The sequence below is a fragment of the Diadema antillarum genome, unplaced genomic scaffold (genome assembly GCF_040938485.1).
Source record: "Diadema antillarum isolate AM-2024a unplaced genomic scaffold, OU_Dant_1.0 scf00000012, whole genome shotgun sequence".
Taxonomy (NCBI): Eukaryota; Metazoa; Echinodermata; class Echinoidea; order Diadematoida; family Diadematidae; genus Diadema; species Diadema antillarum.
Window position 1 is genome coordinate 534211 of NW_027270901.1, and position 72089 is coordinate 606299.

Sequence of the window (72089 nt, forward strand, 5' to 3'; positions counted from 1 at the left end):
CCTTCACCATTCTGTATTCCTAATACTACTTCATTCGTTAAAGCCAAGTTGAACATGCAGTTGAATTTCATTCCAAACAAGATCACAAATGCGCTAAAATTTAATGCCTTAAAGGACAAGTTCACCTTTACAAACATAAGGATTAAGAGAATGTAGCAACATTAGTAGAACACATCATTGAAAGTTTGAGGAAAATCAGTCCATCGGTTCAAAAGTTATGAATTTTTGAAGTTTTTGTGCAGTACCCGCTGGATGAGAAGACTACTGCAACGCATAAATAACTTAGATGTCACATGCGTACAACAATATAAGGAAAATATAAAGAGAATTTCACAAAATTCCATCTTTTGAAAAAAGTACACATTCCCCTGACTCCTTACCGACAAATGTTATGGGTAATATTATTCCCCCTGCCTTTAGAAAGAGGCAAGTCAAGTGCTCTTTTATCATGCAAAAAAAGTGAAAATATGTTGAATTTTCTTTTACATTTTCTTTATACTGTTGTACGCATTATGACTCACAAGCTGAAGTAGTCTCCTCATCCAGCGGTTCCAACACAAAAATTTAAAAAATTCATAACTTTTGCATCGATTGTCCGATTTTCCTCAAACTTTCACTGATGTGTTCTACTGATATTGTTGCATTTTCTCAATCCTTATGTTTATGAAGGTGAACTTGTCCTTTAAAGTACCACGTTACCAGTAAACAGTATTTTTTCCGCAGTGACTGATTTAAACCAGAAAACATGACTATAATATGTAACATAAGCAATAGACAATTGACTGAAAAGACATGACGTCTTTGTGTGTGTGATGGTAAGGTGGGGTGGTGGATTTCAGATTTTAGCCTTTCAGCGTCGTGACATTGAGAGAGGACACCATCCCGGGATAGTTCCAAGGAGCTGCTGAAAGGGATTAATACTTCAAGGTTCAAGGTTCAAGGTTCGCATGACTCGTAAAGCAGGTATGTATCAAGTCGATTGCTTCAGTTCGTGCACAGTTTGGTAAAAAATGAGAGAAACCCAAAATGTTGAAAGCCGAGATTCGTGTACTCGTCACCTCGTCACCCCGTCACCCTGACGACACATGACGCTAGCCAAGCGCAAATAATTTGCTCTGCTGCCATCTACTGTCCCACGCTCCGCAGGCATCGCATGCGTCGGGTCGATACTGTGTGTGCAATGCCCAATGCACAATCAAACACACTTCGAACGAACGGCACACTGACGAGGGCCAATAACGGTTCGGCCGTAGAGAGAAAGCATGGCTGCTCTTGTAGACACGCCGCTGAGCAGACACGAAAAGAGCTTGGGCTTGCTCACCACAAAATTTGTTGGGCTCCTTCAAGAAGCACCAGATGGGGTATTAGATCTTAAACAAGTAAGTGAGCAATTTTTAGCGTAAACAGAGGTGTCCTTTGCTACGATTTAGCTCGGTTTTCCTGTGGTATCGCGCATAGTAGTGGGGCAAATGCCCTACATCGCGTCGTTCGCGGTGTGCTCGTGAGTTCTGCGTTTGTGCAGGACATTGTGCATGCACTCTGCGTGCGCCTCGCCATTGAATCAACCATTCATCGCTGTGTTCGTACATTGATCACGGATTTTAAATAGACAGCAACACAACAGGTAGTCTCGATTTACACTCCTCCGCCGTCCAAGGCCGTGTGTGTATCGGAATGTTGAGAGTTGGTCCAATCAATGACAATGTTCACGTCTCTAGAGGGTATACCTCTTTGTGCAACTGATTCTACATCCCCGCATTTGATGTGAAGTCCTGTTTGGATTTTAACTGCCAGAAATATCAAGTTATGCCCCATTGATAAGAGTTAGTCTATGACTTATCTATCACTATTATGGCACAGAATTACGGTAGAAATAGAATGGAATATAACAATGTTAGATCTTGAACTCTGCCCTGTAACAATGCTGTATAATCCACTCTATCAGATCAGCAGGGCAGAACCAGGGCCTAGACTGTCTAATATGATTAATAAGCTAGACTCAATAAAATAATAATGTTAGACAAATGTTATTTAAACCTATTTGTTTATTGAACAGTGGTATGGCTAAATAATGATATAGATGTGTCTATACAAATACAGTTCTTCAGGGTCCACTCACAACCATCTCTGAAATTGTATCTTCTTCTTTCTTTCTTCTTCCTTTTTTTTTTCTTCCCCCTAGCCTGACCAGACACTGTGAACAGGGTCTGACATGAGTTAGTGTTTCAACGTTGTCAACGACCGTCACTGTTGACAGCAAAATCACATAAAATACCTTTTATTTGGTATGATTTTAAGAGTAAAATAATTGTCAACACTTACCTACAGCGTATTTTCCTGATGGTTGAGTTAAATTCGGCGTTTTGTTGGTATCCAGACCTTATTGTTGAATTTTTCGGAGTAGATCGTGCCGTGGCATCTTTTCCTTCGAGAGCTTCACAAAAGCAACAAACTACCACGCATGCGCATTCAGAAGTGGTTGCTTTTTACGTACGCCCGTGCGTTTCATGTGTTACGTAAAGCTTGTAGTAGATCCGCGCGTGCTGCACCGGCAATGATTTGAACTTTTTTAGTCGGGGTCATCCGACTATCTGCGACTACCTACGTTGTAGTATACGAGAGTGAATGCTATTCATACAGTGTACAACACGCAGATGAGGAGTGAAGCAGTAAGGACGTTTACAGACCTGATTTCAGCCATAGATTTCGGTAAGTCTTAGACGTAATTAAACAAAAAATCGCATACCGGTTATTGAATGATGATCATAGATTACGATAGTTCCTTATATTTTAGTTTTCCACGATTAATAAAGATATTCATGAAGGAAACAGTGAACGATATAAGCGCGATAACAACGTCCGCGAAGGAAAAGGGGTGCAGCGCTGTCGCGATTTGCGACAGCGCTGCGTGTAGTTATCTTCCCCCCAGCGCTTAGACTAAGAGGTGTCTGTTTCATGTTCATGTGATAATAAATGTGCTAGCGGCTGGAGAGAAACTGTGGCAGTTTGCGGCTGAGCGCTCGTTCACGGCAGGTTCAACATCGGTATTAAATATAGGAGAGTTGATCGTATCAGCGCACGCTTTTTTTTTTGTGGCTCAGAATTCCGTACTCGGAAGATGAAATTTCGGTCAAAAATAGCACCAGTTATTCACAATGTCCTGAAAATTACAAATTCGGCAAAATTATGAAAATTATTCACTCCGATTTTTGGAGGATAAACTTCAAATATACCCCTCTCCAAAAAGTCGTCTTTTTTGCGCGGTGTATAATCGCATTATAATTTCGGACATGATTTTCGTAATGGAATAATCGATGTCTGTCGCACCTTATCCCTCCCTGTGCCAGAAAACAATTCATACCCACGATTCACTGTACGGGTACACATTCTTACCAAGTGGACGACAAAGAAAAATCGGCAAATGAGGCTCAAATTTCGTATTTTATGGTAAAATGTCTAACTTGAACATATTGAACAGTTCACGTGATAAAACCTTGAGAAAAATCGACAACTTCTAAATTTGGGGTAAAATGTGAATTTCTTCATGTTTTTTGCGATTTCGGCCCATACAGCGTTCTATGAGGCTAATCTACAAAGTCTTAATCTGCAAAGTCTCGCGCATATTGAATGTCATTAGTGCGCAAAAATGTACGTGTCTGGAATTACCATGCTGTCCAGCAATAGACCTTATGCATATGATGTCACACGGTCTTAGCAACTGAAGGGCGCCCTCCCTCAGAGGGCAAGCAAAGCGTTGCTAGAGCTTTCTTTTATACGCGAGATAGGCCCTATGTGCATTTACACACAGCATTGACGTTTCTTTTACTGTCTTGATTTTCAAGATCTGCTTGTAGCTGGCATGCAACAAGACAGAAAGATCCATCTGTCCGGAGGAGTCTTTTATTATTTTTTTTGACGTTATCGCTCTCCTCCATAGACAGATGGAAGCTGCTACTAACGTATACATCGCTGTTGAGGAAGCTCTTAACCACTGTCTCTATGGAGAATTGGGTGAGGTACCTCACCCTTCTCGATTGCGTCTAATTCACAGCCCTAGATCGGCAAATTTAAACTTGTATAGCAAAATCAACATTTCAGGTATGCATTGCACTCACCAGATTAATGATATACAGCAGTATCCAACATTTTGGTAGAATTTTCATGAAAAAAGATGCAACTACCAGCAGTCGTAACAGCTCTTCAACATATGAATCCGTTAGCCAATCATGTGCGAGGTAGATTTCTTTGTGTTTTTTATTAACGCACGCACCTCGCATGTGATTGGCTAACAGATTCAAAATGGCGACTTACAGCTAGCGAACGGCGATGTTGCGATATGGATATAAATTTCTGCGATATCATATAAACTAGGAATACTCTAGTTACTGTGAGTATTTCGATTGCACAATGTGAGAAAGTTACCCCAAATATTGCTGCATAATGTGTCATGTCATGTCAAACTTGTTTGAATGTAAAAAAACTGTCTGAAATTTGGTTTATCGTAACGTTTGATCTGTGCGCGACCGCTGGCAGCGCATCCTACAGGAGCCAGCATCATTGCCTTCGGTTTGTATAGGTCAACTCCACTACATATTTTGACAGTTTTGACATAGTAGCCATTCTGTCCCTGTTTTTTTTTCCTCTTTGATTGAGCAAATAGATGCTTCAGCAGGTGCATGTATATTGGGGCAAAAAAGAGGTCGGGTCTAAAATGTAGAATACCGAACAGTTGTAGAGACGAACAACTGGCCTGGGGACTGGCGGCGAGTGAGGCAATCGCAATCGCTGGTAATGCGTGTAAGAAAAGCATATACATTGTAGCTAGCTGCACGCGTGTGTTGTCAAGGACTTCGCTTGCCCTCTAAGATGGCGTCGCGATTGGTTGTCAAGCGAGTGATGACGTCAATACATAAGGTCTATACCATATCTGTATATAAATGCCACTAAACACAGCGACACACTTTATACATGTAACCACACATTTTCTAGCACACTACCAATCTACAAAAATCAACTGATAAAATGAGCACAATCTCTTGACAAAAGTGATTTTTTTTTTTTTTTCCTGATGAGGTAGTGATGTTCGTGGATTTAGAAAACTAACGTGGGCCCCCATTTTTTCAGTAAGTGGATGTTACCATTAAAAAAATGAGAAAAAAATACAAGAAAGACATCAACAACACTGGCAGAATTGCGATCCCTGCCCTGTTTGCATTCGGTGCATGTGCACCAGCTATTTTCACGTGCTTTCACAATGGGACTTGGCGCTTATGCAACGTTCCCGAGCCATGTGAAGGCATTCAGCAGAAGATTGTGGAGCACGCGCATTTTGCATAGGAATTGTACATCATGCCGCAAGCCTACCTACTACTGCCGTATTTCGGCAAACGAGGTGCCGGGTTTGCAGAGCTGCTAAGTCTCCCTGATTCTGCAGGACTCTCCTTGAAAATGTCAGAATGTGTTCATGTCTGAATAAGAGAATATTAAAATCTCCCTGATTTGGGAATTATTTTCGCCCGTTTAAATGCATGTAACACACAGATATCTCCCTGATTGCTGTGTGGAATCTCCCTGATTTGGATGTGGGAATGTTGGCAGACCTGGGTCAATCTTGACCACTTCATTTGTCATTGGTCATATTTTTGTGATGACAATAGTGCGTATCAATAATCTAGTCTATATCATATGAAATGGTTGAAAATAATTTGCCCAATTTGTTTACAGTGTGGAAAAACCCTCAAACTGCTGCAAACGGGGTATTTTACTCTGTTATTAATATTGTGAATTATTGTTATCATTGTGACAGAAATCATTGTTGAGGCAGCAACTGTTCACATCATGCGGTTTACTAAGTTAAATCCAGTCACAGAGTCAGTTTCAGATTGGCAGGGATTTCCAGAACCAAATGTCAGTCCAGGAAACCTGCTCATGAGGGGGGCTCCGGCTCATATAAGAATCCCTCCTCCTCATGAGCGTGGCTTGGGTGCTTATGAGGCCCTTGGGGTGAGATACTCATCAGGAGGGAGGCTTCCTGTTCACTTATCATCCAACTCACATCTGACATATAAATTGTCGCAAGTTCCCACAGTGATTTTTTTTTTTTTTTTTTTTGTTACACACACACAGGGAATAATTTTCCAACTCATATTTGATTAGCAGTTTCAGCTTATGAACATTTCATTTATATTTTTATCCTGTACACTTCTATGGAAGAAAACTGCTACACAAAAGTTAGTTTGTATAGCAGTGGTGTAAAAATGCATAGCAAATTGCGATGCAATACCAGGAAAATTATTCCCTGCACACATGTCCACACTCCATGATAAAAAGAAGAAAAAAAATCTGTGTGCTTTTTGACAAAAATCAAGTTTCAATCGACCAATGTGCAGCAACCCACCTAAACCAGGTGCCAGTGGGTTCGCTCAATGCAGGGCTGCCGCACCTGTTGGCCTGATGATCCAACTCAACATTTTTGGTGCTTCTTTTCTGTGGCTCTCGCCTCTCCATGCACAAATCAGCCCTTGAAAGTGAAGTCTGACATCATTTTACAAATATTTGTATGGAGGAGAATAAAATCAGAACTAACCTGATCTTGTGTATATATTTCAAACTACTGTTCCACACTGATAGAGTAGCTGGGTAGATCTACTCAAATTTGTCAGCAAACTTATCACTTTGTAGGTTCCAGTATTACAGAGGTTCACTTTCTCCATGAATTCTGCCATCCACTAGCCTTGGGGCGCCTTTTGTGCAAGCGTCCCACTGCATCCAGTGCAGACAGTGTGCAAGCCATGCAAGCTGTGGGATTTTTAGAGCAAGCTTGCGCAAGCACAGGCGTAATTCTGTACATAGCATGGAATCACCTTTAAACCACAAAAACAAAGAACAAATATAAAGATAAGCAAGAATTTCAAAAACACAGAAAAAAAAATCAAGCCATGCCAGTGCTGGATCACACGCACAATGTAGCTAGTAAGTCTACTGTTAAACCAGAGATTTTCATTGATAGATGGTGTACAATAACATGAAACTTTGGCAAATTTTGTGTGGAGCCAAGATTCACAAAAGTGTTTGTTTACCCAATGCACTGAATACCAGTGGCAATTTGCGAAAGATTCATTCTGCGAAAAATGCCTTCAGCTCCAATTCAAAAAAATTTCATGCCGCGAATGTTTCTGGTTTTTAAAGTAACTCCTGTAAGTCTAGCGGGCTGCAAGGGCCATTATTTACTCAGTGTTAATATTTGGGCCCATGGGGCATAACAAGATGCCAGTACTTTGTACACAGCACCATGAATGCAGAACACCCTATTTGTTTAGGTACAGGTAATCATCAAGTAAAGATAGTACTATGGTTTGGAGTATTGTCACTTGTAACTCATTCTTATTTATTTTGTGACAGGTGAAATAACAATTAGTAGACCTTTGCAAGTGCAAAATTAGTGACTTACAGAAGTATCTCAACAAGTAGCCATTCATGAAAATGTCAGCATGCAACAGTTCCAGCTTGTACAGTTTCTTTTGTTTGTTTGTTTTTTTGTGATGAGAAAATAATAGAAAAATCTCTAGTCCTCTGAGCTGGCATATTGATAAGAGCGTGCATTTATATGGGAATGAGATATCACAGTGATGAGCAAAGTTTGTTGAAATGGACTTGAGCATAAGATGATAAGTTTAGATTATTCTGACACTAAAAAAAAATAATTGTGTGCAGTGCAATATCTTTGTTTATAGTGCATAAATTGTCATTTCAAGCTGTTGTATATGTGATTTACCCAGAGCAATTCAAAAATTGTATTCCTGTTATCCATTATTTAGGTCTGTTATTAAATTTAGAAATATCTTATGATTTGTTATAGTTCACTGAGAAGAAGAAGTTACAGTTTGTGTGTCCCTTTTCAACTGTGAATATTAGATTCTTTTCATAAGCTGGTACTATATATTGTACGGGTAGGAAGTGAAGGCCTTTCCTCAGAATGATAGAACTGGGATTGTCTTTGTGATGGATAGGGACTAGATACTGCAAAAACTAGCACAGAATATAGCTGAGGTGGTTATTTTGGTCTTTTCTTTGAGCTTTAACAATGATATTTAAAAATGTTTATCTTTTGCCATCCCCCTTTTTTTTTCACAATTACCCCACGGTATGCAAATTATATAAGCTGCAATATGCATTTAATGCAATGGCACTGGTAGCCACTAGTAAAATAGCATGTCATACTAAATTGTATTGCAGTTTTCCAGCAAGGTTCATTGTTTACACACGCACACACACACACATACACACACACACAAGTTATTATCAGCTAGTTTTTTGAAGAATAGACCAACTTCTTGAACGTCGATTCTGAGTAAAGATGACTTTTGAAAACCTCTGGTGCACAGTCTGTCCTTCAATATTAAAACATATATTTTGAATATCTGCAACATGGTATATAAGCACACAAAATACCGTAAGTCCCAAAAAAAATTACAACGGGGCCCTACGCAATGATATCTTTAAAAATATTGCATCAATCTAAATACAAATTCAGGGTATGAAACTATAACTCATTGCCCACATCTTACAGAAAACCCCATTCGTTTTGCTTCCGTGGTCAAAGAGAAATGAAGAATTTTGCAGAGGATGTCGGGAATCTCTTTTGTCCAAGTTCTGTCTATTGTTCACACACAAAATCATCGACGTACTAAACTTGAAAGAAATCAGACTCATGACATGCTTTACTACAATCCCCATTTCTCTGTGACCGCTTAAGTAAATCGAATGGGGATTTCTGCAAAATAGAGCTATGATGTTATATTTTAAGACCCTGAAGTAGCATTAAAAAAATAAAATCATATTGGATGTTATCAATGCAAAAATCTTATTGTAATTTTTGTGGGACATACTGCAGTATGTCCCTCAAAAATTACAATCAAATTTTCGAATTGATAACATCCAAAATGATCGACCTGTCTAAGTGCTACTTCGGGGCCTTAAAATATAACATCTTAGCTCTATTTTGCAGAAAACCTCATTCAATTTGGTTAAGCGGTCACAGAGAAATGTAGATTGTTGTAAAGCATGTCATGAGTCTAATTTTTCCAATTTTAGCAATTCAATGCTCTAGTGTGTGAATAAAAGACAGAACTTGGACAAAAGAGATTCCCAACATCCTCTACAAAATTGTTCATTTCTCTTTGACCACTGAAGCAAGTCGAATGGGGTTTTCTGTAAGATGTGGGCAATGAGTTATAGTTTCATACCCTGAATTTGTATTTAGATCGATTCACTACGGTATTTTTAAAGATATCATTGCGGGGGGTCCCGTTGTAATTTTTTGGGGGACATACTGTACAATCGTCTTGAACAACATGACACGCTTCAAATGATATTAAGATAAGAAGAAAGAGAGAAGAGAGGATTATATTTTGTCTTGTTGGTTAATCATTACACACCCATTTGAAAACTCAAAAATTCTCTTTTAAGAACAAGTCAACTCAAGTTAAGCCATTTTTTAACAGTGAAATATGAAGGAAATTACCGGTAAAGACTATGACATTTATAACTCTTGTCATTTCATACAGCCATTTGCATGAAACCTCTTGATCATGAAATCCTGCATTGTGGTATGCACATTGCAATTCTTACTGGATTGTAAGAATACATGGGAATGTCATTTAATCAGTTGGAGGAAAAAGAAAAAAAAAAACAGAAAATATTTAGAACTTTGTACTGGAGGTCTGTGTTGCAAGGCTTTGGGGAGTGTTTGTTTGACATGTGATCTCTCTTGTCATAACACACTCCACTGACTGTCATGTAGAAAAGTGCTGCACACCATATATACCAAGGCACTTAACAGATATCTGTCTAGCCAGGCAAGCAGGCATGTATGTCCTAACAAGCAAGTGCCCTTGAGTTGTGCTTAGGGTGAGATTCTGTGGCTCACTCTGAGAGATAAATCTGGTATACTGCTACAAAAGCAAATAGCCCAATTCACTGTATGTTGCCTATTAGATAAAAGCATTCCAGTCCGCCGTCATTACACCTTATTGTAGAACCACTCAAAATTTTGCATTAACAATTGGCAACTGAAAAATTGCCCTCATTCCAATATTATATCTGGAAGAATGTTCCATGTCAGAGTCTGTTGACATTGAATACAGTATTTAACAATTTACAGTATACAGCATTTTGAGCAGGAAATAGATTTATGGATACCACTGTAATGTCATTTGTGAGATTCACACGTACGCGAATTAGAGGGATACAAATCTCGTGATTTGCATTGCGATCAAAATCTCCAGATTTTTTGCCCGTGTGGACATAAAAATCTCACCAATCATCCAATCATCACCGCAATGCAATCCCAAGAAATCGTGCATTATTTCTGAATTATCTTGATAATTTGCCTTGCAGTGACCATGTGAACGCTGGATCAAATAATCTTGAGATTTTATATCCCGTCATTCAAAATGCACATCACAACAGCATGTGCACCATGCCACTGTGACATGCAAGAACAAAGGGCAAAGAGAACTGCACGCAGTGAAGCGTACTGTGTACGCCAATTGGCGGGATATTTCTATCAATGTGAACACTTGCAAAAAATCGGGAGATTTGGATCACGATTGTTGTCCCACTATTTTGTATATGTAAATGCATATTGGAGGGGGGGGGGTCCAAATGGGGCCTATATTGTACATTTTCATCTTCTTCTTGAAAACCTTGTGATGGATTTTCATCGAACTTGGCAGGTAGCATCAGGGGTTAGGATCTCAATTTGTTCAAATGGGCATTGTGTCCCACCTGGAGGGCCCCAAGGGACCCAAACCTCCCAAAATTGAGGAATCTTTAAAAATCTATGGAATCAGAAGGAATAGAGCTAAGTTGATACTATGAGTTAGTACATTAATGACTGTAGTTTCAAGTTTGTTCATAGCAGATCCAGGGGTGCCCCCTTGCAGGCAGGGGGGAGGGTGGGGAGGTCCGAATTGGGGCCTAAATTGTACATTTTCATCGTGTTGAAAACCTCATGATGGATGTTCACCAAACTTGGCAGGTAGCATCCCTAGGGGGTTACAATCTCAATTTGTTTAAATGGGAACCAGGGAGCCTCCAGGGGGGCCCCAGTCCAATCCCCCCCCCCCCCATTAAGGAATTTAAAAAAAGTGCTCTTCTCTAGAACCAGAAGTGATAGAGCTAAAATTGATACTATGAGTAGGGGGGGGGGGGTCCGAATTTAGGCCCTCATTGTACATTTTCATCTTCTATTTGAGAATGCCAGGTCAAATTTTGGTAGAGCTGTGTGTAACTTAGATTAGTGACTGTGTGAAAGATGAACTTGCGATACTCAGGTGAGCGCTAGACCTGCGGGTCTCTTGTTTGGTAACCCAGGGCCCTTTTGCATAAAAGGTAAGATCAAACATAATTCAGAAAATTAAACATAAGTCTCTGAAATACTCAATCGTGATTGGCTGATGCCTGGTGAATTGCAAATGATTGATTTTCTGACTTAAGTTTGATTTCATCTTTTTATGCGACAGGGCCCAGGATGCAGAACCTCATAAGAGATTAGGAAATGAAAAATGTTACTCTTGTACAAGCAATTTTATTTATTAATTTTTTTATTCATCTAGTTATGTTGTTTGTTTTTTTGCAGGCTGCAGACCAATTAGCAGTGAGACAGAAACGAAGGATATATGACATCACAAATGTTCTTGAAGGCATTGGACTGATAGAGAAGAAATCTAAAAATAGTATTCAATGGAAGTAAGTATGTCACTTTTTCAGAAGTCATGCTTGTATATTCCATGTACCTTGGAGAACTGAGGATATATGTGACCGCATGACTGCAGGTTTGTGTTTAGGGTAGAACCTCCAACATGGCCACCTGTTGGATGACCTGGTCACTCCCACAAAGGCCAACCCACACAATTTTTCTCTGTTCGTATTGCATGTCACTGCAAGCTCTGTGTTGAATATGAACAGAGAAAGATGGATGGTGTGGGATGGCCTTTGTTGGTGGGACCAGGTTATGCGACAGGTGGCCATGTTGAAGGTTATGGACTATAAAAAGTAAGAGAAAAACACAAACACAAACGTGCAGTTGTGCAGGCTGACCTGTTTATTTGACCACTTCCACTGACAGATCTCATCCATGTCAGGAGACATTCAATGTTCCAATGATAATGCTCAAACTTGGAAAAAGTGCATCTTGTCATTGTTGTCTTTAAAGTCAATGTGCTCAGTCATGCTTGGTATTTGTCAACACAATTAGGTATCAATGGAAAGAGGAAGAGTTCCCCTTTCCTCACAGCCAACATTGCGCTCTCCATAGTTGACAATTATAAAATGGTAGTTCTTTAAAGTTGGATTACCTTCTTTTTTTTTCCTGACATGCACTGTATACTTGAGAAAAATCTGTTTGATTTTAAGACACTAGTAGACCGACTTGCTGTGTTGCAGCAGTGGGACACATCCCTAAAATTCTGTCTCTGCTCTCTTTCACTTGCAGGGGTGGTGGACCGGGCAGTAACACCAAGGAGGCATCAGACCGAGTAGATGAACTGAAGCATGAGCTTGACCAGCTGGATGAGGAGGAGAAGGAGCTGGACCAACAGAGGTCTAGGGTCCAGCAGAGTATTCGCAACGTGACCGACGATGTCGAAAATCACAGATATCCTTTTGGCCAGTTTTGCAAGGTCCAGATGTGATTGCTCTCCAGAAGCAGTTGAAAATGGGGGAGAAAGCAGATGCTGTCAGAGTTTGAGTATTGTTGTTGCTGTTTCAGTCTCATTTTAGATAGGAATAAATGCAGGAAATATTCCATCATGTGTTTTGTGCATTGCGATTCTAATTTTTTCAACAGATGGATTCTTCTTTCATTGTTGCAATGTAACAAGCTGATTGTTTTGCAATCAGACAATTGCTAGTTTACAAGGGAAGCAATGAAAGAATCCAAGACACAAAATCATTCATTCCTCTTGCTTAAAGGGTGTGTACAGTTCTGGTCGAGGTGAAGATTTAGCTTTTAACGTTTTGTGAGATATTCAGAAACCACTCTATGAGATGTCAAAGAGCATGCAGTTCTAAGGGGTATCAAAAGTTTATTCGAAGAAAATCGGTTTTGAAATGGCTGAGATATCCATAAACAAAGTGAAACAAAGAGATACTAATAAAGTTGGGGCATGTCGCCTTTTATCATAAGCACTTTTTTGGATATCTCAGCCATTCGAAAACCAATTTTCATCAAATAAACGTTGAATCCTTCTTAAAATTACATGCTCTTGCATATTTCATAAGAGGCTTTTCATTATCTCACTTAGGAATGTTCAAAACATGAATCCCTACCTCAACCAGTACTGTACAGTCCCTTTAATAGACAACCAATGTCAACAAGAATATTACAATGCTCTCCAGATCTCTTGGCAATTGACACACAAACTGAAATATAGGCCTATATGCCACGCCCTGAAGTGTATAGCACATGATCCATGCACTATGACTCTGGCTCATTGCTGAAGTCAACAACTTGCATTCCCAGCATGTCACTGCCAACAAAGTCATATCACAGCACCATCTACAGGTAAGAAAATTTGACATACCAGTGGTTGTACTGGTAATGGACGGAATTCATTAGATTTAGGTCTGAATAAATGTAGGTGACAGATTGTGTATGATAGACATCCAGTAATAAAAGTGTGCTGACAGGCACATGTGACAAGTATGCCTGTTTCATGCTAGTTGAATTAAGTCCATGGATTAAATTCAAATCACATGTATTGATTTAAACTACTTATTATAAATTCTGGCCAATTATTTTGTTAAAAGTCATGGGATATGATCAATATCACACTGTCATTAAAAAAAAAAAAAAAAAAAAAAAAAACGACTCACGCACTCACATTTCTTTGAAATAGCCATTGTGAACAAAAAGTACTTTTAATTTTCCTTGTTTACATCACATTGCCACCTAATTTTAATCCGACAATTGTCAACCTTTATCCAACATGATCAATTGGCCCTTTGTCGTTGGCTATGATTTGCTCAGTGGAGTGGTTAGTTAAGAGCATCCGAGACATTCTGTGGTGATGATTTATGCAGACTTTGAATGTATCTGTGTAAAATTCTCACTTTTCTTGCACAACTGTGATGATCTTTAACTGCAGGGAACATTAGCTTATGTAACACACGATGATTTGTGCCGATGTTTCAAGGGAGATACATTACTAGCAGTACAAGCACCTTCAGGAACACAGCTTCAAGTACCTGTTCCAGAGAGGGTAAGGAATGGTGTAGCAATAAGGTGTTGTGCAACTATGGTGATGTGTAGAATGAAACTGGTAATAAAGTTTCACATAGAGGAACTATAATTGTATTAAATGTATCACTAAGATAAGCACCTCTCTGAGAAATACCTCAATACCCAATGCTGCTACCCTAGTGATGCAACGTGTAGCATCATTTTTTTTTCTTTGTAGTTAATTTGTCAGTTTTTCAGTCCATAAATATTTATTTCATTACAACCAGATAAAATGTATACGTTTTTTTTTCTTTGTGTATTGTTAATATGTATTGTTTAATCAATAAGATGTAAAGCGTACAATGTCTTATAAATTTAAACATAGGGAAAGTGACCAGAAATATATAATATGAATGAAAGTGAACAAAAATTGAATTTTCTCCGCTCATTTTCATTCTTGACAAAATCTTTACAGACTCTGTCTTTTTATAAATGGATATGTTGAATGAGTTTCATGTAATTGTTATGAGCCAGATAATTTCCCTGTATTTACCTGTATTAGTCCATTTTCAACCAACACTGGATGGGGAAAAAGAATAGATTCCAGGGGCACCAGTAGCCAGATATTTAGTACAAGTTTTTGTTTACATATATCCGAAAGAACTCATTTTCTTAAAAAATAAATAAATAAAAAGGAGAAAGTATCCATTGAATGCAAGATGTCAACAAAGAATCCTTGTGGGGCACTGCAGAAGCTGATGATAGGGATGTAAAGGACTCCTACTGTCAGGAAGGCAGTAAATTTTGAGTTTAAAATACAAATCTGTTGAAGTACAGCCAGGAATTTCACCATAGAGTCTGTTGTCTTTGCAGGGTCTAGACAATCAGAAGAGGTACATGGTGCACCTGAAAAGCTTCAATGGTCCCATCTATGTCCTCCTAGTCAACAAAGACGAGTCCAGCAATAGCCCTGTGGTGGTGCCCGTACCTCCCCACGCCCTACAGCCACCCCCTCCTGCCCAGAGGGCTACAAGAGGGAGTAGACTAGTTGCCTCGGAGTCATCAGGTAATAATATCAATGCCTCCCCCCATCCTTCCCTTCTGCTTCAATCTTTTCCTTTTCCCTGTACTTCTTGCCAAAGACAGAGGTGTTCAAAAAATCATTGTCCAACCCACGAGATGCAAACAAGATACTGTAAAACACAATATTTTCGCGAATTGGAGCTGACGGCCTTCTTCTCGGCATGAAATTTTCGCGAGTTGCCTCTAACATTCAATGCACATAGTTTGGAAGATATTATTTTGAAATCATTGCTAAGATTAGAAGCATTTCTTTAATAGCTTAAAGGGATTGTATAGTTTGTGTTGAGACCTAACTTCAGGTTTTTTAAATTTTTTGATGATATAATGAGAAACCTCTTACGAAATGTGAAAGAGCATGTAATTCCAAGAGGAATTCAACCTTTATTTGATAAAATTCGGTGTTGAAATGGCTGAGATGTCCAAAACAGAGCGATCCTAATAAAAGATAGCATCCACCTTTTATTACGACCGCTTTGTTTTACTTTGTTTTTGGATATCTCAGCCATTCCAAGACCGATATTTATCAAATAAACTTTGAATTCCTCTGAGAATGGTATGCTCTGCACTATTTCATAAGTGGGTTCGAGGTATCTCGCAAAAAGTTAAAAGCCCAATCCTCATCTCCACCGATACTATACCATCCCTTTAATTTCAATAAGGAAAATTAAAATGAACATTTATGCTGATGATTCAAAGAGTGCCACAAAATTTAGAATTGAGCCATTTTGATCCAAAAATGTGGTTTGCTACTGTCGATAGTATCACGTCTAAGGCAGGTTAGAGAACATGTACCGGTACACTGCACAAAAGAAACTCCAGAACTTCAGACTGCAGATGGTGCAAACATGCAAGTCGTAAGGGCAGGAAAGAGAGGAGAGGGGTCTGTAAGAGTGGAATACTTTTCATCACTAGTTAGCATGGGAGTATAGTGCTTTGAAGTTCCCACCATGCGCTGTCAATCTCAAGCCAATTTCCGCTGTCTCTTCAGCAGGGAACGTTGTCGCAGCGGTACCACAGCCTCAGCCAGCAGGGTTGGTCACCCAGCAGCCGCCGGTTGATCCTGTCCCGGTGTCCATCAGTGCCGCATCAGAGCCCATGGTCACTGATGTCGAAATCAAGATCAAGGAGGAGGTCGATGACAGCTTAAATGGAGCCAGTCCAGGTAATGGAACTTTTGAGCCCTTCTAACTCGGAAGTTGATAGCATTTGTGTGGGTACCAAAAGTGGTCGCAAAAATAGAACGGAGCAAAACTTTCCTCACATTTGAGAGAGCAAACTGTCAGCAACAATCTTCCTTTGTGATGAAGTCATGAAACTATTTTTACGTTAAGTTGAACAATAGTTGAACAACTGCTATTCAGCATTGTCTGATTCAAAAATATTGCTCAAAACATAACAAAATTGTCACAGGCAAATATGTATGTATGCCTGGTGTATGTATACCTTGCAGCACCTTCCTATGATTCTACTCAGATTGTGTGTGTGTGTGTAGTATGATGGTGATACATGTATGTTTTGAAACAATTACCATTAGTAGTTCTGTAGGAATAATGTTATTTTTCATGTGGGGGGAAAAATCAAGCCCCCATATCACAAGAGAATTGGTATTCGATTTGCAGTATTGGCAGTGACACATTAAGGGGATGTAATGTCATGTTGCAGATTTCACTAGTTTTCTTTCTATATTTAATGCCTCTTTACCTTGCATTCTCTTTCAAGAGTGTTACATCATGAGTGTGGCAGATAGATTTGCATAGTCTCCACATTTCCTCTATGTGACATTATGTCACGTAAAAAGTGAAAACTATATCACAAATTCTGAGTGCTGGGAGAGTTTTGCTTGCTCATGATTTCACAAATGAGAATATTTGTACAATTTTATATCATCCCAAATATTTTTGTCTTATTATTCTAATGATAATTCAGCCAAAGGACACTTGATGAGAAAACAGAATGGGAAATTTTGCAGGGTTTTCTCTGTTACAGCTGCTATGCTCTTCACATTCTCTGTTTTCACCACAAAGATCCCCGTGACATTTTTGGTTTGTTTTTGTAAATGTCAGCAGCTGTGAATTTCTGCCTAGCTCTGTTTCCTGTCTATTTTTGCTCTGTCTGTCTGTCTGTCTGTCTCTCCAAACACACACACACACACACACACACACACACACACACACACACACACACACATACACACACACACACGCAATCCAAAACTGCTGGGTCTTACGTGTCTGTTGAGTTCTCAAATATCTGCAGGCAGTGTTTTATTTCCTCTTGAGACAAGAAGGAAAATGAAAATAGAAAATCTCATAGCCATTTTTTCCCCTGTGCCTGTGCTCCGAGAGGTACTGCAGACACAGTGTGATTTCATGTCAGTTAAATGGTTAAAAAGCCCCTCAATGAAATTTGTACCTTGAATGTGTCTGCATGTTAGTAAATAGTTTTATCTTGAACTTTAACCTTGACCAACAAAAGATGCCTGCAACCCTGGGTATCAAATCTGTGTAACATATCTGATAGCTGAAATTCCATGCTCTAATCAAATGAGTCTGTGTTTGTTTCTGTGGGAAGTCATGAGGAATAGAAAAAGAAAGTAATGATAATCTGTTTTGTTTAATGTTGTACATTTGCTGTGATTATGAAACTTGTAGTGGGGCTTCTCAAAGCTCAGTACATACTAATTTAACTTTTTTTTCTCCCTCTGTCTTCATTTTCTTCCTCAGAGAGCCTAAAAGACTTGCATCCAGACATGCTGTTTAATCCATGCAAGGAGGGTACATTCATTGACGACCTTGACACAGATCGTGAGTGTCTTGCTTTAAACTGTATTAAAGGCACTGCTTCACAATGTTTCCCATATAATGATAATTATATTTTTAAAAAAAGAAAAGAAAACAACCGCCTGAGATGCATTGTTTTACATGCTGCCAGAGTCTCTGATGTTCTGTAAATGTGAAGTTTTCCAAAATTTAAGGCTTGGAAATAAATGTTAATGCTGTGAAAAAAAAGGAGAAAATATGTAAGTTACTGAATTTTCTAATAAATATGCACTCTTGTAGGCAGCAATGTTAGAATAAACCACTTAGTAACCAGTTTCTTTGCATGATGACACATGTATTTGTTCAAAAATCTCTTTGATAGTGAGTGCATAATACTTGAAACTTTTTATGCTGGATGTTTTTTTTTTTTGTGCATTTGCACATCATGAAAAAGCTTTGTCAGCAGTATTAGACAATTTCTGTCATTGGGCCACTGCAATGTAAACAGAATCCACAAATGTATTCCCTCTGATGATACTCTGGTGCACCTCTCGTACAGGGGCGGATCCAAGAATTCCGTAAAGGGGAGGCACCTTTACAAAATTAAAGGGGGGCGCACATGCCGCCCCCATTTTTTTTTTTAATTTCTTCTGTTTAAAAAAAATAATAAAGAGGGGGCGTGCACCTGGGGGGTGTTTCATAAAGCTGTTCGTAAAGTTATGAACGACTTACGAGCGACTGGTGATCAGTTCTTGTGCTGAATTATGGAAATTCTGATAAGTATAGCACATCAGAACTGATCACCAGTCGCTCATAAGTTGTTTGTAACTTTACAAATTGCTGTCTTGTCCACCACCAATGCAGTATGCTGGGGATGGAATGGAAGCCATATATAGAATCTGTCTTGAAGGTCACTTTAATTGATCTCTACTATGTCTCTCTTCTTCTGTTTAATACCAGTATAACTATTTTGTCCAGTCTGTCCCAAGTAGATAGTTAGGTCGTAGTGTGAATGATTTACAAATATGTGCACTTTTTTCTCCTCACGCAGACTTTCTGCGATTGTCTCCAGCACCTAACGACCAGGATTACTACTTCAACCTGGATGACAGCGAAGGAGTTGCCGACCTCTTTGACCTCTTTGGAAATTTATAGGATGTCTCTAAACCAACTACACGCAATCATTCCTTATCCAATTTTGTGATTTTTTAATTTTTCTTTCCTCCTGTTGTAAGATTGCATGTACAATAGACCTTACTTGAGCAGACCAGTGTAGACTTGTATCCGTTTACCACTCTGTTTACCCCCATAACTGGTGTTTGGTGCTTGTGTTATTGGGGTCTATGCCGTCAAACCTCAAAAGCCGACCCTGTTCACATCTGTTTTAATTCCCTTAAAAGGAGGTTTCCCTGGAACGCTTCAGAGTTACTGTACAAGCTGTTATTTTTCCGTGCAGATATTTTAGCGAATGAAGAGGTCGCAGTGATTTTTGGTAGATGTTGTTTTCACGAATTGACACCTAGGCTATCGTACGTGCACTATTTTCCTAGCACATGGCAAGATTTTCGTGTGTTGTTGAATTCATGGTCAAACAGTGAATCGCGAAATTTGCGAAAATTAAACCCTCGCAAAAATAACAGCTTATACAGTATATCATGCTCACAATTTAATGGACAAAAAGGGGGAAGAAATGCAGTACATGTTTCAGTTGTAAGGGATGCAGTCTTCCAGTGTGTGCCACCATGAACAAAAGATCTGGCTGGATGCGCATAGAAGATGTTCCGTCTTGTCTGAACTTCCAGTCAAACACTAGTTCATACAGATCAGTGTATGATTTGATTACATGTCCATCTCTGTTATAATCAGACCAATGCCATCTAAATGCAAACTAGCAGCCACATGCCTGTAATAACGAGTAGAAAGTTGAAAGGGAAAAAAAATCCACTCGATGACATGTGTTTCAGGTATCAAGGAACTGCTCATTATCAGTGTAATTACTGTAGCATTACATTTTGGGGATTAATATCAGGACAGTTTAAAATAGTGCAAGTCAAAGGAGGTTTTGGAAGTGGTGAATGTGTCTTGCAGTTGAACTACGTATATGGGAACTTTTCTGCTTACAAGTGGTCCAGTGTATGGTGATATGGTGTCCTGATGATGACATGGTTCCTCCTCTGCTATGACTTGCGGTTTTGTAAGTCATTTGTAGAGGTCAGATTCCTGTATTTCCAAACTCATGCTTGGTCGTGGTCCACGTCCATTGCTAAATGCCAAAATTTGATTGTCTCGTTACATGTAGCATCTTGGCAGTCACAATTCTCATGGGAGGGAGGTGTAAAAAGGATTGTCAGCGACCTTTCATGTATTTTTTTTCCCCCAGAGCCTGTGAGGCTGCCAAATCAGTTGATGCATCGTCAATTTGAGTTTTTAGCCGTGCCGTCAATCATGAAAACTCTTATGTTTAACTGTAGTGTGGCTTGTTGCTCCAGACTTGAATGTTTAAGAGGACGTAAATATGAATGTCGTGTAAATCTGTTTGTAGGAAACAAATATGTCTCATTTTTTCCCTCAATTTTGCCAGTATGTGCCTTACTAATGTTACTGATATGTTTTAGTGTGAATAATGGAGACCTGGTGACTGATGCATTTGAAGTATACATTGTGAAATTTGCAGGGAATAGCAGCTTTACTATAGAAATACGGTGAGATTTTATGTGTTTTCAGCATGCAGTGTTTGATATTAGCTTGCTGGCACATGTCTGTGAACGTTGATGGGGCTTTACTGTGAAGTTGACATACATCTGATCTCAAGTCTTGTTGCTTACTGGTCAATGAATCAGACATGCTAGTTATACTTACCATCCTTCGAAATGTTCTGGTTGTTGTTTCACTTTTTCCAAGGACATTTGTTTCCATTAGGATGGAAGAATGAGCCAGAGGCTTCCCTGTGTTGCGATATGGATGGAAGAGAGACTAAAATTTCCTGAACTGTCAGAAAAAAGTTTATACATCCTTCAGTGATAGTCATTTTCTGACCAAACTTTCCAGTGCCCTTATCCTTCCTGCAAGTATGATGGATTTGTTCTGAGTTTGACAAGGAAATCCTTCCAGAAGATGAGGATCTCCTGGTAACCATATGGGAAGGTAGCTTAACCCTATTCTAACTGGGCTATTTGAGACCACGTTTTTACTGAGGGGGGGTCAATTTGACCCCCCCTTCAGATCTCGGCCGCCGATCGCGCGATCGCCGCGAAATTTTGCCTGAAGATAGAGATGGATGTCAACTACAAGATTACATGGTCATACAATAGAAAAATATTGCCTTTCTATTTTTAATAAATTAATTATGCAAATTTGTGCATGAAATCATATTTTCACCTATAACTCCATTAAAAAGACTGGAGGATTGCTAAACTTTTGTGTCAGAATTCCTCAAGACACATCAAACAATTTTCGTGTAAAAAAATAGCACAATCGATATCAATTTCTTTTGTTTTTTATTGTTTTGTTAATTTCTTATGTATTTTATTGTTTTTTCGACCTTTTGTTTTGTATTGTTTTTTGCCAAAATTTGTTGCAGGCACTTTTTCAGGCTTATCTACACTAGAATTAATTAATTTCAATGGTTAAAAGCTGAACCAAAAACACAATTTGCATTGGATTTGCACACGATATCATGAATTTGAGCTGTTTTTTGGTTGACATGCATATGCAAAACATTACGTAACTTCAAAACGGTGTACCCGGACGTCGCAAATTTAGTCTCAAAATATGCGGGAGACTTCAATGAAAAAAGTCGTGAAACGACGCGGCAAAATCTTTGCGCGTTGCGAAATCGTGGCGCGAAACGTCGAGGGGGGGGTCAATTTGACCCCCCCCCCCCCCCAGTTAGAATAGGGTTAAAGGGACACGTCTTTGCAGGATGGAGGTTTGATAGTTGGAGATGACAGTATATTTCTGCATTCCATCAGAGCAGGCTTCTAAAACACCCTCGATAAAGGGAAATGTGTGTGTTTGCTGTTACGATCGTGTAGACATTTTTCCTACAGCTTTTGATAGTTTTTTTTTTCTTGCTTACTCATCATTTGGTTAAACTCCTGAATGTCGCAAAGACTGTCATAATACAGGAATTATGCTTATATTTCAATTTTCAAGAGAGTGTTCCTCATCTGTATGTTCAGCTCTTATTCATTTGTAACAGTCATTGTGTGGTATGGTATGTAGAACCTCCACATAAAGCTGCACTTTCACTGATGAAGGTGTGTTTCTTACAGAAATTTGGTGCATTATTTCCACACATATCATTGGTTCTGTGTTTTCTCTATTAATTAAGCAAACACATAATCCAAATGGTTACAGCAAAAGGTACGGAGGTTGCCCAAAGAATTGATATTCGATTCACAGCCTGCAAGATAGTTTCCAATTCTTTCTTTCTAACTATGTATTTGTTGTTTGAGGGTGGGTGCTGCTATTTCTGTTCTGTATTTATGCAAATTTTCTGCTCAGAATTGGGATTAGGCACCAGTTGCAGCATATCTTGCGTATTCTTCAAATTCTTGTAATTTCGTCTTCAAAGCAATGCAAAGATGTCATTTCAATACTGTTGGAAACAGTGGGAGTGAGGAGGATAACTAGCTTCTGACTTTGTCATTAATCTTGGGTCAGTGTGTCTCTGTATGTATGTATGTATTTATTTTTTAACCTGTTAAATTTCTTTGGCATCAGCATGAAATGCCAACAGGCATACTTGACCATGTTCAGGTGAGAAAGAATGTCATTTCTTTCTTCTTTTTTTTTACAGCATTGAGAGTTGCTAATCAGGTTGCATGATTTTGTCCATATTTCACTTTACTTTCACCATCGTGACTGATGTATTTTGTTGGCGTTACAGTGGCTTTATCAAAAATGTAGTGAATGTGTGACAGGGGTGTTCTGTTTTCTAAGATTGTTATATTTGAGGAATATTAACAACAGGTATATTGAGAATCCATTGATTTTTCTTCTGAAATGAGGTGGTACTTGCTGTGTTGTATGTAAATTCTATTCAATCTATGCTGCAGAAAGCTAAAGGAGGCTGAAATACTTGCAGTTTATACATGATGCTCTTATTTTTGTTTTTCTTCCCGACCCCGTTTCCTTTTGTGAATTAATTATATGGCTACTCGCATTGTCTGTTTTTTTTTTGTTTTTTTTTTCAGGCAGTCTATAGCCATAGTAGAATCTGAAAACCTTTCAAGCCATAATGCCCCTGAAAATTATGTATAGCTCTTGTACAAAGTGAATGCCCTGAAATCATCAATGTAATTTATTGAATTTTTCAATGACATTTTCAACAAAATTGTAATGGTGATGCATTTGTGAGATGCCAAGGACAGGAGGATGTGGAAACGTCAAACCATTTGGCAATATACCATATAATCTTACTCTTGTTTTTATATTCAGTACTTGACCGTGTACACGTAGCATGTAGTGTGCACTATGTACATAGAATTTTGCAAAAAACTTTGTGACCTACGTAGTTTTGTAAGTCAGACAGAAAGGGGGCTAATAAAGCTGGGGAATTTATGAGAAGCTTTTCTTGTACAATAATGTGATGTTTTTAGCATTTCTCTTCTGCCATGCCAAACATGACCATTCCAGTGATAGGCTATTGCTCTGTGCTGGACTTTGACTATGGAATTTATTTATACACCAGAATAATGTGATGAAGTGGGCTTTGTAAGAAATGACGCAACAGTGTGTTTGTTGAAACGTGACAGACTAAATTGTGAAAATGATGTCTGATCTTGCTCTACTGTTATTTTCAAGTGATGGTAGCACCTTGCTACTGTATATGCCATATATTTAGCGAGTCTAATTTTTTTGTGAATCGGGACTTCTCGACAATTTTGCAAGTTGTTAAATTCGCGATTGTGGAGTACAGTCCTGAACAGAGAAATGTATGCTTGCACGCACATTCATGTCGGGATCGGAGTTAATACTTTGGCATGTTTTTAAATTTGCAAATAGCACTCAACATACGAAATTCTCAAAAATGAAAGCGTTGCTAAATTTCGGCATATACAGTGTAATCATGTGCACACCTTACCATTCCCAAATGTATTGTTTTGACATATTGTGATCTGGAGCCACCCAGATTCAACCAGATCCAATTTTACCATTGAATTGAGTTTTGCTGTTGTTCATGACTATCTAAAATGGGCCGCAGTAGTTACATTAGATTTATAGGAGCCATGTAAAGTGTGTCACCAAAATGGATTCAATTTACTTGGCCTATGGTGTACAAATGTATAAATGCCTTTTGCATTGTTGGAAGATTGTGATGTTTCCCAGCAATATTTCCTAACAAGCCATTCATGGGACACAGAGAGAAGTTATGTGTAATGGTGAAAAGAAAAGTTAACAAACTTCAAAAACCACTTCATTGTTGTAGGTTTGGGGCCTTTTGGTGATTAGGAATGGAAGATGTTACCTGTAACTGTCTGACAAGGTATGTCTTGCTCATTACCTCCATATTTAGGGTTTCTAACATTTCATTGTCACAAAGGCAGTTATTTGGATGACAGCTGCCTGCAAATCTCAAGTAGTACTGGTATGGGTTTTGAAATGGGTAAAGGGAAACTGACCTATCAGTATTAGACTTGGCATATGTGCTGTGACCTGGCATACTTAGCTTCTATATCATCTCCTGAAAATTCCCCACTTGGCCATGTATTATGACTATTTAGGGTCAATACCTCATTAAGATAATCAAGTGCCACGTTAAACTAGGTATCTTGTAGCCAATCAGAATCAAATGATACTGTTCCTTCTCTCTCTCCCTCACTCCCCCTTTTTTTTCTCTCTCCTTCTTCCCCTTCCTTACTGGGTTTTCTATTCCTCACATGGTCGCTATTTACAACAACTTCTATGTAGTAATCCTCCCCCATGAGATAACCTTTTCTTGTACATGTACTTCATTTGTCAGGAAGTCGTACAATACATCATTATCACATGGCAAAGGGAAATGTGTTATGAATGGGAAAAAGACACAAAGACACAAAATACTGAATTTTTCTTTGAACTGGAATGGTATGGTTGCAAGTGTAGAGGCTTTAATCCAGTAGAATTTGGGTACAGTGTATGTTTGCCTGCAAATAGATATTCATGAGGTGCAAACCTGTCTCAGAACCTGATCGGCACCAACAACTTGTGTGCTTCGCAAGGTCGGGATTCTCCTATGGGACTTGCAGAAGAAAAATAGACCACATGTTGCCATGGCAGCTCCTCCTTTCAATTAAGAATGAAAGGATGGTAGGAGGTATAGGCCATCTTGAATAGTTGTGTAGCGATCAAAGCACTCATACAATATTATCGATTCCAAATCATTTGTACCATGCTTATATCCATTCAGGGATGTTATTAAACTAAAGGGACATATCATGGATGTGACTTGTCTTATTCCTTCACTGTTTTAGACTCATAAAAGCTTTTGCTTTCCATGGGACGTGAGGAAGAAAACTTGTACCTCAGTTGTGTGTTGGAACGATTTTCATTTGTCTATATTTTACCCCATTTCTTGTCTGTAAATTTGCAAAACAGGCTCTTCCATCATTGGTAAGCATTATTGTGCATTACGCTTGTGAACACTTTCATGTCCATAATAAATGGTTTGAAATTCAGAGAAAACAAAAATCTGCACATTTGTATTGCTTGAATGTACATGTATTTAGCAAAAATTTTGTGTCTGTTGTACATGTAGATTGTACCCTAAGTTGTGTGTATGCTGTGTTGGTGTCACAATGAATGGTATCATTTTTTTTTTCCTAAAACCACATAATGTGTTACTCCTTCATGTGAGATCTGTAACATGCAATGTAGCAGAGACTCCAACTCTCCTGCTTTCGATGGGAGATCTCCCGCGGAAAGCCCATTTTTGCAAAATCTCCCATTCTCCTGGTTGAGATGCAATTTGTCCTGCCCTGGCTCTGTGTGTCCCGCTTGAAATGATCTTGTATATAGAAATAAGGCTTCATAGCATGAGAGAGCATCTGGAACCCTAGAGCTTCCAGGGTCCTTAAGCGGGTCCTGGACCCCGGCCGCAAGGGACTTCATGCTTCATGCACATCAAGTTGGAGTCTCCCGTTTGCTAGGGGTTTCAGGCGGGAGAATCTCCAGATCAGAAGGTGCTTGGGGTTGGAGTCTCTGATGTGGGTGTAAACAAATTCACATGGTCATAAACCTTTTAGTATACTCAGGCAGGTGTCTATGGGAAATGCGTGTTGTAGCAAAATCAGCCTATTCTCAACGGGTTAACATGACTGCATAGACACACACACACACACACGCACACAGAGACTTGTATGTATCAGTTCTGAGCATTAAAAAAGAATGCCCTTTTCTTCAAGTACTAGTACTGGTAACTGGAGATTTGTCAGTATGTGTTTTGCTATCACTTTGGTAAAAAAAGAACCATACATCAAGATGAAAAGAGCAGAGTAAAGAGAGACTTGTTGGTTTTTATGTTTGAAAAAAAAAAGAGAGAAAGTGTGTAAGTACTTGCATTCAACATTCTGTGGGCTATTTACCATGTGTATCAGTACCTCTTTGCAATCACTGCATGCACAAACAGCAATATCCAAGCAGGGTTTCGTATGCCCTTAATTTTTTCCGGTGAACATGTACGATATATTTCAGCTTGCCGGCAAACTGGTTTGTCGCCATCTCCGGCAAAAATAAGTTAACGTTCAGAAAGATCCACGCGTGGCTTTCTCCGAGCACGGAAAACAGACAGATTGTCCTTCGTAATTCTCTATTTTGGGGGAAAGAGACACTACAAAATTGGTAAGTATAGAGCCCAATAAATTTAGCATATGATGCAGCAAATAACAGGATCATATTTCTATTTAATTTTCCGGTGAAACATTCAGACCACTCGTCTGTAGCACAAGGTAACAAAGGCAACTTTGTATGCATTCGTGTGATTACCGAGACCGGTACCTTTCAATGGCGTGTGCTGCACGTTAGTCCCACATGCTGCGAACGCCTGAAACCGTGCGATGCAACGAGTTGCACCAATCTTATCATCGACGACGATGTAGAATTTTACCTAATTTATACTGATTAACTTATAGCTTGTATCTATTTTGCAAATTGCACTTAGTAGAGGTAAAATTAGTGTCACATACCACCTAGAATAGATCTATAGAATTCTATGCTGTAAAATTTAGTTTGCAGTGCAGTTGTGATGAGCATTTGATTTGAAGACTAATATTTTAAGTGTGACTGTGTGATGTTGACCGAGGGACATGTTCCAGCAATTTCACTTGCTGTTCAGTTCAAGTTCAGACAAGGACCACCCAAGACTGAAGTTATTTTGATTATTTTTTTTCTGAATGAGAGAAAAGAGAAATTAGAAACCAAGATCAGACCATGCTGATCTCTGAGCACATAATATCAGTCCGGGAAACCCGCTCATGAGGACCGCCCCCGCGTACGAGGATGGTCCCTCCTCATGAGGACCTCCCCCCGCCTCATGAGGCCCCCCGGGGAACGCCTCATGAGGCCCCCCATTCACTTCTTATTCATTTCACATCTGACGTATAAATTGTCGCAACTTTGCACGGTGATTTTTTGTTACACACACATGTCCACTATCCATGATGAAAAGAAGAAAAAATCCTGTCTGTTTTTTTTTTTTAAATCGAGTTTTAATCACCCGATGCAGAGCGCCCATCAAAACACGGGCGCCAGCGCGTTCGCACAATGCAAGACTGCCGCACCTAGCGGCCTGATCCGACTAAATATTTTCGATGCTTTTTTCTGAGGCTCTCACCTCTCCGCGCACGAATTAGCCTCGTGAAGCTGAAGTCTGACATCTTTTTACACAAATTCGTAACGAGAAAAATTAAATCAGTACTAACCTGATCTTGTCCATATATTCCAAATTACTATTCCACACTGATAGAGTAGGTGGGTAGATGACATACTCCAGTTTGTTAGCAAAATAATCACTTTGTAGGTATGACGAGTTCACTTTCTTCGTCAATTCCGCCCACGATTCCGCCGCCCGCTTACCGTTTGGGCGCTTTCTCTGGAATCATCCCGCGACGCGACGTACGTCGCATCACATCACGCATCCAGCACACATACCAGTCTGGTACTTAGTATGTGCTGGATGCGTGATGTGATGCGACGTACGTCGCGTCGCGGGATGATTCCAGAAAAAGCGCCCAAACGGCGGAATCGTGGGCGGAATTGACGAAGAAAGTGAACTCGTCATACCTACAAAGTGATTATTTTGCTAACAAACTGGAGTATGTCATCTACCCACCTACTCTATCAGTGTGGAATAGTAATTTGGAATATATGGACAAGATCAGGTTAGTACTGATTTAATTTTTCTCGTTACGAATTTGTGTAAAAAGATGTCAGACTTCAGCTTCACGAGGCTGATTCGTGCGCGGAGAGGTGAGAGCCGCAGAAAAAAGCATCGAAAATATTTAGTCGGATCAGGCCGCTAGGTGCGGCAGTCTTGCATTGTGCGAACGCGCTGGCGCCTGTGTTTTGATGGGCGCTCTGCATCGGGTGATTAAAACTCGATTTAAAAAAAAAAAAACAGACAGGATTTTTTCTTCTTTTCATCATGGATAGTGGACATGTGTGTGTAACAAAAAATCACCGTGCAAAGTTGCGACAATTTATACGTCAGATGTGAGATGAATAAGAAGTGAATGGGGGGCCTCATGAGGCGTTCCCCGGGGGGCCTCATGAGGCGGGGGGAGGTCCTCATGAGGAGGGACCATCCTCGTACGCGGGGGCGGTCCTCATGAGCGGGTTTCCCGGACTGATATGGAGCATAGGAAAGTAAAGTGCAAGCCGCCCATATTGGCCATTTCTTGACCATGCGCCATACAAAATTACTTTAGACTGTCCATGCTGGCGTCGCGTGCGGTCAAATGTTGGCATGGGAGGTCGAACCTTGTTGTGGGTTTTTTCTTTAAACAAGCTATAGATGACGTATAAAAAACCTATAGGTCTACCTGGTCCCAGGTTTGACCTCCCATTCCAAAATTTGACTGCCCTCAAAAAGCATGAGTAGGAGTTATCATGTATACATGTAGCTGGCAGTCAAATTTGGGATGGCACATTATGGTCGAATTATGGGCGGCTTGCTTTATTCTCATGTAGACATGCATGTCACCCACTGGCCTTTCAAACGAGCCTACTTTGTTCACTGTCTCATACACATATTTGACTGAAAATAATCTGTAGATTGTGTGCTTACTGCTGTTGCTTGTCTTGACACTGCACTACTATTAGTATAAGTGTAGACTAGATATTCTCATGTTGTGAATTTACACTTTCTCACAAGAACCATTTTACCTTTTGAAGGTTTTGCCCCAGCTGCTTCATTAAAGTAGAGTTGATTACCAGTATGATGCAGTTAGAAAATTCAGTATGCCAAAAGACATTGACAAAAAAGAGAGAAAAAAGAAAATTTCGATCATATCCATACCTCATACTGCCCAACATTCTCCTGATTGAAATCTGTATAACATGCTTCATGTTGAACAGAGTTACTTAGAATACCAAGGTAAGTAATTTCAACATATATATCTAGGCTCTGTCTCAATGTTGAGATTGCAGTTCTGATATTTCGTTTCATTTATTTCCAAATTCTCATTAAAAAGCAAAGAACAAGGTGACAATGATAACATTACATTAGATAACAGTATACATGTACAAGGAAAAAAATACAACACAATGAAAGAGAGAAAGAAAAAAGGTTTGAAAAAAATGAAAATTCTAAGAGAGGAAATGGAGGAGCCAGCAGAGGCCATTGGCCTTTCTATGGCTGTGCTCCCACTTGAGATTTTGTGTACATTATAAGATACGCTTAAAAAGAGGAAAAGAGAGAGAGAAAAAATAATAAAACAAACAAACTATAACTGGGGAAAAATATATATATATAAATATGGTAATATAAATAAATAAATAAATAAATATATATATATATATATATATATATATATATATATATATATATATTGTAGGCATTATGTAGACATTTGGTTAAATTTCTGCAAAGACTTCAATTGTAGTTAGGCAGCAAGTACCAACATCTTTAACATCTACGCTTAAAAGAGGCAAGGGATGGACATAACTTCATTTCATCAGGCACAGAATTCCTAACATGTACTTCTTGTAACAATGTAACATATCTAAGAAGAGGTAAATATAAGTTATCAGGTTGTTTGATGTCATATAAATGTACATCTCTCGTATATTTGAAGGTATTATCAAAGATAAAGGGTAATAACTTTTGAGTATACATATACATAAATAAAGCGGTTTGTAAGTTACAAATGTCAAATATAGTAAGAAGCTGGAGCTTTTAAAAAAGAGGTTGAGAAGGTTTTGAAGGTTGAGAGTTTGTTATTGCACATAACAATGACCTTTCCCTTTTTACAGATGGTGTATTCGAAAGGTTGAAAGTAGTACATGTATTTGAGGTAACCACCCTTTCTTGCAATTGTATTAGTATTAGATGTCTATAAGCCAGTTCGTAGTTCCACTTTGCGCATGAGCAGAAAAAGGTCATTTGTACCAAGAGGCACGTCGGTTTTTAAATTCACTGAGATAAGCATCTGTCAAATTATGATTATTCATGTCATCCTTGTAAATGTTGCTTGCCAGTACATCCACCTGACAGCAAACCTGGTACTTGGCAATATGAATAAAACAGTTTTTTAATGCATTCAAAGCAAAACAGTGAAATGGATGCTTCCCCGATGGCTGATTGACGGACCATTCTAGTCACCTGGTCTATGCAAGTTCATTTATTATTTGAACACGAATTCCATGAATTTTTACGTCTGGTAAGCTTCCCGGTACGAATAATGTCTCTTTGAAAACGATTAAAGTGCCTAACCTATTGAGAAAAAAGAAAGGTCATTTGTACCAACGTGCCCATGAGCTAATTACGAACTGGCTTATTTCATTGTATTAAGGACCGGTATGCAATATTCAAGCTTTGACATGGTTTATCTTTTGTTATATACCCCACTGGAATATTATAGAGCAGAAAATAAGAGCATTTTTTAAGAGCAGAGAGAATGGCTTTGACTGAAATTGTAAACATCTACTAATTGTTCGTCTTCTGATATCTCCATTCCCTGAGCAGAATAAGTAGGACAAGAGACAACAGTAACATCATGGCTGAGTTGGACACTGTCGGTGACTATGGGTCATACATACCTGATGTTGGAGGGCAGGACGATTCCCTTCTTTCGCCTTCTGACAACACACTAGACCAAACAGGGGAAGATGGTGGAATAGAGGACGAGGTGAGATGATCAAGGCCCTTTGCCTTACGCCCATTGATCAGCTTTCATCCAAATGGATTGCCCACATAATGTTCATTTGTTCTGCCTTGGTTGAAATGGTTTTTGTATGTATTGTTTGTCTTCCTGTGTCTCTTAGCCAAGTTGTAATGTAAACAAGAATCTGAAACATTTTCATAGTCTTTAATTGTTTTGTTTGTTTTTAGAAGAGGTCAGAAATAGGCCAAGGAAAGACTGATAACATTTTAATGATGACGAATATCTAATGACTGTCTTTCAAACTGCATTTTTTTTAAAAATAAGTTTGCATAACAATACAAAAAAGAAGCTCTGGTATGATGGTCCTAAAATCATTGAAAACGAAACAGAAGGGGGTGGGGGGGGGGGGGTATCAAAAGTGGGCTAAAGAGGGTAGTATACAAAACTAAGGTGAAACAGCATTACTTCGCTACACATTGATGGTGACCCATAGTTCAGAGCTGCCAAGCCCCCCCCCCCCCCCCCCCATTCTGCACAAGGCCCCCTCAAAATTGAAATTTCTTTTCATGTCCTGACAATGGAGTACAAAAGCCTTCCTGCTTTAGGTATTTTGGGCTATGGAGTTGCATGTAATGGCCAAGTATCATCTTGCGTGCTCTTTGAGAATCACTGTTGGACATGTAGCATACATATACCTGTAAGATTCTTGTGTATTGATACATCAAGTAGGCCCTTGAAACTCCTTTGCAGTGTACCTAATTCACTCACTTCAAACATGACTTCATCAAAATAGTATATAACCCAGACTATCAGCCTCTTGTGTCTATGCACACAATGCATGCCTCCCACCCCCCAAATGTTTTGACGTACTCGTACAGATATCTTCAACATGATATGTGCTATGTTTGATTTTTTACATGTGTGTAGGAGCTGGAGGCAATTAAAGCACGTGTACGTGAGATGGAAGAGGAGGCAGAGAAGCTGAAGGAGATGCAGAATGAGGTTGACAAGCAGATGAGCCTGAGCTCTCCACCCGCAGCCGCCCCCGCCACCCACCTCTCGCTGGAAGAGAAGGCAGAGGTTGACTCGAGATCAGTCTATGTTGGAAACGTGAGTCCACTGCCACCTATTGAAAAGCGTTTTCTGTTGTGAAGAATCACGCCCTTTTGGTGCCTTCGTGGTCACATCAGTCATGAAAAATTGTGCACTTAAAGATAATAAAAAGTTTTGGTACCTCAAAAGCTTCCCTGAATTTCCTTGTCTTGGTTTGTGTTTCATGTTAAAGTACGTTGTCTGTGAGAATTACTCGCCCCAAAGTGCTCTCATGTCTTAGTAATCATGCAATAATGGTTTCGTACCAGAGCCGACGCTGACCAGCGTCGATAAATATTGTACGAAACCACTGACTGCGACCAGCAGCGTGCAGCCCATTGTACGCATAGCTAACTGCGACCAGCAGCCCCATACGCATAGCGTAATGGGGCTTCGCATTGTAGCATTCAGGATCATGACAGAATTAGTATCGCGGGTAAATGTCAACTTAAAATCCAAAAATTTTTTCGATTTGAAGACTTACCAATTAAGTTGAAGTATTGAAAACAGGCTTCGAACAACGTTTGGTTCTGCCAATAGTCCCTTTCTGTTCGAATTGATGACTGAATGTGACTCGGTCGAGAGGACCTTGGGAGAGCTACATACACTGGATACCATGGCCAGCGCATGCGCACACAAACATCTTATCTGTTCATGGATTTGAAATTTGTGTGCATGTGATGTGTTCGCATGCACTGGCTGTAGTATTCAGTGTACTGTATGTAGCTCTCCTAAGGTCCTGTCGACCGAGTCACATTCAGTCATCAATTCGAACAGAAAGGGACTATAGGCAGAACCAAACATTGCCCGAAGCCTGTTTTCAATACTTCAAGTTAATTGGTAAGTCTTCAAATTGAAGAATTTATGGGATTTTAAGTTGACATTTACCCTGCGATACTAAATCTGTCATGATCCTGAATGCTACAATGCGAAGCCCGATTACGCTATGCGTATGGGACTGCTGGTCGCTATGCGTATGGGGCTGCTGATCGCAGTTAATTGCATAATTACTAAGACATGAGAGCACTTTGGGGCGAGTAAGTCTCACAGTGTTAGTTATATGAAAGGTACTTTAACCTGAAACACAAACTAAGACAAGGAAATTCAAGGACACTTTTGAGGTACCAAAACTTTTTATTATCTTTAATTCATGGGGAATTTCCATATCCACCCCTCCCATGTAACTGATGGACACGGAGGTGCAAGGACTTTCTATGATTTTTGCGCACAGAAATCACCATGGACTGTGTATTTATTTATTTTATTGTTAGTGGAATGAATCTAAAATTCTTCTGTTAACACTTTACTGTGTGACTGTAGAGTTTGAATGTTTTTCCTTAAAGATTTCATAGGATGATTTAGCCCCCCTCCCCCCCCCCCCAAAAAAAAAAAAATGAAGAAATAAAATAGTGCAGATCACTCACCATTGAGTCATGTTGACAAAGTCCAGCCTGCTTTGAGTAGGTGACTGCGTCACGGCAGTTTACTGACATTATCGAGCCTGGCTGATGTGCTGTCATTGAAAACTGCATGACTCTTGTTTCAGGTTGACTACTCGGCCACAGCAGAAGAGTTGGAGCAGCACTTTCATGGCTGTGGCTCAATAAACAGAGTGACCATCTTGTGTGACAAGTTTACTGGCCATCCAAAGGGGTAAGCTATGTTCTCAGTCATCCCTGGCCCTATTCCTGACAACTCGTGATTTAACAGACCATAAGTCTGGTCCAAGGATGAATTTTGCATCGTCACCTTCTTCTCATTTCTTTTCCTTCTTCTTCGTCCCCCCCCCCCCCTCTTTTTTTTTTAATGGGGGTTGGGGTTGGTAGTGGATAGTTTCTAAGACCAGGGCCTGTTGCATGGTTAATTTCCAGGCATATCTAATTCCATTTCATCTTCGTAGTTTGAATCTGTCAGAGAATATGAGAGCTTTGCTACTGTGATCTTGTTATTGCCAATCATGTTCTATGTCTGTGGCCAAAAATTTATTTATTTCACCTCAAATTTAAAGGGACTGTGCAGTACTGGTTGAGGTGAGGATTCAGCTTGTAATGTTTTGCGAGATATTTAGAAACTGCTGTATGAAATGTTAAAGAGCATACAATTCTAAGGGGAATCAAAAGTTTGTTTGATGAAAATCTGTTTTGAAATGACTGAAATATCTGAAAACAAGGAAAAACAAAGAGATCCTAATAGAAGTTGTGGCCTGTCAATTTTATTAGGATCATTTTTTGGATATCTCGGCCATTTCAAAGCCAATTTTTATCAAATAAACGTTGAATCGTTCATGAAGTTACATGCTCTTTCATATTTCATAAGAGGTTTCTCATTATATCACCAAAAAATGTTATAAACCTGAATCCTCACCTCAACCAATACTGTACAGTCCCTTTAAATCAGAAATCATCTTATTTAAAGATAAAACTCAGAAAATGACAACAGAGTTGATTCAGATTTGTTTTGGAGTACATGATGTTTCCATTTGCTTAGAGTTCAGGTGAAGAGGGGCATCCCCAGTTCCTGTCTCCAACAGAATTACTCATGTTGTCTTGTTAGTGTGGAGGAAGCAGTATTGTAGTTACAGCATAGCATTGAACGAAACTTAATAACATTTTTACCTGTTATAGTTTTGCCTATGTAGAGTTTGCTGATAAGGACTCAATTCAGACTGCCTGCGCACTGGACGAATCTCTCTTCAAGGGACGACAGATCAAGGTTGGTCCATTTTGAGTACAGTATATGCCATATCTCAAGCCATGCTTTCTTGAATCGGGACTTCCCAGCAATTTCGAGAGTGGTTAAATTTGTGATCGTTGAGCGAAGCAATGAAAGGAGACATGTATGCATACAACTTGCATTCATGTGAAGGTCAGAGTTAATAATTTTGCATGCTTTGAAATTCACGAATAGTACCCGACTGGCAAATTTTGCAGAAATAATAACCTTGTGAAATATATGACGAATACAGTAATTAAAGTGCTTGTATTTGCTCTTGTATTTGTTGTTTGATATGTTTGTTTGTTTTTTGTTGTTTTTTGTGTGTGTCTGAAGAGTCTTGCCTAATTATTGCCAGGACTTTCTGTGTGCTAGAAAAATCCCCACAAAAAAAAAGAGATAATTGATCAAAATATAAAGAATAAAGAACAACTTTAGTAATGTAGTATTCTTCCTATGTAGCAATGCTGAGAATCAGTCTGTTGAATTTTGTAAATTATGTTAAAGATGTTGCCATTCTATGCAACAATAAGCACATCAGTGCTCAAAGAATTCCCAGGATATGTGTGTGAGTTCCACTATCTATGTTCTCTTTACAGAGGCCTAACTAACCCTATTAAGACCACAATCTCTACAAGCTATTGACATGTACAGACAAGTGACCCAGGGTCATGTCAGAGCTGAACATATTATTAAGCATTTGAAAAAGCCACCTGTGGAAGCTTGATTATGGGTGGTCAATTATGTATAATGCAATTATCCATTTTCAGATTGACTTTGTAAAAAAAAAAGTAACATCAAAGCATGCAGAATGGAAGAAAGTTATGTCGGTTGGACATAAAGTTGTAGTGTTGTGTTACAGAATGTTATAGTTTCACATGTTCTTTAAAGGTAACTGATGACAGCCTCACATCATAATTTGTTAATTGGTTCTCCACATAAAGCCCCATGAAAATCTTGTTTGATTAGTAATCCAGCAACAACAACCACATCCCTTTGTAACAGTTATTTCAGCTATATGTTATAGTGGCAAATTAATTTCATGCACAAGACCAATGCCATGTATATTTTGCCTTTGATTTCATTTCCATTACGGAATTTACTGACGCTTTCTGCACAGGTCAGTAGGACATTTAAAAGCACTGACGTCATCACCCTTATTTGGAATTTATATATATTTTTTTGCAACTAATATCCCTGTTTTTTAAACACATGACTCTAAAATGCTATAACTGCATTTTATATGCGATTTTCATACAATTGCTATCCTTTTGCTTGACTGATTTTACTTGGCCAACTTGAATATGGAAATACATTGAACTTTGGTGCCGTTGTGGATTGCAGTCAGTACTAAGCTTGTTGTAACACCTGATCATGATATCTCTGGTCCTGCCCTGCCCCCCCCCCCAGGTGAACCCAAAGCGAACAAACCGTCCAGGAATCAGCACTACCGATCGCCCACCTCGGGGTGGATTTGGCGCCCGCGGCCGTGGCAGGGGCCGCTACGGACAGTCTTCGTATGGATATGGAGGCTACTACAGGCCAAGGCAGCGATTTAGGTGGGTTGCAAAACCAGCTACATCATGATGTGTATTTTCAGTACTGTATAGTACAGGAAAAAAAAAAAGGTTTTTAATCTTATTATTGTTATCGATATATTTTTTCTTCTTTTTTTTAGTGTAATGTCTGATACGAAAAGTATGTTGTTTGCTTGTACATACAGATTTTAGATGTTTCAATAGGTACATTTGTGCAAGTTTAAACTGGGAGAAAACATCATGAAGTTGGTCTGGATAACCTGGATAATTGTATAGTTAGTCGGTTTTGCTGCTCCTCGCCAAGATCAAGCATTTCTAGAGCAGTTCCTTGAAGGTAGTAGTATTTATTAGTGCTTTCTTCCAGTTCTGGTTCACATACAATTTTGAGACACACACATCAAGCTGTGCTGGTTTCCAGCAATGTCTGAGCTGAATGTTTAGTTTAGTTGCCCCCTTGCTTGTTGAGACCTTTCAAGACAGTAGATCCCCATTGCATACCTTATTTTGTTTTAGGATTTGATGAGAATGCTATCAGAATGGCACATTTTAGTACAAAATACCAACAAGTCAGGCAATGAGAAATTCACATTTTCCTGTAAGTGAATGTTGAAGGCATTTTCCTGTTGCCTGCAGAATCACAGGTGTCATTTCGCAAGTTAGTGTTATCTTGTGACTTCAAATTATGATTGCAATCTACAAGCTTTTACATGCTTAGAATTTACCTCTTTCTGACCCCCACCTCCTTATTTTGAAAGTGAAGGCTAAAGGGACCCCTTTCCAGGTGTCTTCCATATGGCTTTTGAGCTAAAAAAGGCTATCTAATTTCCAATATGAGTGTGACAATGTGATTCTGAGTGGAACACTGGGGTATTAATTTCATATTAAGTTCTCATAAGTTCCTGAAGCACTATACAGTTTGACCTCTGTTATCCAGTCATGTCTTACCGGCACCTGTCCATGTAAGCAGTTTGGCCAGATATGGGAGAAGCAATGTTTATGCACAGGAGCATTAGCTGCCGACTCAGTGGTAGCTAGGTAGGTAGCATACACCACAACAGTAGTGTATATATTACTAGCCTACTTATTTAAAGTCATAGGTTGTTTGTTTGGGTTTTTTTTTTACTGAAATTGAAACACTTTAATGTAAAATTCAAAATGTGTTTCTGCTTGGAATGTTATAGGTAAATTGTGTGTGTTTTGTAAGAGTTTTAATCAAATTTGAAATCACTTCCCTGTCTTCACTGCATGAACACATCCATATGAAAGAGGTGTTTGGATAAGAGATGGCCAGATAATGGAGGTCGGACTGTATGTTTTATATCTCCCATTATACTCTGTAAAATTAAGCCAGTATTTGTAGGATAACCATTATGGCTGCAAGGGTATGGTTCATGTCCGATTATCAGTCACCATACGTAAACAAAACGAGGGTATATTTCTTCTTTACATATGATGACTTGGTATTGTGCATTAATGTCTGTGTAAAATAAAAATGAACCAAAAGAAAACACAGAAGAAAGAAGGAGAAACTGATGTATTAAGGCAATACTGATTGTACGAAAGCCAGTAGTAGTATTTATTTGTCACTATTATTTGATATTTAAATGAAGAGGCATGATTCGCTTTTTGAAACCCCTTTTTTGTGCTGAAGAAGATCATTTCGTCAGGTGAGAACCAGAAGGGCTCTATCATGTTCTTAGATTTGAGCATAAGTAAATGTGAAACAAGGATGTTCATAAAATAAAAAGTTTATTTAATTAAAAGTGGGTAGGCTTATAAGCATTGTTTCAAATGTAAGGTAAAATAGTGCCCTTGTGGTTTTAATTTTTAACATTTTACTGAAAATGGAAATAATCAAAAATTGACACCTTAATGCGGAGCAGATTGAGCTCTGCAACATCATGATACCAATAACTCAATACACCCCAAATAGCAATAAAGCCCTTCTGGTTCTCAGCCAATGATTTGATGTTTCATGCCAGAGGATGAAAAGGCAGATCGGATCTCTTCTTCATTGCCGCATTCATCATTGCATACATTCATACATCCAAGACTGTCTATCAGAATGTTGTGTGATTGTAGCAGGGGTCATTGCCAGGATCTAGTTTCAGTGGACAAGCTACATGAAAATGGTAGTTGGTGTTGCCATGACAAGTGTGGCTGCAGAAATATGGCAAAGTATGAAGTATTCCCAGAATGTATATGCCTTGTTCTACCTTGAACATTAAGTTGTGCCAAAAGGTGCTGTCTAAAGTGAAGTCCACCTTGTGTATGTGTCTTTGTGTGTGTGTCCTCCCTATCAAAAACTTGCTTGTATACGACATCAGAGGATCAGAATATGCGAGGTTTCCCTTACTCCTTGTTGATTTTCCCCACATTATGTGTTATGATAGGGATAAGGTTGATGTAGACATGAGGTACTGATTCAATTTACCCTGAGCTTGACAGATTCCTATGTACATTTACATAATCTATTAAATGAAGTGCCTGAAAATGGAAGAAAACCCTGCAAATTTGGTGAGCTATTTGTAAAACAGTTGTAAAAAAAAAATGAGTGAGTTTGATATTTTCATTAGGAGGTGGCTATGTTTGTGATAATTAAGGATTAGCTCAAGGAGGAAAAGACAAAGTAATGAGTTAAAATTGGTAGTGATCAAGAGAATGATTTATTGTTCTGAAATAATCCTGAGAAGTGTCAGCTGTTGAAAGACTCATTGACCCTATAGATATAGTAGAATGTAATAAAGCTGTACATGGGCTGTTTCTTTCACCTACAACTAATCATACTTTTTGTGTTGGATTCAACAGTGGTAGAGAGGCTGGTTCTCTCTGTTTGTGAAGAATGCTGTTCCTTTGCAGTAAAACTTTCACCTATCACATGTGCCAATAGCATGGTTCTTGCTAGCTCTCTTGGAGTACTTAGTAAGTAGGAAGGAAAGAGTACCTCTTTTTCTGTGTTTGGCAAATCAGATGTGAGGGTCTGTACCCTTTACTTTGCAGGAGTTATATGCTGCATCTGATGTATATAAGCAATTACTCTTGTAAGCTATCCCTATTGCTTTTCTTTGCAGTGATACAATGTGTTTCTTATTTACCAGTTCTCTGTAACATGGTTTTGTTACTTGTGGGGGGGGGGGGGGGGGGGGGTGGGGGGAGGGAGGGGAATGTTGCTACATGTTCAACAAAATCCCAAGTGAGCAGGTTTCAAGTATTAAAACTCAGTACCTTTGTCTGGGGCGGCGAGCTTTGTGTGATATATATGCTGAAGTACTTAGTGAGCAAGACTGCATCCCTAATGAGTTAATAAAGAGTTTTTGTGTCCAAATCAGTATTGTAGATGCCCAATGTCTGTGTGGATTGATTATCCACTGCCAAATGCGCAATGTAGTCGTTTATTTTAGTGACTTCGTAATCCTGATTTGCTGTTATTTTCGTAGAGCTAACAACTGTGAAGCAAATGTTGATATGGGTAGGATTCTCAATATTTGTCATCATCAAAAGGTTGTCAATGCATTAAAAAAAAACCACACTAAATGTGAAGAGAATTTTATGTATTTCTAAGTTGCGCCATTGAAGAAACATTTATTTTCAAGATCAATGGCCAAATATGCATGCAAACTGAAATACGCTTCTAATATGTGTTTGTACCCCATCATTCATTTGGAGGTAATACTAATACTATTACTGAGGAATGTACGGGACTGTGGAGAGATCAGAGGTAATTCAGGTGTTTGATACATTTTCTGTATGAGATATATGTGGTATGTTGACTCTGAAATGCCAATGATTGTATAAAATGTCAGTGCTTCACACCAACCCAATTTTTATCATATCTACAATCAAATCATTAGATGGTATTTTCTGTAGTTCAATTTCTAGTCAAAGACTTAACTGTAAAGTGCTTCTTTCATAAACACATTTGACATTACCTTGCTTCAAAACAAGGATTATTCAGTGGGGTCAATACTCTGTAGCAAATGCTGTCTGTTTAAAGGTGTGTATTTGGAAAGTTGAAGGTTTGTTGTTTTTTTTTCCCTGTGTCATGATTGTATACCAAGCAAGATACATGTAATACGTGTCGTAGACATATGTCATTGCGGTATGTCGGACCTGTGTTTGTTCGCATTTTGCAGAGATGAGAGGGATTAAGTGATAGCTACAGTAGAGTGTGTTACGCTATTTGACACATTGTTCTGCCTGAAATGTATGAAAAAGAAGCAAAGTAAGTCAAGAAGCCTGAACAGTTGATCTACAGGTACCTTCTACCTCATACTGTGTACTTAAGGGCATTTAACATCATTACCGTAATGGAGCAGAGAAATGAAAACTGTTATGTGTTTTTTAACGGTATTGTATGATTTTTTTTTTTTGTTTTTTGGCCACATTAAATATAAGGATGTACCTTGGGAAGCAAGTTTAGTTGATATGACTTAATACTGATATCTTGTGGTGTTTGACTCATTGTAAGATTATGTCAAAGCATGTATGCCATTTTGTGGCTTTGAGTTTTAATCTTGTCTTTATTTTCCATACCAAGATATCATTGTATAGCAAGTATTAGATATTATCATGTACACTTGTCTGTCAAGGATTAAACCAGGGTCAACGACCCGACATAGTGTTAATATGCCAGATGTGGTAGAGGGGTGTGGGATTTCTCCATTTATCCCTGTGGGGACATTGCAATGAGGATGAGAACTATGCACGAGCCACTCGAGTGCTACCTGACACTCGAAGTATGCAGCAAGGTCTACGGTAGATGGGCTGTAGGAAGTTGAACTCATGATAGATTGTGAGTTTGTAAGATGCAGTAGATACCACAGCTAGCAAAGACTTGCAAACATGTATTCAATAGTATTAGGGCTCTATGCTCTTTTGTTTTTGTTTTCTTTTGATGCATACTGCCAGTTTGTCATGGTTCTTTGCTAAGGCAGCTCAACACTGCTTTGTTATGTGATGGGGAGGGGATGGTTATGTGGGCAGGCGTTAAACATGTGTATACTTAGATTAAAAAACACTTGAGAAGACATAACACAAAGCCAGCACCAGCACCATTCAGTGTCCAAGGGTTGAAAGTAATTCAAGAAAGAAATTACAGACAATTTGAAGAGAGCCCTCTGGGGGTACAGTTGAATCCAACATTCAAGCGTTATGTAGCATACTGGCGCAAGTCCAGGCTGAAGTGTCCCCTCTCATTTTCCTTGTTTTGTTTGTTTGCTTGTTTGTATGTTTGTCATTGATAATGTTATATAAAGCAATATGATGGCACCAAAGCAGATCAGCACTAGATGAGAGACAAGGTTTAAATGATTCTTAGCTTCATCTTCATATTTGTAAGCCATCCTCTAGTTAGTTTGGAGCTACCCTGAACAGCCGGTGAAAAGTTTTTTTGTGTGTGTGTGTTCCACTATGCAGCGTGGCATCAAAAGTACAAGTAAAAGGCCCAGTGAGGATTAAAAACAACACTATGATGTGTTTCATGTCATTATGTGTTAACCATTAAAAATCACGCTACAGCTTCTATACATTTAACTTTCTTTTTGTCTATGATATGTTCTTATGCTGTCTTGGATTATTAATATCTTCTTCTTTTTTTTTCATAGGGAAGAAATATTGCCCATGTTGATTTTTTTTTTTTCGTTATATTAAACAACATGTATTGTCATGTTGATTTTTTTCTTTATATTATACAACATGTATTGTCTGAATGTAAATTTACCTGTCCTATCCATGTCTGTTATTTATGCAGGAGTGTTTATGTTCATGCATTGTAGAATGTAGCAACCACCAGACCTCATCAGTTTATGGCATTGAATTGGGCATGACTTGGAGAGCTGGTGGGTGTGCATGCAATTGTACAAGTAGTATCAGATATATCTGTAATCCATTTTGTTGTTGTTGTTGTTGTTTATCCCCCAGTTTCAACGTGTCTGATTTTGAATTTCTAAATATATCACTGGGGAAAGTGCAAGTAGATGCATTGTTAATGATAAGATGCATCATGGGAAGCCCTGTGTCGGCTGAAACATGCTTTTCATGTTGCCCAAAGCCTGTGTACTGCCAAGTGTGCCATAATCAGTGTGGCTAAAAACCTATGAATGTATTTGATTTGGGGAAACTTGTGGAAAACTAGGAAACGTTTTCCCTTTTCTATCACAGATTTTTGAAAGGAAAACTAAAAAATCAAATCATTCAGAAATTTATATAGGCACAAAGAGATCATCTTTTGACTACAAAGTGACAGATCAATACTGTAATTACTGGTTTCTTCATTTGCTGAGTCAAGGAAGTAGATGAAATATTTGTGCCCACATTGGTGCAGTATGGCAGTTCCATATATACAGTATGTGATCAAGAATATCTGTCTAGAATTGAATTCATTTGCTCTCTCTTGAAATGTATTCAAGTTACTTCTGGGCATTACTGAAGAGTGCAGCAAGCATTGAGCCGGAATGGGAAGATGACATGAATAATATGCAGAGACTTTATTTTCAATATGTCTGTTCACGCATGACAGACTGCAACTCATGCCAATGATATGGCGAGAAGGTGTTAGGGCCATCCATGATTGTTTAATTCAAGATTGGATTTTTTTTTTTTTTTACATCATGTATGTATGCTACGAGTACCACAATATTGTGTCAGACCGTAGAGTAATTTGATATTGTGAACATTTGGTCTAGTTCTGTCATACAGTGGGGAATTATCCGATCTTTCCTCCATTCATATGAGGTATTGAGTTTTTTTTTTTTTGTGAATTTTAATGTGTTCTTTGTAAATATGAAAGGCCTTCTCTGTCTTCCTACATGGTTAAATGTATGGATGTTGGTATAAGGTAATTTTAAACATCACTGAAAGTAGCATTTAGGTTGTTCTGCTGTGTATTGCTGCCTGTTAATTGTGACCAGAAGACATATAAGCAGTCTTTTGACACTGGTGAAAGAAAGATGTCAAACATGATTCAGACAGGATACTGTATAAGCTGTTATTTTTGCATACTGATATTTTTTGCAAATGAGGAGGTCATGGACATTTTCGCGAGATGTTCTCGCGAATTGACACCGATGCTATCGTAAGTGCACTATTAACCTGACGCATGGCGACATTATCTCATGTTGTTAAATTCCCAGTCCAACTGTGATTCGCAAAATTTGCGAAAATCAAATCCTTGCAAAAGTAACAGCTCATACAGTACATGTAATGTACCTGTTGTATGATGTGTGCCTGCTTTGTCTTGCTGTAGGTTTGACAATGGAAGGAAGCTAGATATTATTGTTTGAATGCTTTTGCTTTGCAAGTGTTTGCCAACCCAATATTCTCTATTCTAATGTTTAGTATGCCACCCAGGGCACTTGGAAGAGATTTCTTGTCAAGGAGACATACACTGTGACTGAGAGTTTATTAAGAGCAGAATATCAGATAAGTGGTAGTAAGCGCAGCTGAGCATAATTTTGTGGCAGCAGAGAAGGAAGTTTATGTTTTTGACATATTCTGATATATGAAGATGATATGACACAGTAGTACCAAGCATTTATGATATTTTCTCCTTTCTTTATGTTTGAAATTGTATACCCATTTCTGTTGTACGGACAGAATATTATTAATCAATAAATTGACATAATTACAATTCATGATCTTTTTTTACTTTGTGTTTGTCAAGCTAAAGGCTTTTGTTTATGCATACTTGCAGTATGAATTAGCCACAGAAATGCATAGATCTGCCGTTGTGCATTTATCTTCCATAGAGAGGTGGATCTTATCTGTGTATAGTAATCTGGTTGTGTGAAGCTAGCAAGAATCCTACTGGTGTCTGAGCAAGGTCAAGAAGAGGAGAGTTTGTGCTAACCGGTGTGCAATATGCAGGGAAGCATTTTTTTTTTTCTTCTTCACCGCTGCCTCACCTGGATTCGCAGAAGAGGAGTTACCCAGCAACCAGCACAAATAAGTCTGTTTTGTGGAGTTGCCATGCCAAACAATGAGCTGATTTTGGGATTTGATGAAGGTGAGCATTATATGTTTCCCCCAAAGAAGAATGCCAATTTGACAGCACAATGTGTAATTCTCATTCTGTCTCTACCTCTGCCTACAGGAACCGACGATTCACTCGCTATTCCCCCTACTGAACATCGGAAGACTTGCAAACTATGCCCCCAAAAAGAGCAACACAAAAGCCAACAGCACGCATGATAAAACAAAAGCAAAGTAGCTAGACTAGTCGTATTTCAGAACTCAAGCTATATAAATTATTACTCGTGTGAATGATAACCTTACAAGCAACAGATTATTGTTTTATATGCATGATGAAAATATTTGCTGTTGTATTGCTAGGTTGCAAGTACTAGTATTCAGTAACTGCAACAGTTGCATTTGCCAATAATTAAGGACACCATCTGTATCATACTTTAATACTCTAGTAGAATATTGCTGTTCTTTTCTTATCTCCGCTTAAGTACTTTTGTCGCATTTATTGATAACTTAATGAAGCAAACACTACATTTTATTTCTTTTCAGGTTCATCTGATGCTAGTTATCGGATAATGTGAAAATAAAAAAAAAAGAAATGAAGAAAGTAAGCTAAAAAAAATATGACAGTGAAAATGAGAAAAAAAATCATGAAAAGATATGAAGGAAAAAAGAGAGATAAGAAAAAGAAAAGCAAAATCTGAAAGATTTGAAGAAAAAAGAAAAACAAGAAAATAGACTAAAAAATATTGAAAAGAGAAGAAGAGAGAAAAAAAAGAAAGAACAGAAAATAAGAATCACATGTAGGAGTCAAGCTGAAGGGAGGACTGGTGTAACGAGACACGACTCTTCGCTGCTCGCTTCATTGGATCCAGCACATCTCCTTTGGAAGGAATATATTTTGGTGTAAGTATGCGTAAAGACATGGCCAAGACACATTTTGAGTATTCTGTGTACACTGTACATCTGTATATCTGAAACTTTGTAAACTTTGTGGCGCTTTTTTTCCCCCGATTACAACCCAACCAATCATTTTTCTCTACTAATACCTGTGATGCCATATGTGATTATTGGTCAATTTGAATGTAAGGGGGGGGGGGGGGAGCCTTGCATAACTTTAAACATGAGCTTATGTCGTGAAGAGTTCCTTAGCATAAGGTGCTAGTCCACTTTTGATGTTTGTTTTTGTTTTTTTTTCACATGCTTCTAAATGTTTTCATACAATAAATGTATGTCCCATGGGATTACCCTCCATAACAAGATAAAGAAAGTGTGCCTCCGAAAAATCTGTCTACACTGATTCTTAGAGAATATTTGGGGGGATTTTGTGGATCAAGCAACAGCTGGAACAAAAATCTTAGCTTGGTGATGTACAACACTTTAATGTTGCTTTAGTGACTCCACACTGTATTTTATTTAATTCTTTTCTGGGATGATATGCTATCTCTACACATCCTTCTCTTGTCTCCTCAATCTCTCTAAAGAATCTATTTTCATAGAAATGACACATTCACAGCTAATAATCAAGTAATATATAGGTCATCTGGCAAGCTACAGAGCAAAGAGAGCTAGCCAGCCTGGCCTTATTCTGGGGTCAAAGTGCAGTCAAGCAGGCACACAGGTTTCTGATTGGATCCAGCTGGATTTAACACCTTTTGGAACAAAACATAAATTGATATAGCACCTTTTGGAACAAACCACATTTTTCATTGCCTGATTTGTCCATTTTCTCACAAGAATCTCATGCTTTGAAGAGTTAACTGTATGAAATTAGTGAAAATAACACATTTCTGTATTTTAAAAAAAGAAGGAAAAAAGACTTTCATGAAAAATGGATTGAGCACCTTTTTGAAAGGAACTCTTCACATGTAAACAAAGTGTTTGCGAAGTAGGCCTGCATGCAGTTTTGAGTCTGTCACACAAGAATACTACATATGTACCATAAACATTTTGTGTGTGCATTCGTATGCTTCTGTGATTTTGGATTTATTAGGTGATCCGAGTATCCTCTCGTTTTTCTAGGAAATATACAGATTTTCTTTGTATGCATTCATGTTGAGTAATTCTTCTATTTCTGATTGAATAATTTAATAATAGGATGGTTCTTCTTACTCCAATTATTATCAGGCAATAATTTTCTGCTGAGGGTTGTTAGACTCTTGATATTTTTGATGAAAATTTAACGAAATCATTGCAGAAACCATACATTTTGCACATGTAAAATAAAAGTGTGAAAGTGAGAACAAAAATATAGATTACAACTTTTCGATAGTACTGAATAGCAGCTGTGACATACTGCTTTTTAATCACATAAAATTAGTTGTTTCTCTTTAAGCATGTGAAGTGGAATGCACCAGTGTATTTCATGGTATGTACTGTTTTTCTCTTCACTTTTAAGCCTAATTTCGATATTGTCCAGGTGGAGAGCATATCTTGTAATGTCTTAGAGAAATACTTCATTTTCCCTTTTTTGTCACATGAATATCTCCAAATATTTTCCTCAAGTCTCGTGCTGCGGAAGGATTTTGATGGAAGTGAAATTATTTGTGGTAGGGAAAGCTTAAGAAATGTTTAGTTTTGTTAATCCACAAGGTGTAATAATGGGAATGTCTGCACTCAAGATTACATGGCTTAAATGTTCATTTAATTGTTAATTTTGTATCTTAATTTTGGCATGGTGCACATCCGTGCAAAGCTATGCATTGTACTGACTCTCGATTCTATTAGTGAGGTTGCTGCTTAGATTGAATTGCATTTTTCCGGGCACTGTTCCTGCCCTCTAATGGAAAAACAAGTTTGCAGAAATTACCTTTTTCCGCTGTAGATGATAATGTTCTAGTCCCAGGAAAGTTGATGATTTAAGATTATGACTACTGGGAAGACTAAGATGAAGATACAAGTTCTTTTACTGGAATTGATTCATATGATTGTATACATAGTGATAATCTGAAATGGTAAGATGTGCTGTAGCCTTTTTTTGTTCAGTAAATGTATCATTGTAGTCATCTTAATGTGATGAGCATGAGGTTTTGTGCGATGGAAGGCCAGTGATACTGTAAAAATGTACATTTTCACATATTTCGCGCAACATGGAACCAGCGGAAAAATCAATGGATGCGAAGTTTTTTGCTTATTATGTCTAACACTATTTCATATTTGATTCTGCGGAATGAAAAATACATGAAATTCATGTTACCTGGCCAAGAGTGAAAAAATTGCTCGCGCAAATACTTATGCTATTACACTAGTATGGTAAATGTCACATGTATCAGCAGTGTTGGGGGGGGGGGGGTCTTTTTTCTGTTTATTTGCCCAACTAGTGTTGTTTTTTTTCTCACTAACTTAATTGTGGGCTGACCTTGACAATTACACATATCTGGTCCTTGAAGGAGATATACTGTCTTCAGTAATTTGGTTCAAAATTATAATTAGAAGACAAAAAGCTAACCCACATGTCCACAGGTAACACACATGTAGGCTGAGATCAAATGTTTTTTAGTTGATAGCATTTGCTGTTGTTTTGTTTGTGTTGTTGTTTTTTGTTTCGATGTAGCATTAATAGAACATCACGTGATGAATATTAGTTTTAAGATACATGCACTTGATTTCTAATTGGTCAGTTTTGGTCATCCTTTTTAGAGAACTTTGAAACATTTATGGAATTTATGAAGGAAAGCAAAGCAGTCACTCAAGTCAGTACATTGTAATTTGGTTAAAATCCCAAACTACACCAGAATTTAAGTCCATTTCAGTGCAGTATATTGAATATGGAGTCACAGACTAATTCATTCTCCTTGGAATCATCTTCTTATTCATGTGGCACAAGGAACAATGTAGAAGGAAATCTATTTCGCACTGGGTATTCCCCTTTTTATCTCTCCAGGAAGTACTGATGTAGATTAATTCAACATGGAGAGGTATGCTCTGTAAACCCCATGAATCAGTGAACATCAAGATACTAGTACCACATACCTACTTTGCCTTATCTCTCTATTTCCAAATGCACATGAAAATATTGTAAATGATGGCAAACTGTATTTTGATTTTGATGAAGACATCTTGTGCAATGTATGGTGGGATCAGGTATTTTTATTTCAGATGCAGTGGAACCTCATTATGAGAGGTCAGATATAACAAACCCTCTTATAACAAGGTGATTTTGCAGGCCCCAACTCTTGATCTCTTTGTTTTTGTAACATGATATACTAGTAGTGAGAAACATGGTGATAGTATAAATGGTTTGTAGGTCCTTGTTACAGGGTTCCCTTATGATCAAATGTTTGTTCCAATTATTTCCTTTCTGAGAAAACTCTGTTTGTCTGCCAGCGTGAAGCAGTATTTGAAAGGTGTGTAACTCTCTTTGGATCTTTAATCTTTTATTTAATTATTGGGCCTGACAGCCATCTGGTCCATGCAAGTGTCTCATAACATCATTTACTCTGTCCCAATGTTTTCAAGCTATGTACGTGTAAGAGGAACATGTACCCAAGTAGAAAGCACCTTGAAGAATGAATATACATTGTATGATGGGACTCCCAAAACTAATGTTTTTACCTACTCCAAGAACAACATGTAGGGATTCTGTGTAAGTTGCATTGTGGTCATGACTCAAATGGCTAGTTTTCTGTGCCCCAAACAACCCTGTGCTGTCTGGTGTGCGCAAAAACTGTCATTTAACTATCCCGATATGAGCCCCAGTTTACTCAAACTTTCACTGATTTTTACTTCAATTTCACTCATTCCTCTCACAGTTACCTTTCTGCACACACACACACACACACACACACAAATACACACACAATTTTTTTCTTCGTTATTTAGGACAATGTGGAGATTATTCTTGTCATTTGTGTGTTTTGTTTTTTCATCTAGCATCTCATTGTATGTTAGACAAAGAACACTAATTTTCATATTGCATCAACCAGATAATCATTCTATTTAATCCACTCTGGCTACAATTTAAATTTTAAGGATTGACAACTTAACTGAAATCTGGAGTTTCCTCTCACTGGGATGTCAGTGTAAATTTTGAGACTCATGCATTATGTAGGTATTGAAAAAAATGTTAATGTCTTGCTAATTACCTGAAAAGATTTTGCTGCTTCTCACCAAGTTTTCATTTGAGAAAGTGAAATGCGGGTATATGGACATAGATTTGTGAAAAGAGGTGCACTTCAATGGCTGCCAGTGTTTGAAACAAGTGATGAATAGGAATCATTGTTGTTTGGGGCACTTCATTTGTATTTCAGTCAGCAGCTGAAATGGAGACGGTAGCTGTTAAAATTGTCTACACATATACCTTTGTCAAAAGATTGGTGTTTCATAAGTGTTAAAAGCAGCTTGTTATTCTCCTTTCCTTCTCTCTCTCCCTTAGTTTCTTTGTATTTCTCTCTCCCTTTCTCTGTATATCTCTCTCTTTCTCTGTATATCTCACTTGCCATTGATAAGTATTCTTTCCTTTTCCAACTGAACCTCTTGCTTTGGCATCAATAAAATGAATGTTGCTAGTCCCCACATTGTTTATCTGCTAAAGTGTGCTATATCATGTGTACAGAGAAAGCCACATAGTAACTGGATTCAGAGGTGATTGTGTGTGTGTGTGTGTGTGTGTGTGTGTGCCTGCGTGTGTGTGCATGTGAGTGTGTGATACTATCATTAGTGTTTTCATACGGCACCATAGATTTTTTACATCCAGCCACTGCGTTACAAAGTGAAAGGGAAGAAATAATGTCCAGGACATCACATTACAGTCACATAAGCCATTTGGAATTCCAGAGGAAGCTTGCAGGACACATTTATTACACATTCATATTACATTTGATGTGTGGTGTCAAATTTCAAGACTGCATATGTTGATTTGTCACTCTAGATATGAAAAGTATACAGTATTTCTACCAATTGTTTGGAGGCATGTAAAAGCAGAGACTCCAACCCCAAGCATCTCTTACATGGAAGATTCTCCCTTGCAAAGTGGAGACTCTGACTGCACGAACATGAGCAGCACAGTGCAATGTATAATGTGTGAAAACCTCAATTTTTTTCTTCTTCATAAACTTACCATTCAATGATACCATGCAGTCAGTAAGGACCATGTGGCACTGAATATATTGGGGAAGTTTTATGCTCTTTGTTGACATTGAATTGCAGAGACTCCAACCCCAAGCATCTCTTAAACTGGAGATTCTCCCGCCTGGATTCCCTCGCAAACTGGAGAATATTGATCCGCCAAACGAGGGGAGCGATTTCCACCTCCCTGAGTGCTCAAACATGTGCACAGTGTTACGTGCACATAGGCCTATAGTACACATCACGAGTGCAACGTCCCTTGCGGCTCACATCCAGGGCCCATGTTAGGGCACTGGAAGCTCTTGTGTTATACATGTAGATGCTATTTGTGCTATCATAACCTTATTTTTTAGTACATATACAACAAAACCATTTGGGGTGGGGAAAGCTAAATTCTAATAGGAGACACACAGCTGGAGTTGGAGAATTTAAATTCAAGCGAGAAAATGGGAGATTTTGAGAAAATGGCCTCAAAGCGGGAGATCATCTGCCAAAAGTCGGAGAGTTTGGAGTCTTTGTCAAAAATTAATTTCACACATTTTGTACCAATGTACATACACATTAATGAACAATCTCTACTTGACTGTAATACAGGGCTGCCAACCTTGAGTGAGAGTTTGGCGTGAGACACTGCGAGGGAGCGGAGCGACCTCCTGGCTAGCGCCTGGCGGCCTGCTGTGCGGCCCGCCGTACGTACGTACTACGTACACAGTCGGTGTATGTCAAGCGATGTAAAGCACACGTCATAGCCATACATACTGTAATTTGCCAAAAGTACAAGCTACGCTCACGTGGTATAGGTAGAAACCAATCGTAATCCAATAGCTCGTCTTTGCGCGCGAACCGAAAACAATTATTATTGGTTAAGCTTTACACCCGCGCGGGAAAATCTTGAAATTTTGGGCTTGGGCATATCGATAATCGGAGAATTTAGAGATATATCTATTTTTGTAGTCATGTACATTCCATTTGGGGGGTTTAGCGTGAGATTTCGTTTATCAGAGTGAGACAGTCAAAATTGGTTGAATTGCGTGAGTCTCATGCCCAATGCGTGAGAGTTGGCAGCCCTGCTGTAATAACTGGTTCAAATGGATTACAAAATGAAAACCAGAAATATACAGCTACACTGTACAGTATAATTTATGGATGAGGAAAGGATATTACTCTGCATATAACAAAGTACCATTGACTGAACCAAATACAAAATGTTAACTATGTAGCACGTTCTTACCTTGCTTTGCCATCCTCTGTGATTTCTACTTCATTTTTATTCAATCAGCACATATATATTGCTATATTCACACATACACCCTACATGTATCTCTAGTCTTAGTTCTCTTCTGTATTTACATTTTGGGCCTAGAAATGACCTCGGAATCGGAGAAATCACACATCGCTGAAGGTTAGCACGAGAAGAAAATTTTGGTTCCTGGATTCATCTTATTATACAGTGTACGCAGATTTCACTGTTCACGTCTGATCTCATTGCAATGGGAACTGAGTAATGTAAATCTAACAGTAAATCTTGCATGAAATAGTGACCTTTGGACTGGGGAAAGTGCTTGGAGTCATGTAATTTTCCACTCCCATACAAGTCAAACATTATTTTAACACACAATATTCACTTTTTTCTCTTCCAACTCATAAATGCCGTACAGCTTTAGATTTATGTTTATTACAGTGCACTCCCGTTACAATGAACATGGTTATAACAAAATTTCGTCGAAGTAAATCTTCTGGTCCCAAAATTATCACCATTAAAGTCTATGGTACAAAATTCGCTTACAACGAACACGGTTATAGCGAAATTTCCGTTATAACGAAGTCTTTTCCGAGCGCCACAGACAAAGAAAAACAAAAGAAATGTGCTCCATTATAATGAAATGTGAATTGCTTTTGAAAATACGTAGCGGAACAAGCATATAGCGTCTCTGCATGGTTGAACGCTTCACCCCACTGTGTGTTCGCTCCTTGTGTCACGCACAGTTTCTGAGGGGAACTTGCGTTTATTATTGTTATACAGTTATCCCATCACATTTCACATAGCTTTCCAGTGTATGATGAGTATTCAACAAACATAATATGATACGTGGTTCCTTGTTTTCGGTATATATTGTATTTGTTTGGTTATAACGAAATTTCATTATAACGAAAGAAAACTGCCGGTCCCGAGCATTTCGTTATAACGGGAGTGTACTGTAGTGTGTGCTGACTGTTAAGACACATTCTTGTTGCATGCTGTTAATGACTCGATACAAATCTGTACATTTTCTCTGATTGGGCATTAAATGGACATGAAATGCATGAATGTAATGCCCCCCAAAACAACTAATGCAAATAAGTTCACAAGTTCATCTCTGTGTGTTCACTTCCGTGTTTTCGCAGTGGACAATTGACCGACACATGTAGCAGTGGAATTATACACAACTAGCTGGTCCTCATAGTCCATCACCAGTCATCTTTAATACCTACGTTGTTTCATGATTGAAATCAGAGAATTACACACAAAGACCCCATAGCAAACATACCGATAATACAAGTAGTTTTCATTCTGGCTTTATCCATTAGCATCACTCATCTATAATACAGCACACCAACATACACCTTACAAACTGCTTCAGCTTCGCAATGGGGTGACTGGTCACACAGAGTGTGGAACTTGTGATACAAACATGCAGACATCGAGCAGCAAATTGGGGTTGTGCTGCAATCATCAAGATGCAGGTTCATAGTGTGAGATTTACATGTAAGGCAAGACTAGTCTTCTCGCAAACTGGCAACACCAAATTTTTTTGAGTCGTCACACTATGCAGGTTTGGCTGTCCTTTGTACCAAGTCTTGGTGACTGTCCTGACGTAGGTGAACACATCCCAGTATCCAACAACTCTGTGAAAGTATGGAGTATGGAGAAGCTCTTCAAAGTGGCGAAGCTCTGAAAAGCGAAATGTCAGCATACGCATGTACCTCCTGAAGTAATCCTTGGGGGAAATCCTTAAATATCACGGTTTCATGTGACTCCCATTGCATCAAGACAATTGCTGAGATACAGTGTAATCGCAGATGAAGATGCATCTGCCATCATGATGCTAAATTTTGCAGTGCGAGATAAGCAAGGTAGATGTCAGAGCAATGTACTGTAAACCAGAAATTTCCACCTGCATTTTAATTTTGTGAATTTTGCGAGAACCAAGATTCGGGAAATCAAAATGCACACAAAAATATCTTGTCTGCACTACATGCAGTGAATGCCAGTAGCAATTCAAGAAAATTTTAAGACGCGATAAAGGCAGTCGGCTCCAATTTGCGCAAAATTTCATGCTGCGAAAATATCTTGCCTTACAGTACCACATTGCGCAGCTAGAGATGACCAGGTCATCTCTCCCCACAGAGGCATACTGCTGCTTTGTGCTTCACAGATGTACTGAACATCTGTTGTGGGAAATCCATCCATGTCATATTGCACAGGTTGATTCAAGTCTCTGCTAATTAGTAGATGTCATTAGCTACACTGTCACATCCACAGTCAGTCCTGTATCATCATTTGGGTCACTGTATTGTCAAAGGTCCTGTGGAAACAAAACAAAAACAAAAGTAACGGAAATTACTAGTGTGCAATTTTTAAAAAATGGCAAGAGTGTTGGATGATGGGTTCTAACATTGGAGCTGTACAATACTTTGTAGTTGACTGCCCATGCAATCTTCTATAAATCAAAATCTACTTGGAAAATTTAAATTTTGCTTTATATATATGGACATGAGGTGGGATATAAATAATACTAGAAATAATACACTTCAAACATGAAACATCTGCACATGGTCCATGAACAGATGGACAGTATTGTGGTCAAAGGCATTACATAATTATACATTCCTGACGGGGCATCAAACCTTGTCCATGTACAATGTGGAGTTTTCATGACCTGAAAGGTTCATTTAGTCAAGCCTGTCACAACACAAATAGCAGTCGAAATCTACATCATCAATTCTACACTTACTTTGACTTGACATTCTCTCCTGGAGTGTAAAATGGGTTGCAGAGCATATCAACGTAGGCATTGTGCAAGGTTTTGAACATCTGAAGTTGAAAGAGAGAGAGAGAGAGAGATGTACACTGTATAAAATCACAATAAATGCATGAATGGCAACGTGCGTCCATAGAAAATACTAACTTACATTGCATGCTTCCTACATTGTACTCTAGAGCTGCAAGCACCCTTGTTTATAATGTGTTGCACGCATCTTTGCTGATGTGTTTGTGCGGTAAAAACTAGTAATGGAACACTTCAACAGATATAGTAATGTAAGTCAATGCAATACAAATTAATACACTTACACATGACCATACATAATATTATCCTGCCATTGTGTGCATTAATGGAAATAATGCCCCCCCCCCCCCCCCCCCCAAAGTTACAGGGTTCTATTAGGGAATGCAAAGGAAGTACAGGGATGGTACAGTATTGGTGGAGATGAAAATTGGGCTTTTAACCTTTTTGCAAGATACCAAGAAAACACTTATGAAATAGTACAGAATATACCATTTTAAGAGGAATTAAAAGTTTATTTGATGAAAATTGGGTTTGGAATGACTGAAATCATCCAAAAACAAAGTAAAACAAAGTGATTGTAATAAACTGTGGGTCCCACACTTTATCAGAATCGCTCTGATTTGGATATCTCAGCCATTTTAAAACCAATTTTGATCAAATAAACATTGAATTCCTCATGGAATTACATGCTCTTTCATATTTCATAAGAGTTTTCTCATTACCTCACCAAAAAATGTTACAAACCTGAAATTAGGTCTCAACCAAATCTGTACGATCCCTGTATTACTGTACTGTACTATCAAATGAAAGAAATTAACATGTAGAAAAATGTTCTGTTTTTGACAATGAACAGAATTCTTTTTCCAATTTGCATTGAGAGTCAGGATCCATTATTGAGACAAAATTCATGTAGTTTTTTGTACATTAATGCTACAAAATCTTTTCACACAGAGCACTAAAATATTGCCTTCACCCATTTTTTGATAACACACTAGTATGCATTTGATTGTACACATTCCTGCTATCCTCGTCTCTGTCCTACACACACACACTAGAAACATTTCAAACTTAAATCGCGAAACTTTGCTAAAACATGGCTTTTCTGCAGAGCTGTGATCCGTAGTAGGTCCTCATGAGTACACAACCATAAAAACTTTCAATAACATATTGCAATTAATTCCAAAATATGATGAGATAAAAATAAGTATAGGAAGAGATATGACTAGGTAATGATAAAATCAAATCATAACATACATTCCTGATTTCGTTGTCCCTCAGCTGAGTGTTGGAGGACTCCACTACGATGACAAATTTGACCTTGGTATTGGTGACATAGCCATAGACTTTGTAGTCCTCGGTAGGGTACAGAAGGCCAAGGTACAACTCTCGCAGGTCATTGGTGCTTTTGCCGACAGAAGACACCTTCTCTTCTATGACGTCCAGGCAAGTGTGCACTGTATAGTGGAACTTCAACTCATTCTCCGTTGGGATCGTTCGGATGTACAGTGGATAATTCTAGGAAGATGATTAGAAATGGATGACAATTGATGTACAGTAGAGTGAAATATCTGATCCACTTCAATGCCACCAAGCTCAAAAAAAAAAAAAAAAAATGAGTAAAATGAGATCCATCTCAGACTGGGTTCACATTTCCTGAATATTGATGATTTTACAAGAAGAACTTCATAACTGCTAGTGTTCTGTATAATACACATACATGTACATGGCTGGTGGAACCATGGGGGCCGTAGGGGCTCACCTGTTGTGCACCATACAAAGGATTAAGGTGTCATCACTTTGGGCCCCAACACTCTTTTTTTAACCTGTAAGTACGTAAGTGGTAGTGTAGTAAATAGAAATAGACAAGAGATCTTGAAGTGTGAGCGAGGTACAGTTATGTTTTTCCACTGAAGGAAGACCTTTTTTTTTTCTTTTTTTTTTGGCTTGTCAGCTCATGAAACCTGAAAGTGGGACCCCCCTTTTGAAAACGCTCCGCTTCCCTGATGTAAAATGTAATTTTAATGTAATTCATAAGAAGGAATTTGTGTATATTAATTGTATTCTGCACAGTGTGTAAAGGTTTATAAGGTTAGACAGATGATGTTCAGCACGAGAAAAGGTGACTTATCACAACTTGCTATGCTATGCTGCTTGTAAGGCGAGAGGACAACACAACACCTCAACAGGGGTCTAGGAACAGTACCCCCTGGAAAACCACCCTCCGGATAACTACCACCGGGATAATTACCCCCCAGGACAATTCCCCCCTAGGGCAACTACCCCCGGACAACTACCCTCCAAGGGCAATTACCCTCCAGGGTAATTACCCCCTAGGACAACTTCCCCCCGGACAATTACCCTCCTAGGGCAATCACCCCCCAGGGCAATTCCCCCTTAGGAAAACTACCCCCTGGATAACTACCCCTCGGATAACTACCCCTGGATAACTAAACCCGCGGATAACTACCCCCTGGATAATTACCCCCCCCCCCCCCCCCCCCCGGAAAACTACCCCCTGGATAGCTACCCCCCCCGGAAAACTACCACCTGGGTAACTACCCCCTGGGTAACTCCCCCCAGGATAACTACCCCCCGGTTAACTACCCCCCCCCCCCCCCCCCCCCCCGGATAATTACCCCCCGGATAATTACGGTTAATTACCCCCGGATAACTACCCCCCCCCCCCCCCCCCCCCCGATAATTACCACCAGGATAATTATCCCCAGGTTAATTACCCCCTCCTCCGATAAATAGACCCCAGATAACTTCCACCCGATAACTACCCCCTCCGATAACTCCCCATGGATGATTACCTCGGATAAGTAGGCCTACAACTCCCCTCCCCTATAACTATCAAGAGGAAAATTACCCCCAGGACAGTGCGGAGTGCACCACGTCAATTACTCCCTTACCTCCCGGGTCACTGCCCCCACCCCCCCCCCCCCCCCCCCCGACTCTTACTTTTGATAAAAAGGATATTACTACAGAAAACGAAGTTCTTTGTATTATTTGCCAGGAATCACGGAGATGCCATACTGAGACATCATCTTATGAAAACAACATCTTAAGAATTTACGATTTGTATCGTTTGCATTTAGGACGATTTTGTACAAGCTTAATTTCTCCCTCTGTATTTTGACTCTATGTTCATAAAACACGAAGCTGTCCCTTCATATCCTACCCGGTAATCCAGTAAATGTCAATGCCTTTAACTATTTTCGCTAAATCTGTATTTTTTTTTTACTGTTCCGAAATTTCGGATTTCTTTTGATAGTATAGTATTTAAGTTTGAATGCCTTTACCATTGAATTAAAGACATTTTGAAGAAATGTTACACTTCATAATGAGTTATACTTTTTTGCAATATTTTTTTAATCACAATCGTCTATCGTTTACCATAACTCCATGTAACACTTCTTTATTTTGAGGAGCTTATATCTCATGCCTCACGTGCCCTGGTTTTGACCCATCATCTTCCTCTTCCCTCTCGCTTTTCTCTGTCCACCATGAAGGTAGTCTATTCCTGTCATTCATTACTCACCTTTCCTCTTTCTCTCATTACAAGGGATTTATCCTGTGTGTGTTCATGTGCAATGCACTCCAGTTAAAACGAAATGCTAAGGACCGGCAGTTTTTTTTTCGTTTTGAACGAAATTTCATTATAACCGAACAAATATAATATGCAATGTATAAGGAAAAGAAGGAAACCACGCATAAAAAAATTCTATTTGTTGAATCCTCATCATATGCTGGAAAGTTATGTGAGATGGGAGAATACCTTTTTAATTTCGTTTAAATATTACATTTTTAAAAGAGCATAGAGTTGTTTGTGTTGTCACACATGTGTAGAAAATGACGGTGTAGGATTTGGTTACAGTTCGCTATTCCAAAGGTTCTTTTCTTACTAAAGTACGTTACTCCGAAGGCTCCTTATTCCGAAGTTTCGCCATTCCCGGGATTCCGATGGTTTGTTTATCTGAAGGTTCGCATTTTTGAAGAATCATTATTCCGAAAGTTCATGATTTAGATCAAAATAATATATTGTTCATTTTCCGAAGGTTCGTTGATCTGAAAATGAAATGAGGTTCGTCATTTTGAAGGTTTATAAATCAAAAAGTGAGAAAGATTCACTATTCAGAAAGTCCGTTGTTCCGAAGGCTTTTTCATCCGAAAATGAAATAAGGTTGGTTATTCCGAAGAAATTTTGTTGATGAAAAAAAAAAATGAGAAAGGTTAGTTATTTCGAAGATTTATTTATCTTATGACGATTATAAGGATTGCAGTTCTTAAGTTTTGTTAGTGTACTCTCCTTTTTTCACCATGGATTAACGATATTTTTGTAATGTTCCGATTAACGAACGTTTTGTATTCCTATCATGTTCAGACTAACGAACCGTATAAGAATGAGAATAAGGACCATATTTTATTATCGGATTAACGAACCTTTGTTATGGAATAACGCCAAAATGTGCTCAATATTTCATTTCCGAACTATTACGGACATTTAGTTGTATCAGAATCTGTGTGTTTTGTATTAAAGGACTTCGGAACAATGAAACAAACCTTATCTGAATTCAGATTATTGTATTACAATAATGCAAGTTCCCCTCGGAAACTGTGCGTGATACACGGAGTGAACATTCAATGATGCGTTCGCTCATGCACAAACGCTTTAAAAATGCTTGTTCCGCTACGCATTTTCGAATGTGATCCGCATTTCGTTATAACGGAGCACATTTCCTTTATTTTTCTTTGTCAGTGGTGCTCAGAAAATACTTTGTGATAACGAAAATTTTGTTATAACCGTCTTCGTTATAAGCAAATTTTGTACCATAGACTTTAATGGCGATAATTTTGGGACCAGAAGTTTTGCTTCGTTATAACGAAATTTCGTTATAACCGTGTTCGTTGTAACGGGAGTGCACTGTATCTTTATTTGTGTTCTTCGTCTCTGTCTTAATTTGCTTTCTTTGCATTGTTTCATCAATTTTGTAACTATTTTACTGTTATACCGTTAACGCTCATTTCAGAATTGCCCTACTGCATCATTGGGCATTAACAACTAGTATATCAAGAATGTGGGAAGAGATTGTCACCTCCTTGGTATGATCACCGCAGAGCATTACCTCCCTTGACAATTACTCCTTATTAAAATTAGGCTCCAAACAGTCACCCCTCTTACAATAACTCCCCCCAGAAAATTACGTTTCTCATTGTTATTTTCGAACAACGTTTGCTATTTGAATTGAAAAAAAACAAACATTTTTTCACTACATATCGTCTGGTTTTGGTCGAGACCTAACTTCAGGTTTTAAACATCTTTTGGGTGAGAAAATTAGAAACCCCTTACAAAATATTAATGAGCATGTTATTCCAAGAAGGATTCAAGTTTTTGTGAAAAAAAAATACTCTTGAAATGGCCGGGATAAAACAGAGCAGCCCTATAATGTAAAAAGGATTCTGTCAACTACAACTCTCTATAGATCTATTAAAAAAGAGGGTGCAGGACAAAAGACTTCGTTAACAACTAGGGGTGTTTTGTAAAAAAAAAAGAAATACTGTTAAACTCGTAATATTTTACTCTTTCTAATCAGACTAACTTATATTTGAACTGGATTTCCCCTTAAAGTGTCGAGAACATTTTATTTGTAAACTAGCACAATTCTACTTGTATATAAAACAAGCTGTAATCTTACTCTTATGACAGATTAGGGCACCGTTTGATAAAAGTTGCCAGTTATGACATCTTGTTAGTCTCTAATAATTTCAATAAAACCATGGGTTCTGCTTGATTGATAAGCTCAAGTCACCGACTTGTTACCATGGACCTGCTTTGATCGACCTACAACAATTGGTAATTGTGTGGAACTGACAGCTTGTCACGACTGACTTCATAAAACTGTGCCCGGATCCTATCAGAAATTATGGCTTTATATCGAAGGGTCCCTCGCTAATGTTAAGGAAATATGAATTGCAGTGAAATCAACACTCCTGTTCTTATGTTTATCTTCTAATGTGTTATAACGGTAGAAAATGACAAGCCAAAAGATTAAATGATGACAGTGTAAGAGAGAGGTGCATCTTCTGACATGGTGTTATGAACTTATGGAAAAATTACAAAGGGTGGTACTTCTTTCGGGGGGCGGGGAGGGAGGGTTGTCCAGTAGGTAAGTATCAGGAGGGGGCGGGGGGGGGGGGGGGTTGGGGTATGGTTATGGGGGGGGGGGGTAGTAATCCGGGTGGTAGTTATCCGGGGGTAGTTATCCGGGGGGGGGGGGGGGGGGGGTAGTTATCCGGGTGGTAGTTATCCTGGGGGTAGTTATCCGGGGGGTAGTTACCCAGGGGGTAGTTCTCCGGGGGGTAGTTATCCAAGGGGTAGTTATCCGGGGGGTAGTTATCCAGGGGGTAGTTATCCGGGTGGTAGTTATCTGGGGGGTAGTTATCCGGGGGGGTAGTCATCCAAGGGGTAGTTACCCAGGGGGTAGTTATCCGGGGGGGTAGATGTCCCAAGGGTAATTGCCCTTGGGGTTAGTTTCCCTAGGAGGGTAGATGACCGGGGCGGGGGGGTTGTTGCCCTCAGGGGGAATAGACCTGGGGGGTAATTATCCGGGTGGTAGTTATCCGGAGGGTAGTTGCCCAGGGGGTAAGTGCCCGGATACGCCTCAACAGTTGTATAGCCCGACCAGACGCCGTTGTTAATACGCCGTCTACGTACATGTACAGCGACTGGGCTGTGTATTGTATAGTTACTTCTTGTACAAATGTTGTCTGCATAATCGCGATACATTCAGGGTGTGAATGACAATGAATGAATGACAATGAATGAATGACAATGAATGACAATGAATTTCATTTCTTTGACGGCCCCCACTTGGAAGGATGGAAGAAATACAAACTGGTTATAACAATGGCAATGATCGTGTGTTTCGCAGTTACCCTATACCCCCCCCCCCCCCATACACACACACACACACAAGCAGATCTGTAGATTATACACAAGAAAATGTGGACGACAAAGTAAAACTGACTCTGTCCTGCAGGCTGCAGGTAGCCTGTAACTAACTGCGACCAAAGATCGTTACGATCTTTGCTGCGACTAGCTAGCTAGCCCCAACGCTTCCACAGACAGTATCCAACTGCAGTGTAGCATACAAGGAGCGCCCCGGGGTTTACAATACAGGTAGCGGGGCGGGCCGGCCGACCATGGAGACGAAGCCGCCGTGCACCGTGCAAAGCATGCCGATGAACCGTCGCGACGCGTCGACGCCACGGACAACAGCTGTAGGCCTAGCAAGCTGATTAGTTAGGGCCAAGTCTCATGACAGGAACCTGCCTCCTGTAACTTTTACATCCAGCATAAAAGCACGGCACACACTGAGAAGGATAATGCCAATGGCAATGGTCAACATACCTCCTTTGCAATAACTGCGACACAAACCGCCATTGCCCTCGACGCCCGTGATCGAATGAACGACGTACGCTTGTACGTAAATAAATGTTGAATCCCTTATTAATGTACTGAGCGTGCTGAGTACTTTTTTAGAGCAGGATCACTTGCAGTATCAGTCAATTGGCAATTCAATTTCTTCAATTTATTATTACGAATTACGAATTGGAGAGGCAATGAATGTGGCCTGTGGACATGGTAACGCTAGTATTTGAGTCTACGTAGTCACTGAACTCACGCACGCTCGGCGCGACGCCCCATAAAAACCACGAAAGATCTTTGCTATTACACACAAAACAGAAGCAGCACATCCAGTGTACGACCGCCAGCTAAGTACACACAACTTCCACAGTACAGTTTGCCTCGACGCCATGCGCCACTCCTCCTATGCATGCAGAGCACTAGCCACAGAAAGGTGCGCTTGCAGAGCCATAACCAGTAGGGAAAATCTCTTTGGAGCATTCATGTTTAGCGCCAGCTGCTGGTAACCTGCAATAGGGTCCTCACATTCGATATTCCACATTGTTTGGGGGCATTTTATGTAGCTTTTTGTCAGATATGGGGGGGGGGGGGGGCATTTCATGAAGTATATATCTTGTCCGACAACTTTGTTGGACAAAGTTGGTAAACCAATCAGATGCAATGATATGAGTAGCTTTTAACAGTTTGCTAGACGAAAGATTTGACAAAATGCTTCATGAAATGCCCCCATGGTCCACTACAGTAGTATTTTCTCTGACAGCTACTGAAAGCCATGTATCGTCGGGGGGCATTTCATGAAGCGTTTTGGTCGGATATTTTTCTTACAAACTGTTGCAAGCTATTGATACCTTTGCATGGGATTGGCTGAGAGAAAATGATTTGTCCGACAACTTTGTCGGACAAAAAACAATGAAATGCCCCCTGCAGTAGTGCATTTATCACAAAATGTACAAGATCGTGACTATATACCTGGATCCCTCATGTGATAGGAGGAGACCCCTAGGGGAGACCCCTCTCATCACCCTCCAAGCGCTCCCCTGTGTTCCCTAAATATACATGGCTTGTATTGAATGTGTTTTGCCCCACCCCTTCACCCAAAGTGCCAAAGTGTGCATCATCAGATGGCTGTCAATTCGGGTAAAATCAAAGTGCCTATGAGGAGAAAAATCTCGTTGGGTAAAATGTAACTTTTATGCACATATATATACACAGTCCAGTCGCTCTAAAACGCGTACAGCGACTGGGATGTGTATAGTTAGGTAAAATGCAAAAGCTTCCTCGTAAGATGGGAGGGGAGAATAATATAGTGCCTTATTTAGGTCTGATAAAAAACGCATATGGAAAAAAATGTTCTGTATAGGTCTCTATGTGTATTAGTAAACCTCGGAATAGTTATTTAATTTAGCAAAAAGAAGAAGAAAAAGGAAAACACACGCACACACACACACACACTCACTCACAAGTGTCTGCTGTAGACAGCTTTGAAATTGGTTTCGATAAGTTTTGATATGACAATATTATTAACCTGCCTGCACGGCCGTATAAGGTAGGGTACGAAGATCACCTCACCACAAACCATAGGGCCTATTCTGCGGACTGCGGCCCTATGTACATCAGCTTCCCGCCGCTTTGATCCGGGGCTTAGATAGACTTTCAAATAGGACTACAAATGAATGAGTAAATGATGTGAAACCATTCAAAAACTAGAGAAGCACTCTGAGAGCGCAGTCCTCCGCCAAGACCCCATTTCCACCCGCACTGATCTTGTTCTTCCACAGAGATCAGTGATTTCCGCCCTACGTACTACAATGTACTGTACTCTATTGTGTGCCCGATTTCCCAATATAGAAGCCTTTGTTACGTCATAAACCCTCAGCGGCACAGCGCGCCTCGGCCTAGCAGAAACTAGGGCACGCACCTTTTGTAGTGCGCGCATGCAAACCTCAACTCCGCGCAGCCTGAACTCCCAAGTTCATTGACCCTACCAGCCAAAATATCAAAAATCCTTCATAAATTCCCCCAAAATGATCGGATCACTACCAAAAGTTAATCGTTTCTTACTTGTGTCATTCTAAACCTTTCCTGCAAGTTTCATCCCAATCCGTATTCTTTTTGAGTTATTTTGCACACCACGGACAAACGAACGAACTAAACGAACTAACAAACTAGAAAGGCACTCCGAGAGCGCAGACCTCCGCCAAGCAGTTACTTTCCATCGATGATCTTGCTCTTCCATATGGAGATCAGTGATTTCCACCCACTGGAAAATTGCCCGAGATCCCCCATAGAAGCCTTTGTTACGTCATAAACCCTCAGATGCGCGGCGCGCCTCACCCTAGCAGAAACTAGGGCACGCACTTTAGTGCGCGCATGCAAACCTCAAATACGCCCAGCCTGAACTCCCAAGTTCATTGACCCTACCTGCCAAAATATCAAAAATCCTTAATAAATTCCCCCAAAATTCTCGGATCACTACCAAAAGTTAATCGTTTGTTACTTGTGTCATTCTCAACCTTTCCTGCAAGTTTCATCCCAATCCGTTAACTACTTTTTGAGTTATTTTGCACACAGACAAACGAACGAACGGACTAACAATTAACTAGAGGAGCACTCTGAGAGCGCGGACCTCCGCCAAGCATGCAAATCATTTTCACCACTGATCTTGTTCTTCCGTAGAGATATCAGTGATTTCCACCCATACATACTTATAGCATTTTGTGCTGAAAGTTGCCTTGAAAGTTTGAAAGTTTGAAAGTTTGAAAGTTTGAAAGTTTATTTACTCACAACCCAAATTCTGGGTATCGGAGTCCAATGAAAAACATATAGCACATTATAATATCAATAAATAATAATTGCAAATAACTCTGAAAAGTGTACAAAACAACTATAACAAACAAAATAAGAATGAAATGTGATTGATGAAAAGAAAAAAAAAATGTACAGAAATATACAATATATACACGATATATAGTGAAAAAAAAAACAAAGAAAGGGAAATATGACGAGAGAGAGAGAGAGAGAGGAGAGAGAAAGAAGGGATATATGGAGGTGAAGAGGGAGAGTGAGTGGTGAGTGGGACTGGTGAATTAACAAAGGATATACGAGTGACTTTTGGTTCAGGAAAAAAAGAAAAAACAGAAACAGAAAAAAAAAGAAAACACACGAAGACATATGGAAATGAATTCATACGCTAAGTGAACAAGAAGGAAGGAAATATGGACGAGAAGAAGAAGAATTAGAGAGGGGAAGAAAAAAGGAGGAGAAAATGAAAAGACAAATAAGTTACAAATCAATTGTAAAGAAGGCACAGCCTGTAAAAAAGGCATGTAGTATTTGCAAAAAGGATAAAAAAATACTAATAATCTAAACATGTGTCATTATATAATTACAAAACTTGGATAAATTGGAAAGGACTGTTTTCTTTTGACAATTAAATAATTGATCCATCTTCATAGTGTTGGGGTATTTCCAGTAATATTTTTTTAAGTATTTCTTTCGTTGTTCATTAAAGAGTCTACACTGAAAAAGGTAGTGAAATTCATCACCAATTTTCTCTTCATTACAATGGGTACAAAATCTTTCGTTTCTTGGAATCTGATTGTATCTTCCAGAAACAATTGGCAGTTTATGATTAGCGCAACGGAATTTACATAAAATTTTTGCCTGTGAATCATTAAGGTGTCGAAAATACTTCTCAAAATGAAGATCCTGCTTAAAAATTCGATAATTTAAACATTGAGAATTTTTGTCTACATTACTATGCCACTCTTGTTTATAAATATCATTTAATCTGGTACTAACTAAACTTTTGAAGCCAGCTAAAGTGAGATGTGCTGCTTGGCTGTTCCAAATTGCAGTTAGACCTAAGTTGTTAAATATTTCCTTTATCCTAATTACCCATGTCATCGAATTTTCTTGCCTCGCCGATAAAACATATTGAAAATTATACAAAATATGCGCTATCTTTGACATATTACTGTTAACAAGTTTAAACCAAAACATTAACATCCGAAGGGTCACTGTTTTTTGTAATCTATCTCTACCTATTTCTCCGTAAACCATACAATTCGGAGTTCGCTTATGTAATCCAAGAAGTTCCTTACAATATCTACAAAAGAAAGTTTCAATTTGGGCGAGGTCTTCAAAACCCCAAATTTCACTGCCGTAAAGCAAAATAGGCATGATCAAACGTTCAAATAGCTCTAGTTTTACGTCGATTGGAAGGAGGAGAGGTAAAATTTTACTTTTCATAGAATACAACGCTCTTTTGGCTTGGGTTACTTGTTTGTTTATAGCTTTCTTAAAATTATTATTATAATTGAACGTCGTTCCTAAGTAAACATAATCATCGCAGACACAAATTTTGTCATCTCCGAAAAGAAAGGTAGGAGCTGTTCTAACTTTTCCACGGGAAAAAAATAACTATCTTAGTCTTAGCAGTATTAACGGTCAGATGCCACAATTGGCAATAATCAAATAAAGCATCAAGAGCTAACTGGAGTTCCTCAGCATTTTCAGCCAACACAATCGTATCATCTGCATATAGTAATGTGAATAAATCAACAAACATATTCACTTCTTCGGTAGAACACGTTTCATTGATACCTGACGAAAGAAAATCCATACCAGGGTATCTCTGAGACAGAAATGACGAAAAATCGTTTAAATACAACGAAAATAATATTGGTGATAAATTCTCACCTTGTTTTACACCTATGTTACTCTTAAAAAAATCTGATTTAGAATTGTTATAAAAAACGCAGGATTTTGACTTTCTATAGATATCCTTAACGACCCGGAGTAATTTACCATTAATTCCATGGTCAAACAATTTCAACCACAGTGAAGATCTATCAACCAAATCGAATGCTTTTTTGTAATCAACAAAAGCTGTATACACCCTTTTCCTTCTCTGTAAATAAAAATCAAGAATAGCATGTAATGAAAATACATGGTCCATAGTTGAATATCCGCATCTAAAACCAGCTTGTTCCTCTCCTAACAGGCATTGTGATTCTACAAACAAAGTTACTCTATCATTTAATACTGCCGTGAATAGCTTCCCAACACAGCTCAATAATGTAATACCTCTGTAGTTGTCAACACAATCTCGTGAGCCCTTCCCTTTATACAATGGTTTTATCAAACCGTTTACCCAATCTGTTGGGACAATGCCACTGTCAAATATAAGATTAAACAATTTGGTTATCAACTTGACCAGATTTTTTGAACTATTCTTCAGAAGTTCATTCAAAATCAAATCAAGGCCTGGTGCCTTGTTATTCTTAAGTCGTTTCATTTGATTGACAACTTCCGATATTTCAATCTCTCTGTCTAATTCTTCATTTGACATATCACGAAGCAGTGCTTCAATACCAGCATCATAAGATCGTACGTTACCACTACCCAAACTTTTAAAATGATCATAAAAATCATGCGATGATAGTTCTTGAGATGTTTCACGGTATCTATTCTTCCTATTAATCAGTTTCCAATAATCTTTCGGATTTGAACTTTTTAAATTCCTTAACGCTGAATTTAATTGCCAGGTATGATTTTGCTTCTTTAAACGGATAACATTTTTGTACAGCTTACTTTTACGTTTCATTTCACTCTCACTGTGATCAGTTTTAGTTCGACGGAAGACATTTCTTGCTCGTATAAAATCTTTTCTTGCATCAGAACATTCCTTATCAAACCAAGAATTTGCGGGAAATTTGTTTCGGCGTGCCTTGAAATTCTTTGTTTTAGACTCAATAACCATATTACACGCATCTGCAGCATCTAAATAGATATTACGTAGATTACCAATGATCTTATCAATTTCACTTTGAGAGATGTTTCCTTTAGCAAGTGTCTCTATGTAATCTATTGATGCAAGTATTTCTGCATCATCAAAATTTTGAACGAATATATTTCTTTTCTTATCCTCCCATTTGATCTTGATTGACTTTTCATCATTACAATTACCTACGTCTGTTCTAAAAACATTATAATTTTCAGTAGATCTTTCTACAGCATGAGCAAATTTATTGACAATTTCGAGTGAAATCGGACAGTGTTTGTCTGATAGAAATTTATCAAAAGTACCGATGGAGAAATTTTCAATTTTTGTGAACACTTCGGGAGATGCCAAAGCATAATCAACAGTACTGGCACTGCCACATGTTAAACGACCAATACCGAAATCATCACCGAATCTGCCATTCACTATATGTATATCCATACTTTTGCAAAGATCTAATAATCTATGACCGTTATTATTAACATGATGATCATTGTTGAACCTTTTAGTACAAATACCAAGCAATTCAAGTTCAGATTGAGAATCAGTTATATTCTCGGATATGAATGACAAACCAATTTCATTTTGAATATCATCTTCCACTGTAAGAAAATCACCAAGTATCCCTGTTCTGGCATTGAAGTCTCCTACCAACAAAAACGGGAGATCGTATTTAGCCCGCAGAGTCGTACAATCATTTAAGATTATGTCAAAAATATCGTCAGTATAGTACTTTGACCCTTCATGCGGAATATACACTGAGCCAATCAAAATAGAGAATCCAGAAAAGTCGAGTTTAATCCACAAAATAGAATCAGACTGAGTCTGATTCAAAATTTCATAACAGCCCTTGAATCTCTCAGAAACAATTATTGCTAACCCATGAGTCCCACTGAGGGGGATAGAGACGTTTCTTTTCTGGGCCGTCACATATTGATACCCAGGAAAATACTCAGAATAATTCAAATCGGTTTTAGTTTCACTGAGACAAATGATATCATGCTTTTTGACAAAATCTTGTAGGAAGCCATAATCACATTTCTTAGAAATACCGCAAACATTTAGCCCTGCAATCTTCAGCCTTGAAATCGATGAGCAATGATATTTATGGTCATCGGAGCAGGCATGTGCCGCGAGTTCCTAGATGTCAAGGTAAACCCCCAACTTCTTGATGCGGTCCTCGTCCCATCCGATGTCATGGAGGTTGTCCAGCGAATCTAGAACTCTGATGCTCTGCCTCCCATCGGACTTACTAATGTAGTGGATCTTTCCATCTATTGTCCAGACGCGTAGTATGCCTGTGTCCTTCCTCATCTCTTGGACGACTTTGCTCCTGAGACGGGTGAGGTCGTCGTTGATGTAAACATGTTTCAGATCCTCTCTCTTTCTTAGGCCTTTCTTGGCTCGCATGAAGGTTGCCTTTGCCTCACGCCTGGTGAAACGAGCAATGACGGTGCGCGCTTTCTTCCTTTGATGGTCATCCGCCGATGTTGAGCCCAATCGATGGCAGATGCTCAAATCCGTGGCCTTGATGTCTACTCCCATTTGCTTCGCTAGGTCTAGCACCACTCCTGTCGTATTTTCACCCTGCTCCTCCTTCAGACCGTAGATTTTCACGTTCTCCTTCCTTGTGTATTGTTCGAGTCGTTCTACTTCGAAATGACCAATTTGAACAGACCTTTTCATTCTCCCACTAGCCCTTCCTTCCTCATTCTGTTCCTTCCAAGTCTTCTGTTCCTCAAGCAAGGTCTTCATTGCAGCGGTAACAGCGGAAGATACGGCTTGGACAGTGATAGGCTGGATAGCAACTATAACCTTGGCGACTATGTTGGCTATCAGCGCATCATCAATTCCAGCCACTGTAGGGCTAGTGGTGTCTCCTCCCTTGGTGTTGGTAGACCTAGATCCTCCACCTGCTGCACCACGTCCTTGACTTCCGGAGCCCTTGCCCACACCTTTCATGGACGCCGCATCTACACCCATGGAAGCTACCACTGCATAGGACACAGTATCATTAATAGCTCGGCTGGGATCCTCCTCCTTGATAGACACCTCATCATCTAGAACGTTGAAGTTGGCCATGACGTCACAAAGGAGTAACAATAGAGCGCGTGAGATGCGTTGCTCGGTGTTGCTATGTGGAGCGCTCCTTCTGGAGATGTGTGATATACGCACTTGTAAGGGGTGCGCAGAGTCTTGTCCAGTCTCCTGTCGCTAAGGAGACGGCGTAGTTGCCAAGGTCGAGTCAATGCGCTGTGAGCGCCAATGATGCAGAGTTGCGCAAATAGGCAATCAAAATCAAAATGTTAAAGTACGTAGAATCGCTAAAAAATTGACCAAATCCGCTGTAAACGTTCCCAAAGAATAAGGCAATCTACAAAATTATGAACTGATCGAATTTACCTCGCTGAGCTTTTCAAAATGAAGTACAAATAGCCGTGACCAGACACCAATAGTGAAAATAAAGTCCAATCTGCCGGAGCTCAGCAAATACACGTCCAACCGTCTCAAGTCTCAAGTCTCTGATTTCTCAATATAGAAGCCTTTGTTACGTCATAAACCCTCAGCTGCACGGCGCGCCTCACCCTAGCATAAACTAGAGCACGCACTTTAGTGCGCGCAGGCAAACCTCAAATACGCGCAGCCTGAACTCCAAGTTCATTGACCCTACCTGCTAAAATATCAAAAATCCTTCATAAATTCCCCAAAAATTCTCGGATCACTACCAAAAGTTAATCGTTTGGTACTTGTGTCATTCTCAACCTTTCCTGCAAGTTTCATCCCAATCCGTCAACTACTTTTTGAGTTATTTTGCGCACGGACAAACTAACAAACCAACGGTAACGAAAACATAACCTCCTCCCTTGGCGGAGGTAACAAACCAACGGTAACGAAAACATCACCTCCCCCTTGGCGGAGGTAATTACAAAATTTCTATACAGTGCACTCCCGTTTATAACGAACACGGTTATGACGAAATTCCGGTAATACAACGTCTACGGTCGAAGTAAAAATAAGGGCCGCAACGTTATCCACTCTATGCGTGTATTTTTATACCTCCGCCAAGGGAGGATGTTATGTTTTCGTTACCGTTGGTTTGTTTGTTAGTTACCTACGTCCTCCGCCAAGGGAGGAGGTTAGGTTTTCGTTACCGTTGGTTTGTTCGTTAGTTCGCCATAGTTCGTTTGTCCGTGTCCAAAATAACTCAAAAAGTTTATTTCCCCGTAAAATTTTGAATGAAATATTCGAATTGATTAAGAGTAGTTTAGGAAAGAATTCAATATTATAAACATGTATTTCTAGTTTCTTCGTAATGCGCAAATTGAAATGAAATGAAAATTAGGTCATCTTAAAAACCTGATATTTTTCTTTAATGCATATGCGCACATTTCCGCATGTTAGTTTTCTATCCTTTAATCTGGGATATTTTAATCTTTCAAATAAAGTATTCCGCTATAAAGCGTGCACCAGCGTGCTTTTAAACTATTTGCTGTTAAAATTGTCAGTTTTACACTGCATTTTGATTCGCTGCTCCACAAATTCATTGTTGCCATCATACTGAAAGAGAGATAGTGAAATGCAGTATGAGGGGCAAGTATTTCTATGTGAGAGCGCTAGTCCCGATTATTGATGCTCTCTTTTGTCAAAGCACCTGATTTCCACCTGTAGTTAAGCGCATTTAACTCGGCGGTGCCGCGCGTGACTTCAAAGGAGAGCAGGGGGGCGTTTCATGAAGGAACTTGTCGAATAAAATGTCCGACAAGTCAATTATATCCGACAAGTTCAGAGAAATCAGCCAATCAGACGAAAGAATTTCTCAAAACTTGTCGGATATAATTGACTTGTCAGATATTGTATCCGACAATTAAGTTCCTTCATGAAATGCCCCCCAGGAGTTGTCTCTCTTTTTCAAACACCTCCCTGATCTAAAAAAACGAGCGGCACCGCGGGGAGCTGAAAAGAGGCCGGGCACTATAAAGTTCGACGGCGATGTTTTTGCACATGAAACAGTTCACTTCGAATTGAAAAGGGAACAACAGCATTAATTGATAGTGCTGGATTTTCTCAATCACGTAGGCCAAGTTT

At 39.0% G+C, this 72089-nt stretch overlaps 3 protein-coding genes across 3 annotated transcripts; 2 read left to right on the forward strand and 1 right to left on the reverse strand.

Annotated features, from left to right (window-relative positions):
• Nucleotides 1–1256: 1256 nt before the first annotated feature.
• Nucleotides 1257–21216, forward strand: LOC139720882 (transcription factor E2F5-like). Its single transcript, XM_071632214.1, has 8 exons — nt 1257–1379; nt 11642–11751; nt 12497–12658; nt 14156–14264; nt 15098–15374; nt 16314–16469; nt 18031–18117; nt 19118–21216. The coding sequence occupies exons 1-8, from the start codon at nt 1263–1265 to the stop codon at nt 19219–19221; spliced, it is 1122 nt and encodes a 373-aa protein (XP_071488315.1). The 5' UTR covers nt 1257–1262; the 3' UTR covers nt 19222–21216.
• Nucleotides 21217–26793: 5577 nt separating this feature from the next.
• Nucleotides 26794–44902, forward strand: LOC139720892 (polyadenylate-binding protein 2-B-like). Its single transcript, XM_071632225.1, has 7 exons — nt 26794–26889; nt 31232–31394; nt 32298–32480; nt 34009–34115; nt 35087–35174; nt 36585–36733; nt 44802–44902. Exons 2-7 carry the CDS (start codon nt 31263–31265, stop codon nt 44833–44835), a joined length of 693 nt encoding a protein of 230 aa, XP_071488326.1. The 5' UTR covers nt 26794–26889; nt 31232–31262; the 3' UTR covers nt 44836–44902.
• A 9395-nt stretch (nt 44903–54297) lies between these two features.
• On the reverse strand, nt 54298–62027 carry LOC139720765 (trafficking protein particle complex subunit 2-like protein). The gene is made up of 3 exons (XM_071632113.1): nt 61968–62027; nt 56044–56304; nt 54298–54306 (listed from the first exon to the last, which is right to left on the reverse strand). Exons 1-3 carry the CDS (start codon nt 62025–62027, stop codon nt 54298–54300), a joined length of 330 nt encoding a protein of 109 aa, XP_071488214.1.
• Between the last annotated feature and the right edge of the window lie 10062 nt (nt 62028–72089).

What these genes read in the sequence shown, in the direction of transcription:
- LOC139720892 (XM_071632225.1), top strand. Translation starts at nt 31,263, where the DNA reads ATGGCTGAGTTGGACACTGTCGGTGACTATGGGTCATACATACCTGAT. An exon ending in ATGGTGGAATAGAGGACGAG is followed by an intron (nt 31,395 to 32,297) that starts GTGAGATGATCA and finishes ACATGTGTGTAG; the next exon opens with GAGCTGGAGGCAATTAAAGC. An exon ending in GATCAGTCTATGTTGGAAAC is followed by an intron (nt 32,481 to 34,008) that starts GTGAGTCCACTG and finishes CTCTTGTTTCAG; the next exon opens with GTTGACTACTCGGCCACAGC.
- LOC139720882 (XM_071632214.1), top strand. Translation starts at nt 1,263, where the DNA reads ATGGCTGCTCTTGTAGACACGCCGCTGAGCAGACACGAAAAGAGCTTG. An exon ending in TTCTTGCCAAAGACAGAGGT is followed by an intron (nt 15,375 to 16,313) that starts GTTCAAAAAATC and finishes ACGTTGTCGCAG; the next exon opens with CGGTACCACAGCCTCAGCCA. An exon ending in CTTAAATGGAGCCAGTCCAG is followed by an intron (nt 16,470 to 18,030) that starts GTAATGGAACTT and finishes TTTCTTCCTCAG; the next exon opens with AGAGCCTAAAAGACTTGCAT.
- LOC139720765 (XM_071632113.1), bottom strand. Translation starts at nt 62,027, where the DNA reads ATGCTTTGCACGGTGCACGGCGGCTTCGTCTCCATGGTCGGCCGGCCC. An exon ending in GCCGGCCCGCCCCGCTACCT is followed by an intron (nt 56,305 to 61,967) that starts GTATTGTAAACC and finishes TCATCTTCCTAG; the next exon opens with AATTATCCACTGTACATCCG.